General features: G+C 32.3%; 1 protein-coding gene across 9 annotated transcripts; it reads left to right on the forward strand.

Moving 5' to 3' along the window:
* The first annotated feature begins 363 nt into the window (after positions 1-363).
* On the forward strand, positions 364-36,129 carry rtet (major facilitator superfamily domain-containing protein rtet). Of its 9 annotated transcripts, none has more exons than XR_013877043.1 (5): positions 364-566; positions 9,157-9,330; positions 33,004-34,174; positions 34,791-35,009; positions 35,342-36,129. XR_013877043.1 is itself a non-coding variant. In XM_080151696.1 (4 exons), exons 1-3 carry the CDS (start codon positions 367-369, stop codon positions 34,022-34,024), a joined length of 1,395 nt encoding a protein of 464 aa, XP_080007822.1. In that variant the 5' UTR covers positions 364-366; the 3' UTR covers positions 34,025-34,048; positions 35,342-36,129. The 9 variants fall into 9 exon arrangements, 1 of the variants encoding a protein (XP_080007822.1); XR_013877044.1 differs by having other exon boundaries at positions 35,358-36,129; XR_013877046.1 differs by having other exon boundaries at positions 35,398-36,129.
* The last annotated feature ends 22,399 nt before the right edge of the window (positions 36,130-58,528 follow it).

Below are 58,528 nucleotides of genomic sequence, written 5' to 3' on the forward strand. Positions count from 1 at the left end.
TTTTACGTGTTCACACTTCTTTCGTATACACCTCGATGATGAAACTTGGTTTTACGTGTTAAGCGTATTTCTAGTTTCATCATATTTTTGTTGTTTGTCAATTAAAATTTAAATATAAATAAACAGAATAGATGTTCGTCAAATTATTTATTATTCTTTATTTCAATAATGAAATTATTAATTACAAGTATACAATATACTGATAGAATTAACGTTGAATACATTAGGTTAATTTTTTTTGTACGCATTTCCTATCATTCAATTAAATTTAAAGAAAGTTTTACGTTGTATGGTGCTATTCAATCAAAATTTATGTCAAGATACTTTTATTAATGTTAAAACCTTTCATTGTGTTCTAGAAGAAAGATGCCGGTAGTTGTACGAAGGAAACCTGAAGCTATTGATAAAAATCACAATGTTAACAAAAGCTCAATTGATGAAGACTTAGAAAAGCCAAAATCTGATGAGAATAAAACTTTGTGTATCCTTTTCATAAGTCTTCTAATTGATTTGTTGGCCTTTACCCTAATTCTTCCACTTTTTCCATCACTCGTCTCATATTACAGGTATCATAATCTTTAACTTTAACCTCATTTTAACTGCCTAACTAGAGTCATTTTCTTTAACTTTTATAAGTAATAATTGTGTATACAATACAAACCTTCTATAAATAAATCTTAACATTCGATCTAAACTCAAGTTCAAGAACGTTCAAGCTTCTTTTATTTTTTTTGAGGGGGAGGGAGTACACATATTTTAGTCGGGGGGGGGGGGGGGTTATTTTTATTTTTTTGGGGGGGAGGGCCCAGGGGGATTAAATGGCGCTCAAAGTGCGCGAAATACTTTTTTATCACCCTTAAAATTTTTACTCCGGGTTAAAATTTGCCTAGGGGGTGATTACCTCCCCTCCCCCCATAATTTGTTGGAAGGGGGGGGGGGGGCGTAATGACATATATTCATAAACCCTTCAAACTTATTATATAAGCCTAGTCCAATAGGTATTACATCTAAATGGCAAAAAAATCCAAAAATTTTTATTTTAAGGTTAGGTTAGGTAAATAAACCCATGCGGAAATGGGGTTTTTAGGCTTTTTTTGGTCTATTTTGATGTGGAAATTTACCTTAAATTGTCTTTTCTTAGGGTTTTAACTTAAATACACTGTGTCTATTAATAAAGACATTATTTACGATGATTCAGTTAGTCGGGGAGGGCTATATGGGTGGCCCGCAGGGGTTAAGTGCATTTTCCCCAATAAATATGTTGTGATACATCAAATTATGGGTTTTTTAGGTCAAAGAACTCAAATTCAGAGCTAAAATAAGCATTAAAATAATCTGAAGCTAACCCCAGCGGGCTAGGTGGGTTGCCCACAGGTCTTAAGTGCATTTTACCTAACCTAACCTAAAAACTTACATTTAATATTTTTTGTTAGGTTTTTTTCCTCAAATAATCTGTCTATTCATGAGGACCTTATTTCAGATGATCCAGCAAGTCGAAGAACGACCTAGAATTGACCTAGAACTAGCGGGCTAGGTGGGTGGACTGCAGGGGTTAAATGCATTTTATTTTTAAAGTATGTGTTGTCATACATTAAATTATAGGTTTTTTTTAGATCAAGAAACTCAAATTTACAGCTAATAAAAGCATCAGACTAATCTGAAGATAGGTGGGTTGCCTGCAAGTCCTAAGTGCATTTTACCTAACCTAAACTAGAACCTTAGGTACTTTTTTTTAAGGTTTTTTTCTGGAATAAACTGTGTCTATTTATGAGAACATTATTTAAGATGATCAAGCAAGTCGGGGCCGACCCTAGCAGGCTAGGTGGGTGGCCCGCAGGGGTTAGTTACATCAAAAAAAACCGGAAGAAGTTTTTTGGAAGTATGTTTTTTTTTGGCAGAAGCAAAAAAGTGACCGGAATTTACCCCACGCTACCCTACCTAAAGTTGAAAATATTTTTTTTATAGAATTTATGAGCGCTAAAGATATATCAAATTTGAATTAATACCTATAGAATCAAATGGAAGACAAAATATTAATATAATGTTACTTTTTGTTTAAGAAGAAATAGCGAAGGTGGCCACTATGTGTGTGCATCAACGATTAACAACACTTTTTATCTAAATTATGACAACAAGAGAGTGAAGATTGTTAGTAAATGGAAGTTGAAAAAAAAGTGACTTTAGTTTCAATTAAGAAGAAATCTTAAAGAACGGACAATCATTCCATCAATTTAATCTAACTTAAAGGTTTGATAGTACAATGTTAGCGGTGGAAGAATTTAATATGCTAAAAGGATAAAGAGATGGGTAGGTTTCTGGTAAAATCCGTAAAGGTTATGTATTATGGCGTTATCCTCTTAGAAAATATTTTTTCAATTTTGTACCCCCCCCCCCTCCCCCGACTACTGACGAACAAATATTTTAGGTTAGGTTAGGTTTTAGGCTAGGGAGCCGAGCGCTGCGGCTAGGCAGGCAAGGGGGCCGAGCGCTGCGGCTAGGCAGGCAAGGGGGCCGAGCGCTGCGGCTAGGCAGGCAAGGGGGCCTAGCGCTGCGGCTAGGCAGGCAAGGGGCCGAGCGCTGCGGCTAGGCAAGTTAGGGAGCCGAGCGCTGCGGCCAGAGTTCATAGTTCGGTTTGAAAAAAAAATTTCTAAGAGGATAATACCTGTGTTATAAGTTAAAAACAGTAGTAGAACAATAAAAATTTATGTTAACTTTTTTTTTTTAAATTGTCTATAGTTCTTTTCAACAAGAAATACACATATTTAGTGAAGATAATCGTTCTACTACTATTTTTAAGCCTTAAAACACACACCTTTACGGATTCTACCAGAAACCTACCACTCTCTTTTTAATTTAATGTATACCACATACCACGAAAAAACTAGCCTCAGGTTGGTATTGTGTTTTTTAGCTATGAATTTGGAAAATTAACCTCTGCAGACCACCCACCTAATCTGCGGGGGTTAGCCTTAGGTCAGATTATGCCCAAAATAGCTCTGAATTTGAGTTTCTTGACCTAAAAAACCTATAATTTGATGTATGACAACACATACTTTAGAAAAAATGCACTACAACCCTGTGGGCCACCCACCTAGCCCGCTGGGATCGGTCCCCAACTTGCTGGATTATCTAAAATAATGTCCTCATTAATAGACACAGTTTATTCAAGGAAAAAACAAAAATAATAAGTAAGTTTCTAGGTTAGGTTAGGTAAAATGCACATAAGCCCTGCGGAAAATCTACCTAGCCCGCGGGGGTTAGCTTCAGGTAAGTCTTATGCCAATTTTAGCTCTGAATTTGAGTTTCTTGACCTTAAAAACCTATATTTTGATATATAACAAGATATATATTGAAAATAATGCATTGAACCCCTGCGGGCCACCGACCTAGCCCGCTGGGGCAGATTAGTCTTATGCTAATTCTAGCTCTAAATTTGAGTTACTGACCTATAAAACTTATAATTTGATGTATCACAACAAATATATTGGTAAAAATGCACTTAACCCCTGCGCTGCGGGCCACCCACCTAGCCCGCTGGGGTCGGTCCCCGACTTGCTGGACCATCTTAAATAATAAAGTCCTCATTAATAGACACAGTTTATCCAAGGAAAAAAAACCTGTAAAAATATAATTAAGTTTCTAGGTTAGGTTAGGTAAATGCTCTTAAGCCCTACAAAAAAACAACCTAGCCTGGGGGGGGGGGGGCGTTAGCTTCAGGTAAGTCTAATGATAATTTTCGCTCATAATTTGAGTTTCTTGACTCAAAAAAACTATATTTTGATATATAACAAGATATATATTAGAAAAAATGCACTTAACCCCTGCGGGCCACCAACCTAGCCCGCTGGGGCTAGCTTCAGATTAGTCTAATGCTCTGAATTTAGCTCTTAATTTGAGTTCCTAGACCTAAAAACCTATAATTTGATGTAACAACATATATATTAGGGAAAATGCACTTAACCCCTGCAGGCCACCAACCTAGCCCCCTGGGGTCGGTCCCCGACTTGCTGAATCATCTTTAATAATGTCCACATGAATAGATACTGTGTATTTAATTTAAAACCCCAAGAAAAAACAATTTAAGGTAAGTTTTCACATCAAAATAGACCAAAAAAAGTCTAAAAACCCCATTTCCGCAGGGTTTTTATACCTAACCTAACCTAAAAATAATTTTTTTTAGATTTTTTTGCCATTTAGATGTAATATCTATAGGACTAGGCTTTTATACCAAGTTTGAAGGGTCTAGCTAAATATTTAGACCATTTTGCTCACGACCCCCCCACCCCCCCTTACCCAACCTTTAAAAAGTTACCCCCGGGGATTTTTTTTTATGATAAATTGTTCCTAGAAAAAGATTTTGATATTAACTGATAGGGGTTAAATATATGGAGGGAAGGAAAGTACAATAAAAAAAATAAGCGAAATAATCATGGCGAAGGGGATTGAAGGGAGCATGAGACTCGGTACATATATTGCACGAGCTCGATGGCGATTCCATGGCAAAATATCTTAACATCAAACCTTATTTTATTTTGAATGATAAATGACAGACTGACGGTCATAGTAAATTACCTACTGGATGATCAGAACAATGGAAAAACTATCATCTCAAAATTTTTTGAAAATCAGACCAAAAACATCTTAAAATGACGGGATATTTAAATTTGATACCCTTAAAGGGCGAATATAGGTTCGATATGATATGAGCTTATATGAAAGGTGCCATTTCATACTTTTAGAATATCTATGCCAAATTTAAAAATTCAAAAAAATCCTTAAGTAGATTTTGCAATTTTCTGTTTCAATTGATATTATGATAAATCAGATTGACGACAAACCGATTATTTTAGCCCTTTACAAGACTTTTTTTGACTATTTTGCTTAAGTTTGATTGACTATTACAATAGCACGCATCTTAAATGATAATTTAAATGTTTATTATTTTAGATTATATACTCTTTAATTCAATTTTTAAAAGCGTAAAAATAATTTGCGTAAAAGTGCGCCAATAGTATTGACTAGGGTAAATAATACGTCTTAAAGTTTATTTTCTGTACAAAGATCTTGGTTAAGTCTGGAAAATATAAATATCCTCAAGTACGCATTTTCAACACACACACACACACGAACCTTAAAACAGGGATTTGAAATCATTCTTCCTCCAAGAAAATTTTATTGATAATTTTTTTTTTACTTTTTAGATTATTTGATGTTTTTTTAAACTTTTAAATATTTTACTTTATATAATTTGTATTAAGGTAGAAGATGGGTATATTTACCCCTGATTAATTGGTTTCCACGTTATTACGACTATCCTTTAACGAAAGCTTTTTAATTCAACCTTGCCACGAAGCCTTGTGTGATGCTAGGGTGTTTGAGTTCTTAGGGAACCACACTAATTGCATAATATTATCTTGAGTTTGACAGGTTTTAAGCTATAAACAGACTTATACAATTAGATATGTCAATATCTTTAAGTTATTTATAATCTATGGAACGGCACGGTTTTTTTTAGCCCATATCATGATATTCAACCTATATTTGCCCTTTAATGAGGAGTGTAAACCAGGTAGAACAAAAACAACCTGGAGGAGGAAACTCCTCAGTGAAAAGAAAGATAAGAAAATTCTATCTTTTAGCAATGCCTCAAAACATGCCCAAAGGAAGATTGGAGAACCATTGTGCATGGCCTACGTTCTGCCTAGAACTAAAAGGCAATGATGATGATGAAAGGGGAGTGTGTAATGTGCAAGTAAAAATTTCTCACCTGATTATCAAATCTTAACATTTTGAGAGCACCTTTAGCTGTACTGATTAACCAAAAAAGGCCTATTAACAAAAATATCAAGGATTTATGCCTTGATTTTCCAGCATTTTGAAAAACAAGGAAAATCTGAACGTTTTTGTTTTAGTAAGGTTGGCAATCCGAATCCGCCCAATTTTTGGCCAATTTTGGAATCCGGAATCCGTTTTTTAATAGCAGACTCGGATTCTTAATTGGTTATCTAAAATTTGCGTCTTGAGTTTTTTCTTTCAATTCCCCCTTTTTGAAGGCAAAGATTATCATCATTATATTATATATACCTAATATCTTTTAAAATCTGGTTCGATTCTCGGAAGTTAATTATAGAGAACACCAAGAACATTAATTTTTAGGACATATGTAGCATATTTTTTTACTGACCAACCTAAACCGATTTTGTTTCAATATCTTTAAAAGCACAGGAGAAGCAGTTAATTTAAGATATACACGAGAATTTGAAAAAAATGACTTAAGTGATTCCAAATTGTCTGATTCGGCGAGAAATGCAATAACTATTTTTTTTGGCGATGGCGGGAGCGGTGGTCCTGCCGCCTTTTTTTAAGATACCAAAACTTTGGGTAATTAGTGACACAAACCAAAAAATTTCACTTGAATTATCTCTAAAACTAAGGGAGTAGCGCCCAAAATAAAATTGCTGGTATGTCGTGGGCGGAGTCACCACATTTACCCCCCCCCCCTTCCCTTTTAGCAATCAAAATTGTTTAAAACAGCATAAATCTAAAATACAAAAAAAATTAGGTTGATCAAACCTCTTGGGGCAAAGCCTCTAGAGGCTAGAGGCGAAACCGCTAGTTTATTATAAAATAAAAAACAAAGCTATAAACGGGTTTTTATTATCATCCAATCAGTTGGCCTATCTTTCGCCCCCTATATTTTTTTTTATAAACAACTTTAATTATTACAACGTTATTAAAACATGAATTGGCAATTTTATATTACAAAATAAATCCTTAACTTTTAGTAATGGGGGGGGGGGGGGGGGGGGTAATGCAACCATTTTGAAATCAATGTGTAAATGGCACTTAGAATTCGAATTTCGATCTGAAATTTTGCATAAGTAAACCTTAGTAGGTCTATTTTCCTTAAATCGAACAAAAAATTAGAAAAGTGACAACTAACAGCAATTTCAGGGCAAATTTATATCACAAAATAAAACCTTAACTTTTAGTAATGGGGGGGGGGGGGGGGGGTGGTCAATGCAACCATCTCGAAATCAATGTGTAAATGGCACTTAGAATTCGAATTTCGATCTGAAAATTTGCATAAGTAAACCATAGTAGGTCTATTTTCCTTAAATCAAACAAAAAGTTAGAAAAGTGACAACTAACAGCTGGCGACTCAGCCATTTACTCATTTTTAGGGCAAATTTATATCACAAAATAAATCCTTAACTTTTAGTAATGGGGGGAGGGGGTGGTCAATGCAACCATCTCGAAATCAATGTGTAAATGGCACTTAAAATTCGAATTTCGATCTGAAAATTTGCATAAGTAAACCTTAGTAGGTCTATTTTCCTTAAATCAAACAAAAAGTTAGAAAAGTGACAACTAACAGCTGGCGACTCAGCCGTTTACTCATTTTTAGGGCAAATTTATATCACAAAATAAATCCTTAACTTTTAGTAAGGGGGGGGGGGGGGTGGTCATTGCAACCATCTCGAAATCAATGTGTAAATGGCACTTAGAATTCGAATTTCGATCTGAAAGTTTGCATGAATAATCCTTGGTAGGTCTATTTTCCCTAAATCGAACAAAAAGTTAGAAAAATAACGGCTGGCGGCTCCATAAATTACATAAGAATCAACTTTTCAAAACATATTTTTGCTTTAAATCATGTGAAATGTTACCAAAACCCATTTTTTAGATTTCTAGTACCAGCAACTACTGGCTAGAACTGCTTGAAAACTTTTTGGAGCGGCAAAGAGTATTATGTGGACTCGTGGAGATAGGTTTTGTGATGGATTTGCCCTGAAAATGAGTAAACGGTTGAGTCGCCAGCTGTTAGCCGTCACTTTTCCAACTTTTTGTTCGATTTAAGGAAAATAGACCTACTAAGGATTATTCATGCAAAATTTCAGATCTAAATTCGAATTCTAAGTGCCATTTACACATTGATTACGAGATGGTTACATTAACCCCCCCCCCCCCCCCCCTCCTTTGTTTCAACTATGTATGACAAGTTGAATTCCCTAGAAACATACCTAATAAAAAAACGTGTGTTTCCATTTTTCCCTTCCGATTTGCTGCAAAATTCTTGTTTTTTTGTTAATAGTGCGTTTTTGGTTGATCAGTATAGCGAAAGATGTTTAGTAAAGTTTTTATTTTAATGCAACCATCTCGTAATCAATGCGCAAATGGCACTTAGTATCCGAATTTCAGAATGAAATTTGGAATGAGTAATCCTTGTTAGGTCTATTTTCCCTAAATCGAATAAAAAATCGGAAAAGTAAAAGCTAACGACTGCTGGCTCAGCCGTTTTTTTTGGCTTTTTTTGGGCAAAATTATTGACAATAATACCAATAAACTTTTTCAAAATTTCTATTACCGGTTGCTTGATAGCCAAAACCGACTAAAAACGGCTGGTAGAAGCTATAAAATTCCAAAAGTATCATTTTTAATACCAATTAGTGTACAAATATCATTTAAAAAGTTGATTCCTATGTAACTAATGATAGATTTGCCCTGAAAATAGCCAAAAACCTCAATTATATCTAAAACTAAGGAACTAAGGGAGTAGCGCCCAAAATAAAATTGCTGGTATGTCGTGTGCAGAGTCACCACAATTCAACCCCCTCCTCCTTCCCTTTTTGCAATCAAAATTGTTTAAAACAGCATTTTTGTGAAGATCATAGACTAATGACACCTCCCTAAAATTTGCAATTTAACCCTTTACAGTCGGTCGGGGGGATGGGGGGGGGGTGGTGCGTTCAACGTCCCCCCCTATTATCTCAGTTCCTATTAGATCAGGACCTGCAGGATCATACCTGGAACCTGAAAGTGACTTGAACATCTATATTTCATACAAGGATGTACTACTAGAGGATATTTTTGTATGACAAAATGCTTTGTTTTAGTCCAAAAAAATATTTTTGCTCTTTACCTGGATGACCCTGCCAGGTTTGCTGTGCCCGCCAGGATGGAGATATTCAATAATTTCCAACTCTCAGTTATGTGTCATACTCATATTTAAAAAGTCACGCAGTTTGGGCTCTTTATCTTTCACACACAAAAAAAACCGGAGGAAAGGGGGGGTGTTCAACGCCCCCCCCCCCCCCGACCGTTATGGGTAAATCAAGGTAGAATTCCCCCTTTGATAAAGAATGTTTATTTTAGAATAAATGATTCCAGTGGCCTTTTTGGTCTCTGTGAAAGTAAGATTGAGTGGTTCCGAGTGTTGGTTGCAGCTCCTCCTGATTTCAACACTGTTCTGTTTGGAGGACTTCTTGGATCAGTCTTCTCAATGCTTCAGTTTATGGCGAGTCCGATTATTGGAGGATTTAGTGACAGGTATTTAGTGTTAAAATAGCAAGCTTTGTATAAAGTAAGATATTTTAACCATCCATATTTTTGCTTTATATAAGGAAAATAGACTTCCCAAAGGTTAGTCATAATGTTCTTAAAGGGACTGAGAATGAATAGATTATCAAACCTTAACATTATCTCATTTATAATATCTCAAAGATAAGGCAAACTGGTGTATATAGATTTCTTTCCTGATGGTTAAGCTGACTTTTAACATATACCTTGCTTTAAACCAATGTATTTGTATAGGTAGTTACTTAGAAATTGATAATATAAGCCATACTTTTCATCAGCGTTGCGGAGTCATTTGATTTTGGTGCGGCTCCGGCTCCGCGGAGCCGTCCTAAAATCAAGAAAAACTCGACATATTTTTTTTCCCCATGTATTGCAGGAATTTTTTTAGCTCTAGCTTATAAATCAAAGACAATAATTATAAGCAATAAACAAGTTTCATTTCATTAACAAATATATTCACATATAAACAAAATATTTACAATGAGTATAAAAAATAGGAGAAATTAAACATATTACAATTTATAGACAAATAATTAAATTCAAATTATATTAATCAGCACAAGAGACTGGCTCTAACACAGTTGAACTGAAAATATATATACTTTAAACTACTCAAATCATGTTTAAATAACACACAGTATAATCAGTCAATCAATCATAATTTAGGGTTTAGGTTTAAGTTCACTAAATAGGTTAAACTGTTTTTAACCTATTTTTGAATGGGGGGTCAAAAATAAACTAGGAGACCTATAGAATCAGACTGCAGAGCCCAAATTTGAATTAAGTCCCCAATAATCTTTTTTTGGGGGATTTAAAAATTAATTTTTAGTGTTGCTGTAGTCATTTTGACCAAAGCAAAAGCTCTTTTTTTTACTTCAGGTAATATTGTGGATTACAGAACAATTTTATATAATTCACTTTATATTGATACAAAAAAAACATTACTCTCTTCATTGGAAATAATTTTTTTTCCAAAACAATTAATTTCATTGAAAAATCTAACATTTACAATAAAACAAATAATTCTGAAGTCTAATCAATAAGAAGTATTGTTTTATTTCAATTCTTTACAATTCAAAAAAAGAGTGTTTTCACAAAGTGACTTATTTCCAATGTAGTTCAATAAAACCATACCCATAAAAGATACATACTTTTTAAATTATTTTAAACAAGGATGACAACATCCATAAGTAGAGAAGCACAAAAAATAAAATCATAGATGGTAATTCGTACAAGTAGATTTAAAGTGTATTGATTAATTGATTTATTGGAGAAAGCCCTGTTTTATTTTGTATAATGATGACAATCAAAGTAAATAACATAAAAGATGCTCTGAGGCACCGGCTAAAAAAACTGGTTTTAATCTTATAATTGTACATTCTATATCTGCGGAAAGCCGTTTATAATACGATACGAGAAATAAGTATTATATCACATATTGTAAATACCACGCTTTAACTGCTGAAAGACTGCCACAAGTAGACCCAATACCCCAAATTTAAAGCCTTCAGCTTCAATAACAAAAAAGTTCTAGGCATATTGAAATAGCATTTCATGTACAATGAAAATTTTGAAAGATTTACAATGCTCATAAAAGAAAAAACAATATTAAATTACGTTGCCTAGACATAAAATTATAACCTTATCTTTGTCAGAAATTTAGATTGCCAGTAACTGAGTACATATTTACAATAAAAACACCACATTTCATAGTCAAAATCTATGAAAAAAATTCGATTTAAATTGCATTTGTGAACGAAAATCATAGCGGAAACAAAGGGGAAAACTAAAACAAGATCAGCTGTGATTGGTTGCTTAGCTGATTCAGCCTTCTGATTGGCTACAGTACACTCTGTACAACGCAAGTTAAACTTAATTTTTTTTTAATGATTTTGACTACAAAAATGGGTATTTTTATTGTAAAAATATAATTAGTTACTGGCAACCGAAACTTATGGCAAAAATAAGCTTATAATTTTGTTTCTAGGCCACGTAGTTTAATTTCAAAATTTCTAACATTAACATTGAGATTCTTTTAAAATTTTCATTGTACATAAAATGTCATTTTAAAATGCCTAGAACTTTTTTGTTATAGAAGCTGAAGGCTTCAAATTTGGGGTATTGGGTCTACTTGTGTCAGTCTTTCAGCAGTTAAAGCGTGGTATTTCTTGCAGGCATCCTTAATAATGGGAATGTTGTCAAAAAATTTCAGCCTTTTATCTTTTATAGGAGCCGAGAAAATCACGTTTCCCCCAAACTAAGACATACGGACATACAGACAGAGGGACATTGCAAGTTATAGAGTAGCTTTGCTACTAAAAAGTTCTAGGCATTTCAAATGACATTTTATGTGCAATGAAAATTTTGAAAGAATCTCAATGTTAATGTTAGAATTTAAACCACGTGGCCTAGAAACAAAATTATAAGCTTATTTTTGCCATAAATTTCGGTTGCCAGTAACTAATTATATTTTTACAATAAAAATACCCATTTTTATAGTCAAAATCATTAAAAAAATTAAGTTTAACTTGCGTTGTACCAAGTGTACTGTAGCCAATCAGAAGGCTGAATCAGCTAAGCAACCAATCACAGCTGAGCTTGTTTTAGTATTCCCCTTTGTTTCCGCTATGATTTTTGTTCACAAATGCAATTTAAATCGAAATTTTTTCATAGATTTTGACTATGAAATGTGGTGTTTTTTATTGTAAATATTTAATCAGTTACAGGCAATCTAAATTTCTGACAAAGATAAGGTTATAATTTTATGTCTAGGCAATGTAATTTAATGTTGTTTTTTCTTTTATGAGCATTGTAAATCTTTCAAATTTTCATTGTACATGAAATGCTATTTTAAAATGCCTAGAACTTTTTTGTTATTGAAGCTGAATGCTTTAAATTTGGGGTATTGGGTCTACTTGTGGCAGTCTCTCAGTAGTTAAAGCGTGGTATTTCTTGCAGGCGTCCTTTATGTAGCAAGTTAAACATCTTAAAATAACTCACGGGAAAAAAAGAGAAACAATAGAATAAAATAAACCACAAGAAAAGGTGATAAAGGGGGGGGGGGGGTAAAATGTGGTGACTCGTGCCACGACATACCGCCAATTTTATTTTGGATGCCACTCCCCTAGTTTTAAAGATAAATAATATCTTTAAAAAAAACGGCGGCAGGACCGCCACTCCCGCCGTTCACCGCCATTTTCCGCAGCCGAAAAAAAAATTTTTTATTGCATTTCTCGCCGAATTAGGCAATTTGGAATCATTTGAGACCATGTTATTTTTTTTCAAAAATTTTTCCTCTTATAACCAACCCTGCGGGGGACCATTCAGTGCTTCTCCTGTGCTTTTAAAGATATTAAATCTTTTGAGGTAGATCAGTAAAAAATATTTGAATAAAAAATAATGGCGGTACCACCGCTCCCGCCGTCCACCGCTGTTTGGCTTGTAAGGGGAAAAATTTTTGAAAAAAATAATATGGTCTCAAATGGTTCCAAATTGCCTAATTCGGCGAGAAATGCAATAAAAATTTTATTTGGCGGCGGCGGAAAATGGCGGTGGAAGGCGGGAGCTGCAGTACCCCCAGGGTTGGTTATAAGGAGAAAAATTTTTGAAAAAAATAACATGGTCTCAAATGATTTCAAATTGCCAAATTCGGCAAAAAATGCAATAAAAATGTTTTTAGCGGCGGCAGCGGAAAATGGCGGTGGACGGCGGGAGCGGTGGTACCGCTGCCATTTTCATTCAAATATTTTTTACTGACCTACCTCAAAAGATTTTGTTTCAATATCTTTCAAAGCACAAGAGAAGCACTGAATTTAAGATACATCTTGATGAACGACAAATGCAATAAAAAAAATTTTCAGTGGCAGCGGAAAATGGCGGTGAACGGTGGTCCCGCCGCCATTTTTTTTAAAGATACCAAATTAGTGACCCAGCCCAAAAGATTTTAACCAATTATCTTAAAAACTAAGGGAGTAGCATCCAAAATAAAATTGGCGTTGCTAAAAAAGACCAACTCTACAAAAGACCAACACTACAAAAGACCAACACTACAAAAGACCAACACTACAAAAGACCAACACCTACAAAAGACCAAAACCTACAAAAATCGTAATGATGGAAGGTCTAAAGCTGCAAATGCTCCACCATTGATCAAATTAATAACATGAATGCTATAGATAGATTATAAACGACACAATTACAAGAATAAACAGAATTTTTTTTTTTGTATCAATGTAATGAAATAGTTGTATAAAAATCTTCTAAATTTTAAAGAAAAATCTTCCAATTTTAATGGTATCCAATATGGCGATAAAAACACAAGGACAAAATTCAACACCAAAATTTCTTTCTTGAATAACTTTGTCCATAGGCTGAATTTTAAAATTCCGTGCGACAGTTTGTCCAAAGTCTGTGTTGGCTACGTAACGGAATAATTTTGAACCTGATACAACTTTGCTTTTAAAAAATCGACCCTTTTTGTAGTAGGTGTTGGTCCTTTGTAGGTGTTGGTCTTTTGTAATAATGGTCTTTTGTAGTGTTGGTCGTTTGTAGAGTTGGTCTGTTGTAGGTGTTGGTCTTTTGTAGAGTTGGTCTTTTGTAGCAACGCCAATAAATTTTATCTACTTTTGTTTTGGACTCAATCTAATTATTCCAATTCATTTAGCACCCAAACCACTACCAGATTCATGCTCCTAGAGGCAATTTACCCCTCAGAAATTAAAAAAGTAAACTGTTCTTTTCTCCACATAAATCAATCAGCCACTGAGCCTCATGAACCACTCCACATGTGCAGAGCGCAACAGAGAAATGATGCAGTGTTGAAACTCTCTTGTCCCCCCTCCCCTTACCTCCCAGAGAAAGGGAAAAAATGTCGTCATACACACATAAAACCCTATACAGTTCTATTTAAATATCAAACTATTTTCATCTTTTCTGAAAACAAACAAAAAAAATCATTCCCAAAACACACCCCCTGTTGAAGAAAAGTGAAAATCCCTTCACAGTGAGGACACGCCACATTCTTCCCACAAAAAGGGCCTGTATCCAGGACACACACATACTATACCACCTAGAAACAAGCCTCAATGGTCTGTAAGTCAACTTTACATAATCTTCTTGTTGCCACACGATGTTCTTCTGTAGGACTGGTAACTGTTACTCGAAACTGGCACACTGCAGTCTTGCTTCCTGGGCACACCTCCAACACACGTATCAGGCAATAACTTCTCTCAAACATGTTCTCATTCATGACAAGAACAATATTTTCCACCTGCAAGCTCTCTTCCTCCTGATTCCACTTGCCTACACCAATGAGTTGTGGTAACAACTCTGTTCTGTAAATAAACCAAAACTTGTCTATTTTCTTCTGTAGGTAGGTTAGTCTGTGGGTAGGGGCTGATCCCTTCAGGTTCCTCCAGCTTCCAATTGGCTCTGGACCCCTTTCCCCTAACAAATGTGATGGGGTAATGCTACTAAACTCTACTCTTCCAGCATCCTCCACCAGCAATGGACAAGAATTAAGAATCTTCGCCACCTCCAAACATATTGTGTTTAGCTCATTAGTAGTTAAAGGACGCCTGCAAGAAATACCATGCTTTAAACTGTTTTTAACCTATTTTTAAAACGTATATAAAAAATATACTATGACACCAGTAGAATCAGACTGCTGAGCCCAAATTTGAATTAAGTCCCCAATAAACTTTTTTTGGGGGATTTAAATATTAATTTTTACTGTTGCCGTGGTCATTTTGACCAAAGCAAAAGGTCTTTTTTTATTTGGGTAAAATTTGTAGCTTTTACAGTGTTTTGCTTCATAAATATTGTATTCTGGTATAAAGTAAAATTAGGCCTTATGATTTTACTATAAAAATTCACTAAAAAGTTTTCAGAAGTTATAAATAATTGAAATGAAACAAGAAATCTTATTGGTTTAACTTTAGCATTATGTGTTTCATTGTATTACGTTAATTTTTTTACTGAAATTGATTGTTATAGAAAAAAAATTATTTCCATCGAACGGAGTAGAGTTTTTTTATTAATGTATTGATATAAACTGAATCATATAAAATTGTTCTGTAAGAAACAATTTAACCCCAAACTAAAAGTTACCTTTGCTCCTGTCAAAATGATCACAGCAACATATAAAATTAATTTTTAAATCCCCCCAAAAAAGTTTATTGGGGACTTAATTCAAATTTGGGCTCAGCAGTCTGATTCTACAGGTGTCATAGTATATTTTTAATATATAATTAAAAAATAGGTTAAAAACAGTTTAACTGCTGAAAGACTGCCACAAGTAGACCCAATACCCCAAATTTAAAGCCTTCAGCTTCAATAACAAAAAAATTCTAGGCATTTCAAAATAGCATTTTATGTACAATGAAATTTTTGAAAGATTTCCAATGCTAATAAAAGAAAAAGCAATATTAAATTACGTCGCCTAGACACAAAATTATAACCTTATCTTTGTCAGAAACTTAGATTGCTGGTAACTGATTATATTTTTACAATAAAAACACCACATTTCATAGTCAAAATCTATGAAAACAAGGATGACAACATCCATAAGTAGCGAAGCACAAACAATTGAATAAGAATTTAGGTATTAGTTGTTAAAAGCATGTATATTAGGGAAAAATCATGAAACCTTTTCAACATTTATTTTTAATTTCTTAATTAATATTTATATTTCAGTACTATGACTGACAGACTGATAGTCAAAGTAAATTACATACTGGATGCCAAAACAACGGGAAATTTAATTTTGATATTTTTAACTACAAAAAGAGGGAGGTCATTTTCTAGTAAATCCCGTAAAGGTGTGTGTTATAAGGCCTAAAAATAGTAGTAGAACGATAAGGTGCTCTATATATTTGTATTCCCTATTGAATAGAACAATAGGGAAATTTTTTTTTTTTTTGATAACCGTACCTGGAATATCTTTAAAAAATACGAAATTTCTATCAAACGCTTTGTTTGGCTCAAACTGACAAAAATTTTAAAAAAAAATATAATTATAATAATAATGTTTTCTATAGGTACAAGGTAAAGGTTAAGAACAATCTATACCATTAAACAAAGGAAGAAGCCATTCTTTACAGGTTGATTTATTCAAGGTGACAAAAATTAGTTTTATGTTTGTGGAATTTCATGTTTGTTTGCTTTGAAGTAGAAGGTTTCAATGTGCATTGTTTCATTTCAATTTCACTACAGCGAACAACTACATTTTAGAACATTTTTTTCTGTAAATTAAACTTTCATTATCAAAAAACTAACTTGTTTTTCAACTATATTTTGGTCAATCTTTATTATAAAAAAAATATTCTGGCTTAAAAATAGAATTTGAAACTAAAAATGACATACTACACAACAAGCAAAGAAAGAATATACGACTTAAAGAAACCTTGATGAAAAGAAAAGACAATTTATACATTTAGATAGTCCATATGACCCCATTTTTCATCAAACTTTATAAGGTATTTTTTTAGATATAAACCTTTGTATACTTTTAGTTATAAAAGAGGAACGGCCGGCATTATTTGTGACGAAATTATTTTATGATGTAATTTAGGCTAATTTTATTAAAAGAAATTTAACTATTCATAACTGACTTTTTATATGATTTGTCATATGCTCTACATTATATGAATAATTTACCCAAGATAAGCGACAATTTATAGATGTCTCATAATACGAACTAGATAAAAAAAATATGCCCTTAGGTAGGTACCAATATCTGTAAAAATGTCTCAATCAATGAGATACATTGAATGTACCTTTAGTATTGGCTGATTTAGACAATATGTCTCTAGGTTATCTGTATTATTAAAAGCCAGAATATTTACCCAGGAAATATGTTGACTATCGTCATTTAAACTGTTTTTAACCTATTTTTTTATCATATATCAAAAATATACTCTGACACCAGTAGAATCAGACTGCAGAGCCCAAATTTGAATTAAGTCCCCAATAAACTTTTTTTGGGGGATTTAAAAATCAATTTTATATGTTGCTGTGATCATTTTGATGGAAGCAAAAGCATTTTTTAGTTTGGGGTTAAATTGTTTCTTACAGAACAATTTTATGTGATTCAGATTATATCAATACAATAATAAAAACTCTACTCTGTTCGATGCAAATAATTTTTTTCTAAAACAATAATTTATATAGAAGAAATTTAACATTAAAATAAAACATATTATTCTGAAGTCTGAACCAATTAGAAGTCGCGTTTCATTTCAGTTTTTTACAATTCAAAAAAGAGTGTTTTCACAAAGTGACTTATTTCCAATGTAGTTAAAAAAATTTTATTTAATTTAAATGAAAAGAATGAAAACTATACACATAAAAGATACATGCTTTTTAAAAATATTTTAAAAAATAAGTTTGAATAATCTTATATTTTATCATATTTGTATATGTGACAAAAAAAAATTTGTTGTATTGCGTAAACGTTTGTTGTCATCTTTCACTATTTAACCCTTTACAGCCAATTTTTTTGTGTTTTAAATAAGTGATGGAAAACAAGCACGATAAAGTTAATTCATTGATATATTGTAAAGAATTAAGTTTTTAATGAATTAATTTAGATGATATCAAAAGGCATAATTTTACTTTATACCAGAATACTATATATATGAAGCAAAACACTCTAAAAGCTACGAATTTTACCCAAATAAAAAAAGACCTTTTGCTCTGATCAAAAAAGACCACAGCAACAGTAAAATTAATTTTTAAATCCCCTCAAAAAAGTTTATTGGGGACTTAATTCAAATTTAGGCTCTGCAGTTTAATTCTACTGGTGTCATAGTATATTTTTGATATATGTTTTAAAAATAGGTTAAAAACAGTTTAAGAAATAATTATTATTATTAACTTTAGTGGCGCAAACATAATGCCCCTCATTACTATTAGGTCTGACAGAAGGTAAGTTGCATTACTTAAGTTAACATTAATCTTCATTATTGTAAAATATTTTGTTACTATGACTTTCAGTTTTGGTTTATAAAAGTGTTACACACTCCCTCCTCCGTTTGTTTGACAGTTGATTACATATCTAATTTAAACGAAAATGGTAATGCAAAATACCCTCTGTGCAAAATACATGACAAAACATTTACATTACTAAAACTAATCTGACAATTTGATTTAAAAGTTTTCCCTTCTTTATAAACATTTCTGTCTAAGCTTATGAACCTGTATTGCCCCTTATCTTCTTTCCTTGTTAATATTACACTCGCACCACAGGAACATTTAGAAGTGTCACCAGAACTACAAAAAAAAAGTTTTAATGTGTTTTTCTAAATGTAAGGAAAATTTCTTTGAACATTTTGATAAATAAAATAAAAGAACGAGCTGTAAAATCTTTAATCAAAAAGGATGGGCCAAAAAAGACAAAAAATTGAAATATTCTAAAACCAGCATAGGACCTATGTCTTTCACTAAGTCATTGTATTAATGATTTGTTAAAGTTTCATTTTAATGTTCACTGCTCGTACAACCTGTAAAGAATGGCTTCTTCCTTTGTTTAATGGTATAGATTGTTCTTAACCTTTACCTTGTACCTATAGAAAACATTATTATTATAATTATATTTTTTTTTAATTTTTGTCAGTTTGAGCCAAACAAAGCGTTTGATATAAATTTCTTATTTTTTAAAGATATTCCAGGTACGGTTATCAAAAAAAAAAAAAAATTTCCCTATTGTTCTATTCAATAGGGAATACAAATATATAGAGCACCTTATCGTTCTACTATTTTTAGGCCTTATAACACACACCTTTATGGGATTTATTAGAAAATGACCCCCCTCTTTTAAAAAAAGGACCATAAACACCAAAGATATGAGGAAAAATGTGAAAAATATAAAAATAGCCAAAAATCTGCAAAAGGGCAGTCTGAACGCCATTGATGTTTTCTTGGAACGACAGGAAATTTAATTTTGATATCTTAACTGAAAAACTTTAGAAATCGGGCCATAAACACCAAAGGTATGGAGAAAAATGTGAAAAATACAAAAATAGCCTAAAACCTGCTTAAAGGCAGTCTGACAGTCGTAGTTGTTCTCTTGAAACGACAGGAAATTTAATTTTGATACTTTAACTGAAAAAAATTTGAAAATCGGATTATAAACATTAAAAATATGGAGAAAAATGTGAAAAATACAAAAATAGCTTAAAACCTGCTAAAACCGGTCCTACCGCCATTGATGTTTTATAGTTAATTGTGCTCCTTAATAATGGGAATGTTGTCAAAAAATGTCAGCCTTTTATCTTTTATAGGAGCCGAGAAAATCACGTTTCCCCCAAACTAAGACGGACAGACGGACATTTTAAATTATAGAGTAGCTTCGCTACTAAAAATGAATTAAAAGAAAATCATAGCAGAAACATATGGGGAAACTAATGCAATCTCAGCTGTGATTGGTTGTTAAGCTGATTCAGCCTTCTGATTGGCTACAGTACACTCGGTACAACACAAGTTAAACTTACTTTTTTTAGTAGCGAAGCTACTCTATAATTTGAAATGTCCATCTGTCTGTATGTCCGTCTGTCTTAGTTTGGGGGAAACGTGATTTTCTCGGCTCCTATAAAAGATAAAAGGCTGACATTTTTTGATAACATTCCCATTATTAAGGAGCCCAATTAACTATAAAACATCAATGGCGGTTGGACCGCTTTTTAGCAGGTTTTAGGCTATTTTTGTATTTTTCACATTTTTCTCCATATCTTTGGTGTTTATGGTCCAATATCCAAAATTTTTCAGTTTTTGATATCAAAATAAAATTTCCTGTCTTTTCATAAAAAAATGATGGTCAGACTGCCTTTAAGCAGGGTTTAGGCTATTTTTGTATTTTTCACATTTTTCTCCATATTTTTGTTGTTTATGGTCCAATTTCTAAAATTTTTCCAGTTTTTGATATCAAAATAAAATTTCCTGTCTTTTCATAACAAAATGACGGTCAGACTGCCTTCAAGCAGGTTTTAGGCTATTTTTGTATTTTTCACATTTTTATCCATACTTTTGGTGTTTATGGTCCGATTTCCAAAATTTTGTAAATTATAGATATCAAAATTAAATTTCCTGTCTTTTCAAGGAAACATCAATAGTGGTCAGACTGCCTTTTTGCAGGTTTTTGGCTATTTTTATATTTTTCTCATTTTTCCTGATATCTTTGGTGTTTATGGTCCAATTTCAAAATTTTTTTAATTAAAAATATCAAAATTAAATTTCCCGTTGTTTTGATCATCCAATGTACTTTGACCGTCAGTCTGTTAGTCATAGTACTGATATATAAGTATTAAAAAATTAAAAACAAATATTGAAAAGGTTTCGTGATTTTTCCCTAATATACATGTTTTTGACAACTAATCTTTAAAATCTTATACATAATTTTTGTGCTTTGCTACTTATGGATGTTGTCATCCTTGTTTAATGATTTTGACTATAAAAATGGTTATATTTATTGTAAAAATATAATAAGTTACTGGAAACCTAAATTTATGACAAAAATAAGCTTATAATTTTGTTTCTAGGCTACGTAGTTTAATTTCAAAGTTTTCAACATTAGCATTGCAATTCTTTCAAAATTTTCATTGTACATAAAATGTCATTTTAAAATGCCTAGAACTTTTTAGTACCAAAGCTACTCTATAACTTGCAATGTCCGTCTGTCTGTATGTCCGTATGTCTTAGTTTGGGGGGAAACGTGATTTTCTCGGCTCCTATAAAAGATAATAGGCTGAAATTTTTTGACAACATTCCCATTATTAAGGAGCACAATTAACTATAAAACATCAATGGCGGTTGGACCGCTTTTTAGCAGGTTTTAGGCTATTTTTATATTTTTCACATTTTTGTCCATATCTTTGGTGTTTATGGTCCGATTTCCAAAATTTTTTTCAGTTGTAGTATCAAAATTAAGTTTTCTGTTTTTTCAATAAAACAATTATGACGGTCAGACTGCCTTTAAGCAGGTTTTAGGCTATTTTTGTATTTTTCACATTTTTCTCCATACCTTCGGTGTTTATGGTCCAATTTCCAAAGTTTTTCAGTTATAGATATCAAAATTAAATTTCCTGTCGTTCTTAGAAAACATCAATGGCGGTCAGACTGCCCTTTTGCAGATGTTTGGCTATTTTTATATTTTTCACATTTTTCCTCACATCTTTGGTGTTTATGGTCCGATTTTTAAAATTTTTGTAGTTAAAAATATCAAAATTAAATTTCCCGTTGTTTTTTGCATCCATTTACTTTGACTGACAGTCTGTTAGTCATAGTACTGAAATATAAATATCAAGAAATTAAAAACAAATGTTAAATAGGTTTCGTGATTTTTTTCCCTAATATACATACTTTAAATTTTTATACATATTTTTTCTGCTTTGCTACTTATGGATGTTGTCATCCTTGTTTGTTATAGAAGCTAAAGGCTTCAAATATGGGCTTTTGTGGGACAAACAATCCAGGTAAAATCCTCCTCCAAATAATACTTCATCAACAACATTCAGGCGGCAGTAAGCTGGGTGCTGCTGTCACTGAAGATCCTTAGGTGGCCGCCAGCTTCCTCGTGCTTATCAACATCAAATCCATCATGTATCTTTCCATTGTGTCCACAAAAACAGCTCATGTGTATTGGCACACAAAAACACTTAGCCAGGCAGGTTTGTCTGGCTCTGACTTTCTTGTTTTACAACCAGGTGTCATCACTTTTATTGGACCACACAAGTCCACCTGGCAACTCTCAAATGGCTCTGACGGTTTTGTCCTGTTGCCTGACAGGTTTGATATGACAGGTGTCATACATTTTGCCCTCTCCAGCTTGCACCCACTACAACCCTTTAAAACAGCTTCAGCTAATTTTTTCCAATGCACATTCCAACACCAAGATCTGCTATGTGCTAATGTGTGTTTTACTCCAGAGTGCATGACTTCATGGGCATCATTTATTACTTTACTAGCCAACAGCTCAAACAGCATCAAACCTTCAGCTCCAGGATCACTAAACTTGTCATCATCAATCATGGATTTCAGTTCATTTTCACCACGTCAACGGGCTTTAATCACACTGAACTCGCGGCTGCCAAAACTGCTATCAGCCGCCGGCAGCAGCCATTTAAACTGTTTTTAACCTATTTTTAAAACGTATATAAAAACTATACTAGGACACCAGTAGAATCAGACTGCAGAGCCTAAATTTGAATTAAGTCCCCAATAAACTTTTTTGGGGGGATTTAAATATTAATTTTTACTTTTGCCGTGGTCATTTTGACCAGAGCAAAAGGTCTTTTTTTATTTGGGTAAAATTTGTAGTATATACCAATGAATTAACATTAACATGTTTGTGTTCTATCACCTATTTTAAACACGTAAAGATTGGCTGTAAAGGGTTAAATTTGATGACAACATGACAAGATGACAACAAATGTTTATGCAATACAACAAAATTATTTTTGTCACATATACAAATATGATATAAAATAAGATTATTCAAACTTATTTTTTAAAAATATTTTTAAAAAGTATGTATCTTTTACATGTATAGTTTTCATTCTTTTCATTTAAATTAAATAAAAATTATTTAACTACATTGTAAATAAGTCACTTTGTGAAAACACTCTTTCAGAAAATGTAAAGAATTGAAATGAAACAAGAAATCTTATTGGTTTGACATAACATTATGTGTTTTATTGTATTATGTTAAATTTTTCACTGAAATTAATTGTTTTAGAATAGTTATTTCTTTCATTGTATTATAAACCACTTTCCACGGATATAGAATGTACAATTATAAGATTAAAACTAGTTTTTTTAGCCCCGAGTTGCCGAAGGCACAGGCTAAAAAAAAACTGGTTTTAATTTTATAATTGTACATTTCTATATTTGTTGAAAGCTGAATATAATACAATGATAGACATAGTTTTTTTGTATGGATGAGAACCGGTTCCTATCCACCTGATTCGAATGAATACGAGAAAAAAATTTATTTCTATTTAACAGAATAATGTTTTTTTTTTTATTGTATCAATATATTTAATATGAATTATATAAAGTTGTTCTCTAAGCCACAATATTACCCCAAGTAAAAAAAAACCTTTTGCTCTGGTCAACCTGACCAGAGCAACAGTAATAATTAATTTTTGAATCCCCCCAAAAAAGTTTAAGGGGACTTAATTCAAATTTGGGCTCTGCAGTCTGATTCTACTGGTGTCATAGTATATTTTTGATATACATTTTAAAATAGGTTAAAAACAGTTTAACATAAAAAAAAGGTGGGCTGATTATTTTAATCGGCCGAAATCTGGCCGGCCGATAACAAAAACAGTTTGCTAATACTGTTCCAATTTGGTTACACTTTTAAGGGAAGGTTTATAAATGTCTTAGGGTTGTTTTTAGGCTTTGTTACTTTGTTAGAGGATAAGGATCAAACAACTAGTATTCTAATATTAAAGCTTCTAAAATCCTTATTTCTGAACTGATTTAAAAAAAATAATGGTCTAGCAGCACCGTTATGGGACCTGGAAAACGATTAAGGCAATCATTTTTTTGAATATCAAGGAAATAAACTTAATTGTATTATAAAAGGTTGCTGCACTATCATTCCAAATGTTTTATTGATTTTAGAGGATATTGACTGCACTTACACATCCTGCACAGTAGCATTTGGCCTGGTACCCAAATCAGACACATTTTCCACGCCAGGTAACCAAAACCATTCTTCCGGCCTCGCTCACGTGGTGCTGATTAAACACATTCAGCTGTGCGGTTTCAGATTTAATCTGCAACAACACAAAAGTTGAATCTGTTAAGAACCTCCTTCCAGACAATCCAAAGGGCATAGCAACTTCAACAACCATGGCCAGCCTAACACCAATGAGGGCTCCTAACATCTCCATGTGGGGAATGCTCTCGCAGCGTAAAGGCACTTTTGCCATGACCAATGACACATAATAGCCGTTCACTGTTGGCCACCTCAGATATATCACACAGCAATAAGCAGAGCATCTGCCATCCGAAAACACAATCATTAGTGGCAGCCCTGTTATACCATCAGGAACAAGAGACCACTGAAAACAGGAGTTGACCAGCCCACCTCTCTCCTTCAAGTAAGCAACCAACAATGTTCTCGCCTGTTCGGAAACTGTATCCTCCCAGTCCAGCTTCTCAATCGAAATAAGCCTCATAATATGCTTACCCTTTGTTATTGGTGACAGCAATCCAACAGGATCATAATCTTGTAACAAAATACTCCAAACCATTCTCTTGGACAAGAACACAGGTACACAAGCTTCCACATCATCAAAATTAATTTCAGGGCCAGTTTTCAATCCTTTTTTCTTTACGTGCACATTTGCACGAAGATCATTCCTCAACATATCAGACTTAGGATCCCACATGATACCTAAAACACGCATCTCTTTCACATCATCTCCAGTGCAGTGTAGGTAACTTCTTTAAAACGGAATGAACCATTATCCATAATCTTGTCAGCATCATCAATCATTTCTTTGACCTTATCTTGATTATTATGACCTGATGGAAAGTCATCCACAAAGGTATCAGTAATCAGTTTATCAGCTGCCGATGCCTTTGGCAGCTCACACACTTCTCCAGGCTTAGGTCGGTAGGTAGGTATTTTTTTACAGTCATCCTCAGACTTATGCTTGTATACATCTTCACCAGTACGCTGATATTGACACACATTACAATAAGGGGAGGGGGTTGTACTTTCATACGCGTCTTGGGGTGAAGCCCCTAGGTACTGGGGGCGAAGCCGCTAGTCTATATACTAAGTAGAACGATGTCTGTCTGTTTGTACCGAAGGATCTCGTTAACCGCTGAACCGATCGGGTTCTCCTTTTCAGGATAGCTTCTTATAGGTCCCGGGAAGATTTATAACTATTTTCTTGGGGGATGGGAAACCTCTGACCCCCTCCCTCCCCCCCCCCCCAACAAAAAAATATTTCTTTTTAAATCTAAAATACGGAAAATTAAGTTGATTAAACCTCTTGGGGCAAAGCCTCTAGGGGCGAAGCCGCTAGTTTAATATAAAATATAAAAACAAAGCTAAAAACGAGTTTTTATTATCATCCAATAACTTCAGTTGCACACTTATTGAATTTAACCAACCAAAGAATTTTTTATCCAATCTTAACCAGACAAATGCCATCTAGCTAAAAAAGATGCGACTCATTTCTGGCAACCAGAAAATCCGCAGAAATCGAATTAATGAGATCCAAAAAAGTTTCATTAAAAAAAACCTTACACAATAAAAAAAAACAATAAATATAACGACGACTTAGTTTCTTTTTCCTGTTTAATACAAATATTGAAACTAATTTTCAGGCATTCATGTATTTTATAATATTCTTTTTTGAGAAACATAAAAAGGATTTTTAACATGAACAAAAAGCTACTTTTAGTTCTAATAAAAGATACTCTTTTTTTTCTTGTAATAAAATTGCTTTTGTACATTAAAAAACCCGCATTGTCTCTTTTTTTATTTAAACATGCATGCCGTAATGTTCAATAAAATCCAGCCCTTTGATATACTTAAAAAGAAAAAAAAAGAATATTTTCTCCCTGTGGGCAAAAGAATTTTTTAATTATAAAGGTGAAAAAAAGATTTTTGAAAAATATAGTGAATTATTAAAAAGTGAGCTGACATAGTAATATAACAAGGATGACAACATCCATAAAAGCGAAGCACTGAAACGGTAGGACAAATGGACATTAACACTTGTATGGTATCTGAACTGAATAATCAGAATATAAAAGTATTAGAGTCGAAGCAAAATTGTAAGTAAATTTGTTTAAAAAACTGCTTGAAGCAGGATAATGTTTATGGACATACTTACATTTTTAGACTTGATTATAGAGTTGCTTCGCTTATAATATTGTTCGTTGTTGTCCCAGGAATTAATATACCAAAAATCAGATCAAACGGATAATTAGAACACTTGAAAATTTGTTGTTAAAAAAGTAGAAAAATCAACATTTTTAAAATGGACGTATGGACATTCTGGTAATAATTATAGAGTTGCTACTCTTTCTAAATCGTGCCCAACTACTACAGGAATCATCATGCAAAGTTTGAAATCGATAGGACAATTCTAACATGCCTAAATTAACGAATAAAAGCTATCTATCTCGGACGGACGTACGGACGGACGGACCGACCCTAATTATAGAAAAGCTTCGCTTTTAAAAATAATCGGGTATAGTCCTTTTCGTAACATCGCACCTTACGGGGCGATTCTTCGTATTTTATACAGTAACATAGAGTGATCAACACAGTTTAATTTAACATGTTATTTTTATTTGATAAGTCCAATACACAGTGTTTCATGTCAAGAACAATCTTCAGTTGGATAAATAAAAATACATGATGCTTTAATGAGCATAAATTCTATACTGTTTATTAAAAACAAAAGATGCTTTTTTTCTTGCAGTGGAGGTAAGGAACGAGTGGGGGGGGGGGGGTTATTTTGCATAATAAAAAGGGAAAGGTGGTGAGGTATTTAAATTTTAGCATTTAAACTATGACTAATGTTTCTTATTTAACAAATGAAAAGGCAATATGTACTTTGTAGTAATGAATATTATGCATGATATATATAAAAAAATTGCAATGATATGGCCATATAAGGTTAAGTTTGGTCCAGTAAGTACTTTTTTCGATGTATGCAGTGGTTGAAGACTTCATTTCTCATGTTGAGTGATGTTGTGGTTGATTTTGAAGCATGGGCAATGGAAACACATTCTGTCAGGCATAATTGGCATTTCTTGAAGTTTTGGTTGTAAGTCGTTGCAAGGGCTTTTATTGACCATTTTAGGCTGTGTGGCTTGTTCTGTTCTTTAAGCTTTGAAATGCAGTCAGAAAGCTTGGTACCATTGTTGTTGTGTCTAAATGAGTGTAAGTGTTTGTAGTATCTGTTTTTAAAAGGTCCAGATGAAAGCCCTATATATTGGTATTTAGTTTGGTTTGTTTCATCTGTGACAAGGGCTTTGTATACTAAACTTTCTGTAAGGCATTTTCCATCCAGGGGGCAATCTTGTGGATTCCTACAGTTGCAACCCTTTTCTGAAGGTAGGTTTGATTCACCCAGTAGTTTTTTGTTATGGCTTTGGATTATACTTCCCATGTTAGCCATTGTTGAATATGAAACTTTCAATGTGTTTCTGTTGTAATATTTATGAAGTGGTGAGTTTTTTGGGAAGTGTTTGTCAACTTTATACAGTATGAAGGGTTAAAAAGGGAACATAAAATAGCTTAAACTCATACCGGGACCAATGTAAAGTTTCCCTAAAATGGAGAACTCAATCAGTTTAGCAGTATCAAACCTTAAGATACAGACAAAATATCTTTCTAAGTTTATATAATAGGATAGGCCCAACAAGTGTTATTTATAATTTTAAATTCAATCAGTCTAATAATAAAAGCGGAAAGAGTTTATAACGACGACACAAAAACATTTATAAAATTACTTAATTTTTTCTTTTTTTAAATTCTTTAATGATTTTAACGTTTTCATTATGTAAATTAATAAAGTTTTATTCAAACTTAAAGAATTTAATCTTTTTCTTTGAAATTTCTATGTCTAAACAGTAAAAATATGAAGTTTTTTATTACGAAATCTCAAATCATTAGATTTTAATTAAGTTTATTTATAAAAATAAAGAATAAAGGGGGGGATTTTTAATGCAACCATCTCGTAATCAGTGAGCAAATGGCACTTAGAATTCGAATTTCGATCTGAAATGTTGCATGAGTAATCCTTGATAGGTCTATTTTCCCTAAATCGAACAAAAAGTTGGAATAGTAACGGCTGCGGCAGCCAGCTCAGCCGTTTAGCCGTTTTTTGCCTATTTTTAGGGCAAATTCATCATTAATTACGTAGGAATCAACTTTTTAAAACATATTTCTGGTTTAATTCATGTTAAATGATAACAATAACCATTTTTAAAATTTTAGTACCAGCTGCTAAACAGCTAGAACCGGCTGAAAACGGCTGGGAGCCGCCAAGAGTATAAAGGGTAGATAGGGCTTGTGACATGTCTAGGGGTAGGTTTCTATGGGTGCTGAGCTCAAAAATGCTACTAAAAATAGTGACGGCCAATCCATATGGCAGCTGGGTAACAGCTGCAGCTCAGCTGCGAGCGGCCAAGAATAGAATGAGTAGATAGGGCTTGTGACGTGTCTAGGGGTAGGTTTTTATAGGTGCTGAGCTCAAAAATGCTAACAAAAATAGTGGAGGCCCATCCACATGGCAGCTGGGTAATGGACGCAGCTCAGCTGGGTACTGGACGCAGCTCAGCTGGGTAACGGCCGCAGCTCAGACGAGATAGGCCAAGAGTAGAATGAGTACATGAGGCATGTGACGTGTCCAGGATAAGGTTTTTATGGGTGCTGAATACAAAAATGCTTCTACAAATAGTTTCGGCCAATCCCTATAGCAGTTAAGCAATAGCTGCTGCTCAGCTGCGAGCGGCCAAGAGTAGAATGAGTAGATAAGGCTTGTGATGTTTCTAGGGGTAGGTTTTCATGGGTGCTGAGCTCAAAAATGGTACCAAAAATAGTGGCGACCCATCCACATTGCAGCTGGGTAACAGCTGCAGCTCAGCTGCGCGCCACCAAGAGTATAATGAGTAGATAGAGCTTGTAACGTGTCTTGGGGTAGGTTTTTATGGGTGCTGAGCTCAAAAATGGTACCAAAAATAGTAGCAGCCCATCCATATGGCAGCTGGGTAACGGCTGAAGCTCAGCTGGTAGAGGCCAAGAGTAGAATGAGTACATAGGGCATGTGACATGTCTAGGGGTAGGTTTTTATGGGTGCTGAGCTCAAAAATGCTACCAAAAATAGTGGCGACCCATCCATATGGCAGCTGAGTAACAGCTGCAGCTCAGCTGCAAGTGGCCAAGAGTAGAATGAGTAGATAAGGCTTGTGATGTTTCTAGGGGTAGGTTTTCATGGGTGCTGAGCTCAAAAATGGTACCAAAAATAGTGGCGACCCATCCACATTGCAGCTGGGTAACAGCTGCAGCTCAGCTGCGCGCCACCAAGAGTATAATGAGTAGATAGAGCTTGTAACATGTCTTGGGGTAGGTTTTTATGGGTGTTGAGCTCAAATATGCTACTAAAAATAGTGGCGACCAATCCATATATGGCAGCTGAGTAACAACTACAGCTCAGCTAGGAGCGGCCAAGAGTAGAATGAATAGATAGGGCTTGTGATGTATCTTAGGGTAGGTTTTTATGAGTGCTGGGCTCAAAATGCTACCAAAAATAGTGGTGACCCATCCATGTGGCAGCTGGGTAACGGCGGCAGCTCAGCTGGGAGTGGCCGAAAGTAGAATGAGTACATAGGGCTTGTGACTTGTCCAGGGGTAGGTATTTATGAGTGCTGAGCTCAAAAATACTACCAATAATAGTGGCGGCTCATCCATATGGCAGCTGGGTAACAGCTACAGCCCACAACCCTATCTACTCATTCTACTCTTAGCCTCCCCAGCTGAGCTGCAGCCGTTACCCAGCTGCCATATGGATGGGTCACCACTATTTTTGGGAGCATTTTTGAGCTCAGTACCCATAAAAACTTACCCCAAGACACGTCACAAGCCTTATGTACTCATTATACTCTTGGCCGCTCCCATCTGAGCTGCAGCTGTTGCTCAGATGCCATATAGATTGGCCGCCACTATTTTTGGTACCATTTTTGAGCTCAGCACCCATTAAAAGCTACCCCTAGACACGTCATAAGCCCTATCTACTGATTCTTCTCTTGGCCTCTCACAGCTGTGCTGCGGTTGTTACCCAGCTGCCATATGGATGGACTGCCACTATTTTTGGTAGCATTTTTGAGCTCAGCACCCATAAAAACCTACCCCTAGACACGTCATAAGCCCCATCTACTCTTTCTACTCGTGACCGCTCGCAGCTGAGCAGCAGCTGTTACCCAGCTGCCATATGTATTGGGCGCTATTATTTTTTGTACCATTTTTGAGCTCAGCACCCATAAAAACCTACCCCTAGACACGTCACAAGCCCTATCTACTCATTCTACTCTTGGCCTCTCCCAGCTGAGCTGCCGCCGTTACCCAGCTGCCACATGGATGGGCCGCCACTATTTTTGGTAGCATTTCTGAGCTCAGCACCCATAAAAACATACCCCTAGACACGTCACAAGCCCTATCTACTCATTCTACTCTTGGCCGCTCGCAGCTGAGCTGCAGCTGTTACCCAGCTGCCATATGGATTGGCCGTCACTATTTTTAGTAGTATTTTTGAGCTCAGCACCCATAAAAACCTACCCCTAGACATGTCACAAGCCCTATCTACTCTTCATACTCTTGGCCGCTCCCAGCCGTTTTCAGCCGGTTCTAGCCGTTTAGCAGCTGGTACTAGAAATTTAAAAAATGGTTATTGCTATCATTTAATATGAATTAAACCAAAACTATGTTTTAAAAAGTTGATTCCTACGTAAATAATGATGAATTTGCCCTAAAAATAGGCCAAAAACGGCTAAACGGCTGAGCTGCAGCCGCCAGCCGTTACTTTTCCAACTTTTTGTTCGATTTAGGGAAAATAGACCTACCAAGGATTACCCATGCAAAATTTCAGCTCGAAATTCGAATTCTAAGTGCCATTTGCTCACTGATTACGAGATGGTTGCATTAAAAACCCCCCCCTTTGGCAAAAAATATAGCTACCAAAAGGATTACTGCTTTATAAAACTGCCTTGATTGTAGAACTGCATTGATTTTGTTTAATAACTGTAAAAAATGAGTTTTTATGTGATGCGTTGCTTATAATCAAACCTAAAAGTGCATTTTATTCAATGATAGAGTGAAAAAAACATATACCTTGTTTTATAGTTTTTTTTTCTCTCTTTATTCATTTATATAATATGTATATTAAAAATAAAAAGTATTTATTTCTTTCAATATTCATACTTTGCTAAAATGCTAAAAGGATTCATTATCTGACTTTTGCATTTAAAATGATAGATTTTATACCAATTATTATGTTGACTGCAGAAAAAAATTATTTTTGTGTTTATATGCAATTTTCTATAATAAAATGTGATAAATGCCTTTTTTCACACGTAGGGCGAAAAAACTAACACTGAAAACAAAATGTATGTCTTGAACAGGTCATAAACTCATATATAAAAACGTTCATAAAAACATTTATTTCAAAATATGTCATTTAAGGCATGAAATTAATTTTGCAAATTAACATTCCATTGCAAAAAACGCGATATTCAGTTTGTTTAAATATTCAATTAATTAGGTTTTTTCAAGAATGTCAAGCGTGGGAAAATTTTTAGAATGTGGGAACCATTTAATTTTCATTTAAATGGTACATATGTTTTTCATTTAATTTCATTTTCAGGACCCGTGAGAAAATTTTTTTAACATGGGAACCATTTAATTTTCATTGAATTTCATTTTTTGGAAGTGTGGGAAAAAATGTGAGAAAAAATATGTTTTAGTATAAAGAAATGTTCTATCAGTTTCAAACCTTTTTCATTCGATAGATCATACTGACTTTGGAAAAACTGTCAGACCGATTTTTGAAATTCAATCTGTGAAAAAAGATATTCAAGTTTTAATTTTTTGTTTTGAAAATATTATTTTCATGTATTGACGCCATCTTGGATTATGATAATTTTTTTTTGTTAGAAGATTTTTTTTCTAAAATATTTTTAAAAAATTAACTTTTTACAATAAAAAAATCTTTGAACTTAAATTGACCAATAATTCAAAGATTTTTTCTCTTTGATTTGGAAGATTTTTTATGATTTTTATTTTTAATGTCAAATAAAAACACAACAGTGAAAAAAATGAAAATTAAATGAAAAAACGTTTTATGATTTTAATCAAGAAATTATTTGCTAACATCACCTTTTTGTTGCAATAGAATGTTATTTAAGCAAACAAAATTTAGCATAAATGGATATTTAAATCCCTCGGTATTAAATGATGAGCTAACGCTCGATCATTTAATACCTTGGGATTTAAATATCCATTTATGCTAAATTTTGTTTGCTTAAATAACTCATTGCAAATGTTTGCAAATAACTATTAAAAATGATTTCAGCGGATTTTCTAATTTACATAGGTGTTTTCTGCACATTTTCCCCTTTCCAAAAATACCTTCCTCGTTAAGATATCACAAAATAAATCCTTAACTTTTAGTAAGGGGGGAGGGATTAATGCAACCATCTCGAAATCTTAATATGTAAATGGCACTTAGAATTCGAATTTTGCATGAGTAATCCTTGGTGGGTCTATTTTCCCTAAATCGAACAAAAAGTTGGAAAAGTAATGGCTGGCGGTCCACAAATTACATAGGAATCAACTTTTTAAAACATATTTTTGCTTAAAATTTCTTGCTGGTTGCTTGATAGCCAAAACCGACTTAAACGGCTGGTAGAAGCTATAAAATGCCAAGAGTATCATTTTTAATACCAAATAGTGTACAAATATAATTCAAAAAGTTGATTCCTACGTAACTAATGATGGATTTGCCCTGAAAATAGCCAAAAACCGGCCTAACGGCTTACTGTTGTAATAGATAAATTCACTTTATACTATTAGTGCTGTAATGTCAAAAACTGTTTAATTTATATTTATTTTAGATTTGGCAGAAAGAAGATGATGTTAATTTCTACTGCTGGAATCTCTTTATCTTATTTAATTTGGGTGCTGTCAGATAATTTTACTATGTTTGTTATAGCAAGAATAGTTGGAGGAATATCCAAAGGAAACATATCACTAGCTGCTTCCATTGTTACGGATGTATCCTCACCAAAAACGAGAGGAAAAGGAATGGCACTTATTGGTGTTGCGTTCAGTCTTGGATTTCTTGTCGGTCCTATGATAGGAGCAGCATTTTCAGCGTGGAGTAAAGAGAAAGAGGACAACTGGTTCGTTTATCCTGCCATGTTGGCCTTCCTACTATCAGTTTTGAATGTTTTGTACCTGGTGATCTTTTTCAAAGAAACTTTGCCTAAAGAAAAACGAAAGTACAACACAAACGAAGTCATAAGCCAATCTCTACAGTATCTAAGCCCCGCAGCACTTCTTAATTTTTCCACTTTAACAAATTTTAATGAAAGTGAAAAGAGGTCGATAAGAAAGATTGGATTATCATACTTGATATATCTCTTCTTGTATTCTGGTATGGAGTTTACTCTTACATTCCTTACTCATCTCAGATTTAACTTCAACTCGATGCAACAAGGTAAAATGTTCTTATTCATCGGAGTGATTATGACCATACTCCAAGGGGGTGTAGTCAGAAGATTGAAACCTGGTTCAGAAAAACTTATGGCCCAAATGGGATTATTAGTTATTATTCCAAGCTTTATCTTAGTTGGATCAGCCCAAAGTTTGACTACTCTCTACATTGGTTTGAGTCTTTATGCACTTTCTACTGCTTTTGTTGTACCCTGTATGACAACTGTTGTTTCCAAGTTTGGAGAAGTTCACCAGAAGGGAGTCATAATGGGCATTTTTCGATCTCTCGGTTCCCTAGGACGAGCTTTAGGTCCAATATTTGGATCTTTCCTGTACTGGAGTCTCGGGCCAGAATATTCTTATGCTGTTGGTGGAATATTATTGTTAGTGCCATATTATATTTTAAAGTCTGCCAACTGATCATTTGATTTTACATTCTAAAAAGTAAGAACGTGAAAATATTTTGACATTTCATTATTATATTTTTTCCCATAATTTTTTAAAAATATTTTTACACTGACTTTTTATCAATGCTTTTTATTTAAAAAACCCGTCCTGAATATGATTTAAGTAAGTATTTACTGCATTTTATTTAGTTTGAAATATTTCTTATATCTTTTATATAGGGGGGGGGGGGAGGGGGTTAATGCAACCATCTCGTAATCAATGTATAAATGGCACTTAGAAATCGAATTTTGATCTGAAATTTTGCATGAGTAATCCTTGGTAGGTCTATTTTCCCTAAATCGAACAAAAAGTTGGAAAAGTAACAGCTGGCGGCTCAGCCGTTTAGCCATTTTTGGACTATTTTCAAGGGAAATTCATCACGAAACCTATCTACACACACTACTCTTTTTCCGCTCCAAAACGTTTTCAAACGGGTCTAGCCGGTAGTTGCTAGTACTAGAATTTTAAAAAATGTCTTTGTATCATTTCATTTGATTTAAAGCTAAAATATGTTTCAAAAAGTTGATTCGTACGTAATATATGACAGATTTGCCCTAAAATAGCCAAAAAACGGCTGAGCCCTTAGCCGTTACTTTTTCAACCTTTTGTTCGATTTAGGAAAACAGACCTACCAAGGATTACTCATGCAAAATCTCAGATCAAAATTCGATTTCTAAGTGCCATTTATACATTGATTACGAGATGGTTGCATTACCCCCCCCCCCCCCCCGTATATAAGCTCACACTGTATGTGATTTAAATTGATTTATTTTTTTGTCCGTTTTATTTTTTTAGTACCTAGGTATTTGAATATTTATTGAATTTTTATTTCTTGCTAAATTCCTATTGATTACCAATAAAAAAATATTTTTAATATACCAAACTTTATTAATTTTTTGTCCTCTTCTTTGATACTTCTACTATTCAGCTTTCTTTATATTTATGTTCAGAATTTAAGGTACTTATCCATATAATAAAAAATAGGATCTGTTTGTGTTACTGTAATATTTCGCTAACCACTGAACTGATATTGTTCTCTTTTATGTAGCTTCTCATAGGTCCTAGGAAGATTTATAACTATTTTCGGGGAGGGTACTACCACCGCCGTCCCAATAAAAATCGCCCCTTAAAAAGAAATACCAAAAAAATATTTTTAAGTGCCACCTGAGACCGCCATTGTATGACTTGCGGGGCTTCCTTTCGTACAAAAGTGTCAAAACTTTTTTTTTTGTAACTACTATTGAAAGTAAAGGTCGACTTTTCCCTCCGCTCCACCTCAATGCCACCTAGAGCTCAATGGGCGTAGCCACTAGTATTATATAATATATAAATTAACTATTTAAAAGAAAACTGTGATAGAAATTTTCTGTGAAAACATTACAGAACTTGCTATGCATTTAGTAATAGCGCATATTGCTGTGCATAATTGTCATTTTTTTTGCTGAACTAAAAAATTGTAATATTTAAAACCACAACTGTAATATTTATTTGAAATTGCTCAAAATATCATTAAATTGAGAAAACATTACAGAACTTGCTATGCATTTAGTAATAGCGCAGCATCCCATACCATTTTTAACTATTCAACTCGTATTTACCTTTTTCTTTATCTCCTTTTCTCATTTCTTTTTACCCTTTTCCCTCCTTTTTTGGTAATATGACATAACTTTCAATGCTGTGCATAATTGTCATTTTTTTTGCTGAACTACAAAATTGTAATATTTAAAACCACAACTGTAATATTTATTTGAAATTGCTCAAAATATCATTAAATTGAGAAAACATTACAGAACTTGCTATGCATTTAGTAATAGCGCAGCATCCCATACCATTTTTAACTATTCAACTCGTATTTACCTTTTTCTTTATCTCCTTTTCTCATTTCTTTTTACCCTTTTCCCTCCTTTTTCGGTAATATGACATTACTTTCAATGCTGTGCATAATTGTCATTTTTTTTGCTGAACTACAAAATTGTAATATTTAAAACCACAACTGTAATATTTATTTGAAATTGCTCAAAATATCGTTAAATTGAGAAGCATTTACTGATTTATTTAAATATAATTATTTAGATTTATTTGTTAATTAATATTCAAATATAATTTTTTTGTGAAGTTATCAGGATGAAGTAATTTTTTAATGATATAGATAACGTTTTATTGTTAGAAATTGAAGAGCTAAACAAGTTGCATTCAAAAGAAATAGGTAAATCTTGGATCTTAAAATATGGGACTATAGATCTAACTTCTAAGCTTCATTCTTTTAGTGGTCTAGAAGTCCAAAAAATAATAAATGATCTATTTAGACAGAATTTGGGAGGAAAAAAATAAGGTAGAAAATGTCAAAGGTTTTTTAAATGGACTTGCAAAGCTAACTAATTCTGTTTTCATTTAATAACTTTTTGTTTCCACTATAGTATTTGATATAATTTGTATAATGTCTAATAAGAGATATAAGTTTTCCGGAATTGTAATGTAGGGAGTAGATTTGAAATCTGCATCAAATTTTAAGGATTTTTTATAAAATTCGTTTTTTGTATAATTCTTTATCTAAAAGCGGAAATACTAATTAAGTTAATTAATTTTGGCATCTGTGATTGGGGGATTTAAAAAATCTGCGCTCTGATTGGATGTCGTACATCATTCAACCAATTAGAGCGCAGGTAGTTTAAAATCCACCTATCCTATTGGTCAAAATTAATTAACTTAAAATGTATTTTCGCTTTTAGATAAAGAATTTTACAAAAAACGAATTTTATAAAAAATCCTTAAAATTTGATGCAGATTTCAAATCTACTCCCTACATTAAAATTCCGGAAAACTTATATCTCTTAATGTCTAATACAACTTAAATCCATTTTTGCTGCATATTTATTAATGCATCTTTTTAGAGCTGTGTTAGACATTGTACAAATGGCTAAAATAATAATTTAAAATTTTGAATTCTCAAGCTGTATACTCTGTTAAAATCGTACGGGGCATTGATCTTCAAGATAAAATAAGGTTTTTAACAGAGTATACAACTTAAGAATTCAAAATTTTAAAATTATTATTTTGACCATTTGTATAATGTCTAATACAGATTTAAAAAGATGCATAAATAAATATGCAGCGAAAATGGATTTAAGTTGTATTAGAGATTATACAAATGTATACTCTGAGATGGGTTTTTAAAAGATGCCGCGTTTTTTCTCGGCATTTTTTACGCTATGAATAACAAGCGTGGCATTCGCGAAATCGAAACAGAGTATACAACTATTTATTTAATTATTTCGCTTTTGTTGGTACAGCCTTTTTAAAAGAAAAACATATTATCTTAAATCCAATTTTGCTGCATATTAATTAATATCTCTTTTTAGAGCTATATTAGACATTATACAAATGGCTAAAATAATAATCTTAAAATTTTAAATTCTTAAGTTGTATACTCTGTTTAGATTTCGCGAATGCCGCGCTTATTATTCATAGCGTAAAAAATATCGAGAAAAAACACGGCATCTTTTAAAAACCTATCTCTGTGTTGAAATTTCATCGTTTTCGTTCAATCAATCAATGTCTAAAAAATTGTCGAAAAAACGCGACATTTTTTAAAATTCCATCTCTGGATATTTATATATATTTTTACTGATACTACAACCAAATGAGAACCGAATTAGGAATAAGGTATAACCAACAAGAAAAATAAATCTAATATAATATTTGGGGGGCAAATGGAGAGGTCGTCTATTTTACGATGCCCCTTAACGACAGCTGAAAAACACGTATACATTTCGTGATTTTTTCCGAATTAATTTAGTTATTGGTATGGGGCATTTTCCTACATTTTAGGGGGGGGGGGGGGCAATTGTCACAAGTGCCCCCTTCGGTTCACACGCCACTGCCTGCTGAATTAGGTAAAATGAAAAAAAATGCAGCCCTATTTAAATTGCTCACAGCTTGTGTTATAGGAAGCGTGCAAGAAATACACCGCTTTAAATGCTGAAAGTAAAGATGAAGGCTGTTCTACAATATATTATGAAAAGTACTCAACCTCTTCTAAAGACCACAGGTATACCTTTTGAAATTGTCTGAACGAAACAATTTCTCATCAGATTATCAAACCTTAACATCAATTCATTCATATAATCTCAAAGATAGGGCAAAACTGGCTCTTATTTCCTTAAAAACGGCTTTTTCCACTGATTTTTACAATATCCAAGATTTGGGGAAAAATTTCCGGAGTATAAAAATGTGCAGTATAATTGTCTTTTTTTCCTTCTCTAGGTAAAACTAAATTTTTTGACATAGTTCTCTATTTTTCCTAACAGTTAAGTCTACTTTAAACATAATCCTTGCTTTAAACCAATGCACAGTGGGCCACAGGTGTCAAAATTCATAAAATGGGAGGGTATTTGGTTACTTGATATTTATATTTTTTCTTTATAAGACTAAATTACATACATTAGGGCTTTTAAAATGATATTTTCAAGGTCCAGGTGTATTTCTGAGTGCGTCCAGTGCCTAACAATGTAGAGTAGGGTCGCATTCTTTTAAGGTTATTTTTGACCACTACCAACCCATCTTCGAACATTGATTACTCAGGCTAATGATGGCCGATTTTCAAAAAATCAAAATTAAACCAATGTAAAAGTACTTAGAAATTTATAAATAAGCAAATATTTTTTATTTAATATCAAAATACAATAATAAAGCTAAAAACAGGATTTCTTATTATTACCTATCCAAGTAACTTTAATTGGCCCATCTCTTGCCCACCTTTAATTACAAATCTGTAAAAAGTAAAGGTGCAATATTTCTTCATAAACAGTCTGATAAAAGTGTTGTTTCAGAAAAAGATCGCTTATTTTGTAATTTTAATCGATGAGCAATATTAAACTTCATTGCTGATCTAAATATTTTCTTATTAGTCTATGGAAAATCGAAAAATTATGAATATTATCTAAAAATGTTTTAATAGCTTAAATTATAAGAAATCGTTTATCTTAAGTGGAATATCAGAGCTATCCTCCAAAGACCTGCATTCTTTTATACAGGTTTTAAATCCCTATTGTTTTTATGAATTCATATAATAAACATTCTTAGGTTATTTTCTTTGTTAGGTATCAATTCAACATTACATATTGTCATGTGATAATATAGTAGACATAGGAAACTTTTTAAAATTAAGTTAGAATAAAAAAAAAACATTTATTCAGTGACAGCTTACGAAGCAGTACATACAATAGTACACAAAGCTACTGCTTAGTACCAGGTGTACTTTACAATTTTTCATAATATTTATAAATTTTAAACTGCATGACTTACACTAGATGTTTGGTGTGGCACTGATTAGGCTTCCCTAAAATTAGGAACATGCGTATCCGAGATGTTTGCATAAGAGTAAGTCAAGACTTGAACAAATGGGGGGGGGGGGGGTTTGAAGACTTTTATTGGATGTGTCTAATATCATAGTTTTTTTTATAACAATTTAATATGAATTCTTTGATTGACTATAGATTTTGTGAAAGGAACATAAATGTTGAAAAAACGTACAGACCGCCTCAGGCAGGCACACTTTTCCTCAACAGTTTAGCGGATTTAAAACCAACACGCAACAAGCAGTCTATGGATCATATTAATAAACATATTTGCTGAATCAAAACTGGTTTTACCTAAATTGTACCTATCTGCTGAGTGGCGTGCGAAGCACTTTGTCTAGGGGGGGGCATTTTGAAGATTTTGTAAAATTTTGCCCCCCCCCCTAAATCAAAGTGCCCCGGGGGGGCACTTTGCTTTAGGGGGGGGCATTTTGATTATATATACTAGTTTTAAATAAGGGCGTTTTAAGGGGTGGGATTATTTGATTATGGGTCTCCTAGTCCTTATCCCTTCTTCCCCATCCCTTCCCCCATCCCTATTTCCCATTTATATCCCCCACCTCCTCCCCCCCCATCTCTTCTCCCCCATCCCTTCTCCCCACCCTGCAATGACCGAAGGGAAGGGAGCTAGAAAGCATCTTCGAAAAAATAGTAGCTACAGAAGATAAATTAACCTTTCCCCCCCCCCCTCCACCACCACAAAACATTTTTAATGGGTGGAAGGGGATGTTATAAAATCTCAGCAGGAAGGATGAATAACCCCATTAAAAAGAATTGGGGGGGGGGGGGGGAGATAAAAACACTCATTTTGGAAATAATTTACCAAAAATTAACCTAATATGAAAAAATGATTATAAATATTTCTTTATTGTATGACAACAAGGATGACAACATCTTTAAGTAGCAAAGCACAAAAAATCATTAATAAGAATACAGACAAGTAGATTTAAAGAGCATCTGTTGAAATAAATATAAATATTATAGGTAGAAAAAGTCACAAATCCTTTTTCCTGTATGTTGTGTGATGACAGTCAAAGTAAATTACATACTGGATGCTCAAAACAGCGAGAAATTTTATTTTTTTTAATATTATAATCCACAAAAAAATTTATCGTACCATAAAAACCAAAGATATAATGAACTATGTAAAAAATAAAAAAAATTACTTGTCCTTTCATTGTGATAAAAAGCAGAAACCATTTGGAAGGGCGCGAAGCGCAAATTTTTTTCTTCAAATATGCAGGGAGGGAGGGGTTTTTGGGCTATTCATTACACTAGTCCCCAATATTTCATAGCAGAAACCATTTGGAAGGGCGCGAAGCGCAAATTTTTTTCTTCAAATATGCAGGGAGGGAGGGGTTTTTGGGCTATTTATTACACTAGTCCCCAATATTTCATATAAAATTTTCTTATTCGTTGGCTCAACAACTTTGGGGACTTTAATGGAATTTTGATTGGTTGGTTAATTAAGTCGAGTTTTCATACATTTCATCCACTAATTGTAATCTATATAATGGGTAATTTTGTGTATCATCATTGGGGATGTACAAATTTTCTTTGGTAAAAAGTTTATATTATACAAAATAAAATACTTCCTCTAACCTGGTTTGTTATGTTCAGTGAAAAAAGATTATAACCTAATTTCTACACTAATTTAAAAATTTGGTAAGGTTAAATGAATAGTAACTGTCTGTTTGGCGCGAAGCGCCAAAAATTTTTTTTTTGAGTATTTCTTGATCTTTTTTTTGGAAACTGGGATAGTTTTGCTTCTTGTAGGGTAGGGGGCAAAAAGGGGCATTTTTGTTGAGCAGGGGGGGGCAAAATGGGGCATTTTTTAACATTTAGGGGGGGGCAGGGGGGGCGGTTGCTAGGGGGGGGCAGGGGGGGGCGTTTTGGTCGCTAGGGGGGGGCGATTGCCCCAAATGCCCCCTTCGGTTCGCACGCCAATGTATCTGCTCCTTCTTCAGGTGTATAGAATTTTAAAGATTTTAACTAAAAATGTGAGACGATTTGACTTTAAAATAGCCTTTGATGTAAAATATATATGCTTTGTATTACCTTTAAAGCATTAAAGCAGTAGCTGTTTTAAAAACCTTTTTTTGTAGATTAATTATAACTGATGAATTTGTAGACGGCGATACCTTCTGGCTTTAAGTGAGCAAATGGCACTTAGAATTCGAATTTCCATCTGAAATTTTGCATGAGTAATCCTTGGTAGGTCTATTTTCCCTAAATCGAACAAAAAGTTGGAAAAGTAACAGCTAACGGCTGGCGGCTCAGCCGTTTTGCCATTTTTTAGATATCTATATTGCAAATTTGTCATGAAACCTATCTCCACATAATAATCTTTTTATTTTACTCCAAAACGCTATCATATGGTTCTAGACGGTAGCTGTTGGTACTAGAAGTTTTATAAATGGTTATTGCTATCATTTAACATGAATTAAACCAAAAATAAGTTTTAAAAAGTTGATTCCTACGTAATTGATGATGAATTTACACTGAAAATAGGCTAAAACGGCTGAGCCGCCAGCCGTTACTTTTCCAACTTTTTGTTCGATTTAGGGAAAATAGATGGTTGCATTAACACCCCCCCCCCTTAATGATTTTTTCTTCAAATTACCTTCAAATCTTAAACTTAGATAAAACAGTAGGTAATAAAAAATCAACATATATTATTTAACCAAAAAATACTGACACAATTGATTTAAAGCATATACTGTTTTTACAAGCAAAGCTTTTCTATAATTAGGGTCGGTCCGTCCATACGTAGGTCTGTCCGTCAGTAAAAGTTAGCTTTCAAGGTGGAATGGTTAGCTTTTTAAAGGGCAAATATAGGTTGAATATGATATGGGCTCAAAAAAACTGTGTCATTCCATAGATTATAAATAACTTAAAGATATTGACATATCCAATTGTATAAGTCTGTTTATAGCTTAAAACCTGTCTATCTCAAGATAATATGAAATTAGTGTGGTTCCCTAAGAACTCAAACACCCTAGCATCACACAAGGCTTCATATCAAGGTTGAATTAAAAAGCTTTCGTTAAATGATAGTCGTGATAACGTGGAAACCAGTTATCAATGTATTTTTTTTGTATCTTGGAAGTTTTCTTCCTTAATAATTATTTCCCAACAAAGTATAAAGTATATAAATTGTAGTTTTTTTTTAAAATTTTACTGGAGAAATTTTATTTCATGTAAGTTTGAAAATTATATGGTAATTGTTATAATTAATTTGAAGGGGACAAAAATAATAGGTGAACATTGTTTCTTTTTTCTTATATTTTTTTCTGGAGAAAATTTTGCATTTGATTCGTGTGTCTTCATGTGTGTGTGTGTTGAAAAAGCGTAATTTAGGGTATTTATATCATCAAAAATTAATCAATGATCTTTGTACAGAAAATAAACTTTAAGACGTATTATTTACCCTAGTCAATACTCCTGATGCACTTTTACGCAAATTATTTTTACGCTTTTTAAAAATTGAATAAAATAGTACATAATCTAAAAAAACAACATTTTAATTATCATTGAGGATGCGTGCTAATGTAATAGTCAATCAAACTTAAGCAAAATAGTAAAAAACAAGTCTTATAAAGGATAAAAAAGCCGATTATGTTGGTTATCTGATTTTTTATATGTTGAAGTGAACGCGAAAATTGCAATATTCTACTTAAGGTTTTTTTTGATTTTTAAAATTTGGCATAGATATTCTAAAAGTATAGAATTGCACCTACCAACCAATAAAGTTAGAGTATAGAGGGGTCGAGGGTATATGGCTATATAGAACTTAGGCAAAGACCTACTAACATATTCATATAGCTCAAGAAATTTCACAGCTTTGACCCAAAAATGATCGAGTTTTATACAGGATTTTCATTTTTAGAAACATTGCCCTAACCATAAAATTTAACATGTATTTGTGTTTGTCCCTAATAAAAAATGGATATATCTCAAAATTAATGTAGTAAACAAAACAATTTTAGCGTTGTCAAAAAATAATAAAAACCGTAAAAATTTAGACTTTCTGTAAGATATTTTCACTGCAAGCTGCTAACAGATACAATCATTTCAGAAAGTAGATATCATTAAAGGGCAAATATAGGTTCGATATGATATGAGCTTATATCAAAGGTGCCATTACAAACTTTTAGAATATCTATGCCAAATTTAAAATTCAAAAAAATCCTTAAGTAGATTTTGCAATTTTCTTTTTCAATTGAACATATAATAAATCAGATTGCCGACAAAATCGTTTATTTTAGCCCTTCACAGTGCGATCTTTTGCCAAAAAACGGGACATTTAGAGTAGACAAAAGTAAACTTCAATAAATAAGCTTATATTTGAAGAAATGATGTAATTTCTTTTCCTTTAACTTGGAAATAACTTAAATTTTGCCTCTGTTAACTTCTAATGTGCATTTGGTAAGTACGTCTTGCTGTTTTTGAGGAGCGAAGCTACCCTATTTTTAAAAATCTATAAAACTTCATAACTTTAGTTAGGATTGGAATATTTTAACAAAATCAACGTCTATGTAAATATTTCTTCAATGCAAACAAGAATATAGCGTCAGGTGCACCCAGTTCGAGTCCCGGCATTTTAAGGTAGGTCCAGTATAAGTAAAATAGGACACTTATAAGGCATGTTTTAAAATATTTTTGTTGTTACAGGTTTTTTTAAGTAAACTTTTAAAACATAACGTTGCTGTGAGTATTGGTGCAAAAAAAATTAGCCAATGAGAGGCCGTTATTGACCAATGGTAAAATTTATAGTGGCCTCTCATTGGCTAATTTTTTTTGTTACGTCATATTTTTTGCACCAATACTCACAGCATCAACATAACGGTACTAAGTGATCATTACAGATTTTATTTTGGGACTTTCCTTCTAGGGGCTAGTGGAGCAAAAGACACCCAAACACTAAAAATTTGAGTTCTGAGCTTATTTTTAAAGATATCAACCTGTTTTTTTAAGTATTTTTTTTAACTTAACCGTACTAAGCAATCATTACAGATTTCATTTTAAGACTTTCCTTTTAGAAACTAGTGGAGCAGGGGCGTCCAAGCTTTTTATTTTTGGGGGGGGGGGGGGTAATTCGGTTTTGGGGGGGATAAAATCTGTAAAGATTGCTAAATACAGTTAGGTTAAAAAGTTTACTTTTAAAAAACAGGTTGATATCTTTAAAAACAAGCTTAGAATTTTTAGTGTTTGGGGGGTCTTTTGCTCCACTAGCCTCTAGAAGGGAAGTCCCAAAATGAAATCTGTAATGATAACTTAGTTCGGTCATGTTGAAAAAGTTTACTTTAAAAAACAGGTTGATATCTTTAAAAATAAGCTCAGAATTTAAGTTTTTAGTATTTGGGGGTCTTTTGCTCCACTAGCCCCTAGAAGGAAAGTCCCAAAATGAAATCTGTAAACATTGCTTAGTACGGTTATGTTAAAAAAGTTTACTTAAAAAAACAGGTTGATATCTTTAAAAATAAGCTCAGAACTTAAATTTGTAGTGTTTGGGGGTCTTTTGCTCCACTAGCCCCTAGAAGGGAAGTCCAAAATGAAATCTGTAATGATTACTTAGTTCGGTTATGTTAAAAAAGTTTTCTGAAAAAAATCATCTCAATATCTCTAAAAATAAGCTCAGAACCTAAATTTTTAGTGTTTTGGGGGTCTTTTGCCCCACTAGTCCCTAGAGGGAAAGTCTCAAAATTCAATTTTCACAGATTTATGGGTAGGTCCAGTCATATAAGTGAGCTCACAAAAAGAATTAGGTTGATAACTATAAAAACAAGCCCACTTGTCCCTCCCAAATTGTACAAACTTAGTTAAAAACTGTATAGTTCATTATCCTATTATTATATATCTTACTAGCGGCTACTCCTAGAGGCCTCTAGGGGCACTTTGAGGAGGGGAGAGTCGAATTTGATAACCCAATTTCTTATTTTAGATTTTAAAAGAAAAAGTAAAAAAAATAAATTTTTGGAGGGCGAAAAAAAAAAAATCGAGTGGGGGGGGGGGGTGTGTGCCCCCCACTGGTGTAGCCGCTAGTACATTAACAGTTATTTCTCGCATCGTATTATAAACGGCTTATCACGGATATAGAATGTACAATTATAAGATTAAAACTAGTTTATTTAGCACTGAGGTACCAAAGGCACGGGCTAAAAAATGGTTTTAATCTTATGATTGTACATTTTTATATTCGTAGAAAACTGGTTATAATACGATGCTAGACATAGTTTTTTCGTATGGATGAGAACCGGTTCCTATCCACCGGATTCGAATGAATACGAGAAATAGTTTTACTTTTTTACATAAAATATATGATTTTAGGTAATTGAATTTCATATTATAACAAGGATGACAATATCCATAAAAGTGAATCTCTGAAACGGTAAGACAAACAAACATTAACAGTTGTAAAATGTCATAGCTGAATAAGCATATATATAAGTACTGTTTAAGGACATTCCTACATTTTTAGGACTTTATTAAAGAATATGCCTCGTTTATAACGTTGTACCTTGTTTTGGTAGGAATTACAAAAAGGTTTAAATCAACTTTTTGTAGAATTGCTATGCTTTCTAAATCGTAACTTACTAGTAAAGGAATAACCATGCCAAGTATGAAATCAATAGGATAATTATAAAAGGCCTAAATTAAGGATAGGAGCTATTAGTTATGGACAGACAGACCAACCCTATAGAAAAGCTTCACTATTAAAATCAAGCAACAGAAAGAGTCTTGTTTTTTAAATTATAATTATAGATCCACAAGGACCAAAATATTTGACCTATTTAGATTATAATCACATTTTGAAAAAGGTTTTGCCATGTCCTAAATAAGATACAAAATTAAATAATAATTTTTTTCAATTGCTAAATAATCTTTAACACACAAGACAATAATTTGATGTTAATTTAAATATACTATCTCTATATAAGCAAACTAGCGGCTTCGCCCCTAGCCTCTAGGGGCTTTGCCCCAAGAGATGGTAAAAAAAGTGTAAGGTGAAATTTGTAAAAAAAAAATAATAAGAAGGACCAAGGAAATCTTCCACAAAGGAAATATTCCACAAAGGAATCTTCTACAAAGGACCAAGGATATTTCTTACGAAAAAAAAAAAAAAAAAAAAAATGGGGGGGATTTTTTTTGTTTTTGGAGGGGTTGGGGGTGTCTCACCCCCAAAGAAAATAGCTTAAAACCACCACAGGACCAATAGGTAGATACCCTGAAGAGTAGAATCCGATCGGTTTAGTGGTTACCGAGCTCTTAAGGGACGGACGGACGGACGGACAGACAGACGGACAGACATCGTTCTACTTTGTATTATAGATAGGCGATTTTGCCCCCAGCATCTAGTTGGTCTGTTTTATAAGGGGTAGGGCATAATATCGTCCAAAGACTTAAATCTAAAAATCAAATAGCCTGAACCCATCCTGGGACCTATGTGAAGCTTTTCTAGAGTGTAGAACTAAATCAGCTATCAAAATCTTAAGCTACAGACAAAATACATACTGTTTACACATACATATCAGATGATCATTATAAAATTTTTGTCAAATTTGATTTAATTTATGTAAAATAAAATAACATTTAATAATAAAATGGTAAATGAAGTGTTTTCAACTATATTTCTTAAATACTGTTTTAAAAGAAACCTTTTGTCATAAATAAACCTACTTACTGTTTCATTATATCAATTATTTTATCCATTTAAAATTCAAATAGTTTAGAACAGAAGGAGTACCTATACTTTTGTGTAATAAATGGCTAAGTATCAAAACAATTAGGATTAGTGTTTTTTATATGACTTTTATATCACTAATAATCCATAAAATAACAACTGTTATACATCCTAAATATACAGTGTTGAATTGTTTATCGAAATATTGTTTTAAAGCCTCAACAAGTATGACAAAATTATATTAACAAGGCTAAAATCGTAAGATGATTTAATAATAAAGGCTAGTTTTAAGTCAAATCATCACACATTTTTAGTTAAAATCTTTGTAATTCTATACAACTGAAGAAGGAGCAGATACAATTTAGGTAATACCAGTTTTGATTCAGCAAATATGTCTATTAATAGGATTTATTGACCGCTTGTTGCGTGTTGGTTTTAAATCCGCTAAACTGTTGAGGAAAAGCGTGCAGGGGAATATTAAAAATTCCTTAAAAAGTCGGGCTATTTGATTTGAGCAATTACTAACAAACAAAGTACTAAGACAATAGCAGCAAGTTCAGAATTTAAGCTAAATGGATTAAAATTGGCAAAATTAACTATTCATCAGGGCACCTAATGAATTTTGGAATTTTTGGTTTTTGGCATTTGGTTATTGACTGTACCATTTCCTAAGTACCTTAGGGATGCAGATTTTAAAACTTACACCTTAAAATAATTTTTTTGGACATTTTTAGTTATCTCAAAGGTTAAATGTGGCCGTATCATTGCAGTTATCCCACTCCTAAATTTAAACTGTTTTTAACCTATTTTTAAAACGTATATAAAAAATATACTATGACACCAGTAGAATCAGACTGCAGAGCCTAAATTTGAATAAAATCCCCAATAAACTTTTTTGGGGGGATTTAAATATTAATTTTTACTGTTGCCGTGATCATTTTGACAGAAGCAAAAGGTTTTTTTTTTATTTGGGTAAAATTCGTAGCATTTAGAGTGTTTTGCTTCATAAATATTGTATTCTGGTATAGAGTAAAATTAGGCCTTATGATTTTACTATAAAAATTCACTAAAAAGTTAATTCTTTATAATATATCAACAATTAACATTAACATGTTTATGTTCTCTCACTTATTTTAAAAACATAAAAAATGGCTGTAAAGAGTTAATTGACAACAAATGTTTATGAAATACAACAAATTTATTTTTGTCACATATACAAATGCGTTATAAAATAAGATTATTCAAACTTTTTTTTTAATAATTTTAAAAAGAATGTATCTTCTATGTGTATGGTTTTCATTCTTTTCATTTTAATTAAATAAAAATTGTTTAACTACATTGGAAATAAGTCACTTTGTGAAAACACTCTTTTTTTGAATTGTTAGGAATTGAAATTAAACAAGACTTCTTATTGGTTAGATTTCAGAATTATTTGTTTTATTGTAAATGTTAGATTTTTCAATGAAATTAATTGTTTTGGAAAAAAAAAATTATTTCCAATGAACAGAGTAATGTTTTTTTTATTGTATCAATATAAAGTGAATTATATAAAAATGTTCTGTAAGCCACAATATTACCCGAAGTAAAAAAAGAGCTTTTGCTCCGGTCAATATGATTACAGCAACACTAAAAATTAATTTTTAAATCCCCCAAAAAAAGTTTATTGGGGACTTAAATCAAATTTGGGCTCTGCAGTCTGATTCTATAGGTGTCCTAGTATATTTTTGACCCCCCATTCAAAAATAGGTTAAAAACAGTTTAAGCCAAAGTAGTGATCATTCCCTTTATCCCTGCCATGGTAAGATATCAGTTGACCCTAACAGCTGCAACAATAAAGAAAACATAGTGTTCATACATTTACAAAAAAAAATAGAATAGGAAAATGATCATAATTAAAAGATTGTGTAAAGAGGCTAAAATGTATCACAATAGGTACTCAATTGTCCTATTTAAAAAATATATATATATATTAGGGACTAAAATCTGTAAGCAATGTTATCATTTGCAATATTTCATTTCTTATTTAAATAAATGGATATCTAGTATGAATGTACTTAGGCTAACAAAGCTAAAACTGAGTTCATGAACTCAGAACTGTGAGTTCAACTCAGTTCAACTAAGTTAGGACCTGAGTTCTAACCTCTTGAGTTAGGTAGGTTCAACTAACTAACAAAAGAGATGTTAGGTTAACTTAGGCTAGAGTTAAATTAAGATTTTTAGGTTAGATTTCTTTCTAAAATCTTTAGTTTTCAACGGATTTTAACGTTTTAAGCCTCTAGAAGCATTTACTCTTCAAGGGAAAGCTAATTCTCATATCGGCTGACTGATTTTCGCCGATGTAAGGCCGATTTTGGCAGATTAAAGTTGACCAATTTTTTGTTTCTATTTTCTTTATTTATGGACCAATTTAAAAAATTCTTTCACATTTGTGATCAGCGACCACAGGAATGGGAATGGGATCGATCCCAACACAACAAATTTATGTCAATAAATCACGTAATATGACTTTTAAAATTCAAAAAAAACGTAATTTTCAATCGATTATTACTCGGTAACCACTGGACTGATTGGTTCAAAATCAACGTGGTTGAACTCATCTCAAAAAGTAGGTTCGAAAATTGACCTTAAACTTAAAAATCGTCCAAGGAATCATCATTTTACAACTTCTCAAAGTTAGACAAATTTGTAAACACTTTTTTCATTATAAACCAATAAGATTTCTTGTTTCATTTCAATTATTTATAATTTCCGAAAGAGTGTTTTCACAAAGTGACTTATTTACAATGTAGTTAAAGGGCGAATATAGGTTGGATATGATATGAGCTTATATCAAAGGTGCAAGTATATACATTATGAATAACTCAAGCAAATAAAGATATTCCATTGGATAAGGCCATTATAGCTAAAAACCTAGCCATTTGGGCTAATTTGTGACGTCAGAGGAGTGGTTCCCTAACATATTCAAATACCCATATTCACAACAGGATGCGTGTAGAGTTTGCCTAAATACTGTTGTTATTTTGCAGTACAAATAAATGAGAAAAAGGTTTTGGGAATTAATCCTTTTACCTTCATACAAAATATATAAAGTAAAATATTTAAAAGTTAAAAAAACATCAAATAATGTAAAAAGAAAAAAAAAATAATCAATAAAATTTTCTTGGAGGAAGAATGATTTCAAATCCCTGTTTTTTTGTGGCCCTGTGTGTTGAAAATGCGTAATTAAGGGTGTTTATATCATCTAGATTTAATCAATTATCTTTGTACAGAAAATAAACTTTAAGACGTATTATTTACCCTAGTCAATATTCCTGACTCACTTCTACGCAAATTATTTTTACGCTTTTTAAAAATGAAATAAAATAGTATTTAATCTAAAATAATAAACATTTAAATTATCATTTAAGATGTGTGCCAATGTAATAGTCAATCAAACTAGTCAAAAAAAGTCTTTTAAATGGCTAAAATAATCGATTTTGTTGGCAATCTCATTTATTATATGTTCAATTAAAACAGAAAATTGCAAAATCTACTTATAGATTTTTTTGAATTATTAAATTTGGCATAGATATTCTAAAAGTATGTAATGGCACCTTTGATATAAGCTCATATAATATCGAACCTATATTCGCCCTTTAATTAATTTTTATTTAATTAAAATGAAAAGAATGAAAACTATACACGTAAAAGATGCATACTTTTTAAAAATATTTTAAAAAAGTAAGTTTTAATAATCTTATTTTATATCATATTTGTATATGTGTCAAAAATAATTTTGTTGTATTGCATAAACATTTGTTGACATCTTGTCATCATGTTGACATCAAATTTAACCCTTTACAGCCAATTTTTATGTGTTTAAAATAGGTGAAAGAACACAAACATGTTAATGTTAATTCATTGGTATATTGTAAAGATTTAACTTTTTAGTGAATTTTTGTAATAAATTCATAAGGCCTAATTTTACTCTATACCAGAATACAATATTTATGAAGCAAAACACTCTAAAAGCTACGAATTTTACCCAAATAAAAAAAGACCTTTTGCTCTCGTCAAAATGACCATGGCAACAGTAAAAATTAATATTTAAATCCCCCCAAAAAAGTTTATTGTGGACTTAATTCAAATTTAGGCTCTGCAGTCTGATTTTACTGGTGTCATAGTATATTTTTTATATACGTTTTAAAAATAGGTTAAAAACAGTTTAAATGTTGAATCATGAATGGCCCTTACAATCAGCTGATCAAAATAAGATTGAAGGGTTATTTGTGCTCCAACTTAAAAGACTATTGAAACAAAAGGAAAATAACAAAAGTAAAACTCAGATCATATTTTTTTAAGGTTATTCAATTATGTTTAATCTACATAAAATCACAATTGTAGATGGTAAAAAAGAGATATCTTTTCAGAGAAAGCTTTTATTAATTACCATATCTTTATTACTCTTTTATGCAATAAAAATGTGAAATATATTTTTAAAACTGGGATTTCAAACCTGCTGACTGTAAGGGCCATTCATGATTCATACGATTTAAACAATTTTCATATAATTTTTTTTATCATAGTTTATTTACTTTTAATTTTGCTTAGAATGTATTTGTATTATTTTTCTCATTCTAAAGGTATATATACACATATTTTTTATGCCTGTATTAGAATATGTTCAAGTTCAAAGTATTTGTTCACCAATATAAAAAAAATAAATTTTTTCAATAATTACTCAACAGAATTAAAAAAGTAATGTGTCAAATTAAAGATCTTACTATTTTTGTTCAAAATGGCAATTTTCTTCTTTTTAAAAGCAAAGCTTTTCTATAATTAGGGTCGGTCCGTCCCTACGTCCGTCACGGATAGCTTTTTTCGTTAAATTAGACATGTTAGAATTGTCCTATCGATTTCAAATTTTGCATGGTGATTCCTTTAGTAGTTAGGTACGATTTAGAAAGCGCAGCAACTCTATAATCATTACCAAAATGAGTTGTAAGTTGTTGTCCTAGGAATCAGTACTCCAAATTTAGAGGAAAGGGATAATAAGATTGAGTAAAAAAATGTTGTAAAAAATCAACATGTTTTTAAATGACCTTCGGACATTCTGATAACTATTATAGAGTTGCTTTCCTTAATCTAAATCGTACCCAACTACAACAAGAATAACCATGCTATGTTTGAAATTGATAGGACAACTCTAACATGTCTAAATTAACGATAAGAGCTACCCGTTGTGGAATGTTATAAGTGTCCTAATTTTTTAATTCGAAATTTGCATGAAGATTCATGTAGCGTAGCAAATCTATAATTGTTGTTGTAAAGTCTGTAGGTCTATTTAAATCATGCTGTTATAAGCAAAGCTTTCCATAACTAGATTTGGTCCGTACGTTCGTAATGGTTAGCTTTTTAAATTAATTTAGATATATTGTCATATTGATTTTAAACTTTGCATGATGATTCCTATAATAGTTAGGTACAATTTAGAAAGCGTAGCAACTCTATAATAGTTATAAGAATGTCCGTGCGTCTATCAAAAATATTTCTATTAAATTTTCTATAATTAGGGTCAGTCCGTACGTCCGTCCGAGATATGTGATATAATTATCCGATTGATCTGATTTTTGGTATATTGATTCCTGGGACAATAAAGTACAATATTATAAGCAATGCAACTCTATAATCAAAACCTAAAAATGTAAGTATGTCAATAAACATTATCCTGTATCAAGCAGTTTTTCAACAAATTTGCTTACAATTTTGCTTCGACTCTTATACATTTATATTCTGATAATTCAGTTCTGACACTGTACAAGTGTTAATGTCCGTTTGTCCTACCGTTTCAGTGCTTCGCTTTTATGGATTTTGTCATCCTTGTTTTACAACAGTTCTTAATGAAAGATAATTATTTTATTCATTTGATTTTAAAAGTCTTAAACTGATTTTAACCTATTTTTAAAACGTATATAAAAAATATACTATGACACCAGTAGAATCAGACTGCAGAGCCTAAAGAATAAAATCCCCAATAAACTTTTTTGGGGGGATTTAAATATTAATTTTTACTGTTGCCGTGATCATTTTGACAGAAGCAAAAGGTTTTTTTTTATTTGGGTAAAATTCGTAGCATTTAGAGTGTTTTGCTTCATAAATATTGTATTCTGGTATAGAGTAAAATTAGGCCTTATGATTTTACTATAAAAATTCACTAAAAAGTTAATTCTTTATAATATATCAACGAATTAACATTAACATGTTTGTGTTCTCTCACTTATTTTAAAAACAAAAAAATGGCTGTAAAGGGTTAAATGACAACAAATGTTTATGCAATACAACAAATTTATTTTTGTCACATCTACAAATGCGTTATAAAATAAGATTATTCAAACTTATTTTTTAAAATAATTTTAAAAAGAATGTATCTTCTATGTGTATGGTTTTCATTCTTTTCATTTTAATTAAATAAAAATTATTTAACTACATTGGAAATAAGTCACTTTGTGAAAACACTCTTTTTTTGAATTGTTAGGAATTGAAATAAAACAAGACTTCTTATTGGTTAGATTTCAGAATTATTTGTTTTATTGTAAATGTTAGATTTTTCAATGAAATTAATTGTTTTGGAAAAAAAAATTATTTCCAATGAACAGAGTAATGTTTTTTTTATTGTATCAATATAAAGTGAATTATATAAAAATGTTCTGTAAGCCACAATATTACCCGAAGTAAAAAAAGAGCTTTTGCTCCGGTCAATATGATTACAGCAACACTAAAAATTAATTTTTAAATCCCCCAAAAAAAGTTTATTGGGGACTTAATTCAAATTTGGGCTCTGCAGTCTGATTCTATAGGTGTCCTAGTATATTTTTGACCACCCATTCAAAAATAGGTTAAAAACAGTTTAAGACAACATAGTTCAATGTTATATGTAATACTAGCGGCTACGCCCCTAGAGGCCTCTAAGGGGCACTTGAAGAGGAGAGAGTCAAATTTGATAACCCAATTTCTTATTGTAAATTTTAAAAGAAAAAGTTAAAAAAATTTGGGAGGGGCGAAATTTTTTTTTTTTAGGGGGAGGGGGGGTGGGTGCCTTCTCCCTCATTTTTATTTTAATTAAAAAAAATTTGGGGGGGGGGATTTCTCATTTTTTTTTTGGGGGGGGGGGTTAGGGGTGTCCCCCAAAAAATAGTTATAAACCTTCCCGGGAACTATGAGAAGCTACCCTGTTAAGGAGAACCCGATCGGTTCAGCGGTTAGCAAGATCCTTCAGTACAGACACACAGATACACAGATACACACACAGACAAACAAACATCCTGTTACTTTAGTATAAGGATTGTTTAAACTCAAATATTAATATTCTGCTTATACAAGAATCATTTCTGACACTTTGTTTGTCCTACAATTTCTGAGCTTCGCTTTTATAGATGTTGTCATCCTTGTTTAACACAATTTCATGTATGTTATAATAAAGATATAAAGCTTGGTGAAGGTCTGTTGGTAATACTAAAGAGTAAAATAACTTTTCTAGAAAGATTAATATATTTTTTTTAAAGCGAGGCTTTTCTATTATTAGGGTTGGTCCGTCCGAGATATATAGCTTTTTTCGTTAATTTAGGCATGTTAGAATTGTCCTATTGATTTCAAAATTTGCATGGTGATTCCTCTAGTAGTTAAGTACGATTTAGAAATCGTAGCAACTCTATAATCATTACTAGAATGTCCGTACGTCCATTTTAAACATGTTGATTTTTTCTACTTTTTTAACAACAAATTTTTATGTGATCTAATTATCCGATTGATCTGATTTTTAGAATATTGATTCCTGGGACAACAAAGTACAATATTATAAGCAATGCAACTCTATAATCAAGTCCTAAAAATGTTAGTATGTCAATAAACATTATCCTGTATCAAGCAGTTTTTCAACAAATTTACTTACAATTTTGCTTCGATCGACTCTTATACATTTATATTCTGATTATTCAGTTCTGACACTGTACAAGTGTTAATGTCCGTTTGTCCTACCGTTTTAGTGCTTCGCTTTTATGGATGTTGTCATCCTTGTTATTTCTGTGATTTGCTATTAATATACGTTGTGATCCTTATTAATTGAAATTAATGATTTTAATAGTTATTTCTTTCATCGTATTAATATTATAAACAGCTTTCCGCGGATATAGAATGTACATTTATAAGATTAAAACCAGTTTTTTAGCCTCGAGGTGCCAAAGGCACGGGCTAAAAAACTGGTTTTAATCTTATTATTGTACATTTTTATATTCGTAGAAAGCTGGATATAATACGATGCTAGACATAGTTTTTTCGTATGGATGAGAACCGGTTCCTATCCACCGGATTCGAATGAATACGAGAAACTTGTTTACATGGTACTAAAATGTCCTAGAACATTTTAAAAATTCAAGTTTGAAAAGGACTTACATAATTATTTAATAGGTTATATAATTTAGCTTGCAAATGTAGTGTTTAAAAATCTTATTTATAATGTAGCTGCGCTGCTAAAGAAACATACTCTCTTGTTTTGGTATTACTGCTCCTTCTTACTGCATGTTAAAACTGTCCTATCAATTTCAAACTGATGATTCCTATGGCTGCATGTTAGATATTAGAATATAGAATTAGAAAGCGTAGGATAATCATATGAAATTTTTTTTTATAAATTCACACTCCCTTAAAGTTGTGAATTGAATTCTCAAACACTTTAAAATGTAGATTATAGAAAAATTTCGGAAAATGTACTAATTTTTATTAAAAGCGAAGCTTTATATAATTAGGGTCGGTCCGTCCGTACGGTTGTAACGGATAGCTTTTTTCGTTAATTTAGGCATGTTAGAATTGTCCTATCGATTTCAAATTTTGCATGGTGATTCCTTTAATAGTTATAACTATTAAAGGAATCACCTATAGGTACGATTTAGAAAGCGTAGCAACTCTATAATCATCACCAAAATGTCCGTACGTCCATTTTAAACATGTTGATTTTTTTACTTTTTTAACAACAAATTTTTATGTGATCTAATCATCCGATTGATCTGATTTTTGGTATATTGATTCCTGGGACAACAAAGTATAATGTAATAAGCGAAGCAACTCTATAATCAAGTCCTAAAATGTAAGTATGTCCATAAACATTATCCTGAATCAAGCTGTTTTTTCAACAAATTTACTTACAATTTTGCTTTGACTCTTATACATTTATATTCTGATTATTCAGTTCTGACACTATACAAGTATTAATGTCCGTTTGTCCTACCGTTTCTGTGCTTCGCTTTTATGGATGTTGTCATCCTTGTTTTTATTTTGCATCTTGAATGTTATAATACACGTGGCATTCGATTCTATTCAGGGACAGATTCTATTAAAAACCCATTCCATTGCAAAAAACGCGATCTTTGGTTTGTTTAAATGTCCATTCCATTGCAAAAAACGCGATATTCAGTTTGTTTAAATATTCAATTAATTAGGTTTTTTCAAGAATTTCATGTGTGTGAAATTTTTTTGAGCGTGGGAACCATTTAATTTTCATTTTAATGATACATATGATTTTCATTTAATTTCATTTTTAGGACCCGTGGGAACTTTTTTTTAGTGTGGGAACCATTTAATTTTCATTGAATTTCATTTTTTGGAAGTGTGGGAAAAAACGTGAGAAAAAATATGTTTTAGTATAAAGAAATGTTCTATCAGTTTCAAACCTTTTTCATTCAATAGATCATACTGACTTTGGAAAAACTGTCAGACCGATTTTTGAAATTCAATCTGTGAAAAAAGATATTCAAGTTTTAATTTTTTGTTTTGAAAATATTATTTTACATGTATTGACGCCATCTTGGATTATGATAATTTTTTTTGTTAGAAGATTTTTTTTCTAAAATATTTTTTTAAAAATTAACTTTTTACATTAAAAAAATCTTTGAACTTAAATTGACCAATAATTCAAAGATTTTTTCTCTTTGATTTGGAAGATTTTTTATGATTTTTATTTTTAATGTCAAATAAAAACACAACAGTGAAAAAAATGAAAATTAAATGAAAAAACGTTTTATGATTTTATTCAAGAAATCATTTGCTAACATCACCTTTTTGTTGCAATAGAATGTTATTTAAGCAAACAAAATTTAGCATAAATGGATATTTAAATCCCTCGGTATTAAATGATGAGCTAACGCTCGATCATTTAATACCTTGGGATTTAAATATCCATTTATGCTAAATTTTGTTTGCTTAAATAACTCATTTATTTGGCATTTTTCAAGAATGTCAAGCGTGGGAAAATTTTTCGAGTGTGGGAACCATTTAATTTGATTTAAATGGTACATATGATTTTCATTTAAATTCATTTTTTGGACCCGTGAGAAAATTTTTTTAACGTGAGAACCATTTAATTTTCATTGAATTTCATTTTTTGGAAGTGTGGGAAAAAATGGGAGAAAAAATATGTTTTAGTATAAAGAAATGTTCTATCAGTTTCAAACCTTTTTCATTCGATAGATCATACTGACTTTGGAAAAATTGTCAGACCGATTTTTGAAATTCAATCTGTGAAAAAAGATATTCAAGTTTTAATTTTTTGCTTTGAAAATATTATTTTACATGTATTGACGCCATCTTGGATTATGATAATTTTTTTTTGTTAGAAGATTTTTTTTCTAAAATATTTTTAAAAAATTAACTTTTTACAATAAAAAAATCTTTGAACTTAAATTGACCAATAATTCAAAGATTTTTTCTCTTTGATTTGGAAGATTTTTTATGATTTTTATTTTTAATGTCAAATAAATGCTCGATCATTTAATACCGAGGGATTTAAATATCCATTTATGCTAAATTTTGTTTGCTTAAATAACTCATTTAAGCTAGAATAAATGGATCAACATTAGAGAAGAATTAAAGAGTTATAAATTATCTGTAGGACAATAATATCGAAAACTAGAAAATATGCTACGTACGTAATTTTATTAATGAGATTTTGCGGTTTTTTCATGAAAAGTTGACCCCTTGCGTTCATTTTATCCCACATCATATGAAAAGTTTACCCCCCGAGTTTTTTTATACCTTTTATGATGTCGAAAAGTTGACCCCTTACGTTCGTTTTTTTTTTATCCCGTATCATGAAAAGTTTACCCTCCATGTTCGGTTTTTGTCCCCCCCCCCCCATTATGAAAAGTAGACTCACAATGTGTGGTGCTTTTTAACCCCCATTTCTTCAAATTTAACCCCATGTGCAATTTATTACTCGTTTCAAACATTAAAATAAGAAAATTTAAGTTACCAAAAAGTGGTGTCCAAATCAAATATAGATGAGAGCAGGGTTGTCAATGTCTATTTTGACAGATGGGGTTTAACTTTCACTTCGTAACTGGGATAGTGTCATATAACTTAATGATAATTGAATTAAATCTAAATTAAAAGATTGTGATGTATTTTTTA

Source organism: Acartia tonsa, chromosome 2 (genome assembly GCF_053477335.1).
Source record: "Acartia tonsa isolate MP-2025a chromosome 2, ASM5347733v1, whole genome shotgun sequence".
Lineage (NCBI taxonomy): Eukaryota > Metazoa > Arthropoda > Copepoda > Calanoida > Acartiidae > Acartia > Acartia tonsa.

What these genes read in the sequence shown, in the direction of transcription:
- rtet (XM_080151696.1), top strand. Translation starts at nt 367, where the DNA reads ATGCCGGTAGTTGTACGAAGGAAACCTGAAGCTATTGATAAAAATCAC. An exon ending in TCACTCGTCTCATATTACAG is followed by an intron (nt 567 to 9,156) that starts GTATCATAATCT and finishes TGTTTATTTTAG; the next exon opens with AATAAATGATTCCAGTGGCC. An exon ending in ATTGGAGGATTTAGTGACAG is followed by an intron (nt 9,331 to 33,003) that starts GTATTTAGTGTT and finishes TATTTATTTTAG; the next exon opens with ATTTGGCAGAAAGAAGATGA.